At 35.2% G+C, this 60,948-nt stretch overlaps 3 protein-coding genes, 2 long non-coding RNA genes and 1 pseudogene across 6 annotated transcripts in view; 2 read left to right on the forward strand and 4 right to left on the reverse strand.

The window, feature by feature from the left end:
* The window catches only part of LOC147079432 (uncharacterized), an 11,434-nt gene extending 1,663 nt beyond the window's left edge, over nucleotides 1-9,771 (reverse strand). Inside the window, exons 1-3 of the mRNA XM_085941049.1 lie at nucleotides 9,133-9,771; nucleotides 1,042-1,199; nucleotides 690-785 (exon numbers count right to left, since the gene is read on the reverse strand). Of these exons, the coding sequence (XP_085797175.1) occupies nucleotides 690-785; nucleotides 1,042-1,199; nucleotides 9,133-9,469 (591 nt within the window). The 5' untranslated portion in view covers nucleotides 9,470-9,771. The remainder of the gene's footprint in view (nucleotides 1-689; nucleotides 786-1,041; nucleotides 1,200-9,132) is intronic.
* A 9,308-nt stretch (nucleotides 9,772-19,079) lies between these two features.
* Nucleotides 19,080-40,591, reverse strand: LOC147079433 (uncharacterized; annotated as a pseudogene).
* Nucleotides 20,558-21,712, forward strand: LOC147079434 (uncharacterized). Its single transcript, XR_015069499.1, has 3 exons — nucleotides 20,558-20,675; nucleotides 21,192-21,303; nucleotides 21,423-21,712. It is a non-coding gene; the product is annotated as an uncharacterized LOC147079434 (long non-coding RNA).
* Nucleotides 23,175-31,701, reverse strand: LOC147079435 (histone-lysine N-methyltransferase eggless-like). Of its 2 annotated transcripts, none has more exons than XM_085941023.1 (7): nucleotides 31,153-31,701; nucleotides 30,202-30,342; nucleotides 29,940-30,081; nucleotides 29,223-29,328; nucleotides 27,844-28,043; nucleotides 27,343-27,503; nucleotides 23,175-25,056 (listed from the first exon to the last, which is right to left on the reverse strand). In XM_085941023.1, exons 1-7 carry the CDS (start codon nucleotides 31,576-31,578, stop codon nucleotides 25,048-25,050), a joined length of 1,185 nt encoding a protein of 394 aa, XP_085797149.1. In that variant the 5' UTR covers nucleotides 31,579-31,701; the 3' UTR covers nucleotides 23,175-25,047. The 2 variants fall into 2 exon arrangements, with proteins under 2 accessions (XP_085797149.1, XP_085797155.1); XM_085941029.1 differs by having other exon boundaries at nucleotides 23,175-25,053; nucleotides 31,153-31,681.
* Nucleotides 40,592-40,712: 121 nt separating the features above from the next.
* LOC147079436 (uncharacterized) lies at nucleotides 40,713-41,682 on the forward strand. The gene is made up of 3 exons (XR_015069500.1): nucleotides 40,713-40,845; nucleotides 41,315-41,426; nucleotides 41,546-41,682. It is a non-coding gene; the product is annotated as an uncharacterized LOC147079436 (long non-coding RNA).
* Nucleotides 41,683-43,211: 1,529 nt separating this feature from the next.
* Nucleotides 43,212-51,188, reverse strand: LOC147079437 (histone-lysine N-methyltransferase eggless-like). Its single transcript, XM_085941012.1, has 7 exons — nucleotides 50,658-51,188; nucleotides 49,707-49,847; nucleotides 49,445-49,586; nucleotides 48,728-48,833; nucleotides 47,532-47,731; nucleotides 47,031-47,191; nucleotides 43,212-44,712 (listed from the first exon to the last, which is right to left on the reverse strand). The coding sequence occupies exons 1-7, from the start codon at nucleotides 51,081-51,083 to the stop codon at nucleotides 44,704-44,706; spliced, it is 1,185 nt and encodes a 394-aa protein (XP_085797138.1). The 5' UTR covers nucleotides 51,084-51,188; the 3' UTR covers nucleotides 43,212-44,703.
* Nucleotides 51,189-60,948: the final 9,760 nt, after the last annotated feature.

The following is a 60,948-nucleotide window of genomic DNA, read 5'->3' on the forward strand; positions in this document are numbered from 1 at the left end:
GGGCATTTTCAAAAATATTTTTTGTTTATTAAAAATCATACGATTGGTTCAGAGTGGGGCATTCAATTAACCGGAGAAAAACTAGATCCGGTTGTCAGTTTTTCTCAAATAACTAACCGGTTTAAGCTGTCATATTTAAAAAAAAATATATATTATGTTAATAAAATATATATAATGTTTATATATTTTTGATATACCCAAATAATAACATTTGGAAACACCTCATAGACATAGCTATTAGAAAATCTTAAAAAATATATGACGCCAGAGAGGACACGAACCTGCATCCTTTGAATTCCGGCCAATGTGCTTTACCGATTTAACCACCTAACAAAAATTCAACAATTTAATAGAAATCGACTGTTTGCAGAATGCTTTTAAATTAAACAAACCTTTAGTGAATAGTAATTAAATCACAGTCCCACAATTTAATTAACAATAGATTAATAAATACGTTGCCATAGTTACATAATATATCAATATACGTATTCAAATGTTTGCAAAAGCAGCGCAGGCGCAATTGTTCGATAACAACATGTTTTCAATTCACGTAAATATAAAATACAAATGCGAAATTGTTATGCCACCTGACAACACCACTAAACCACAGAAATCAATGACAAAAATTGCATAGTAAATTAATATCAACAGCGTATTTGACAATCGTATAAAACACTAAGGCAACTTACTTCCACATAATTTACAGGAAAACATTTGGAATTTCGTATTTTCATTTTTCGTAAACAGCAAACGACAATCAATCCAAATATACCAGACGCCAGCAGCTAAAAACAATAACTAAGCATGAATAGTCAAAATACAGACATCACAAACATAGATTGGATCACACTTCACAAGAGTTTCTAAGCAAATAACTAATATTACGATTATGTTATCATATGTGTGAATTATAAATAAATTATGGCTTTCTGGAATAAATAATATATTATTTTATGGAAAGAATATTAACTGACATATTACAATATATTGTGCAAGGCCTAGTATTTATTGTAAAACAGCAATTTAACAAGATTTTCTTACCGGTATTCCGCACCAATATGGATTTTCTCGAGTTTTAAAACTTGGCGCCCATAATAACATCCACACTGTAATCGCTGTGAGGATTAGCCCTATGGATGCTTTCAAAACTTCAAAGAATATGGAGAATTTGAAGAGTTCAGTTACAGAATGAGTGTGCGCTGTAAAAGAAGAAACAGAAATAACGATATAGTTCTCCACTGATGAGTTTGTAGGTATGATTCTTATAAATTGGAGTAACCTTTGACATCATCCATATTTTTGGAAATACACAAGATACACGTCTCCATTATAAAATTAAATAGTGAGCCTTTTTAATGATGTAATATACCTAAGCATGCCTCATCAATTGGAAAAATATAGATTGAGTGTGCACCGTATGACATAGCAATCTTTTGACAAAAATCACCAGCACGGTTTAACAATCAGACCGATCTGATTAGTATCACTTTTCTAATTCCAGAAAATTGCCTTACATTTATTCAAGATTTTGGCATTTCCAATTTCTTTGTTCTTAGAATGAGATAGATTCTTACAATTTTGAGAATATCGTCAATTTTCATTACTTCATTGTAAAGCAAATTGCAGATACTATCGGTGAATAAAATTCTTAATTCAAATCGAAACATTTTTTATGTTGAATGATTGTAGACAATTTTGGTAATCTTTTACCAAGGTTACCGATAATTAAAGGCATATCCCCCACATCCTGAAGCGGGCCCCAAACATATCATTAAGGTTAAGGGCAGTATAATGTTCTACAATCTACAGTAGTGTTCCCCAAATAATATTCAGCAGACCTCCAGGGTTACGTGTAAAAGTAAGTGAATTCCATCTATGTTTAGCGATTTTTGGTATTTTTTAATAAATAGACTTGAATTGTCGGCACTCGGCATCATAATAATATTATGGCTTAATTACATTGGTAGACGCGCAGACCCAACCCGATCCAAAAACCGTCGAGGTCAACGTTTTAACACTATTTGCAATTACACGCAACGATTCAATCGCGTTGGTCCTTGATTTTGATTGGTTTAAAATAAACATAGTGTTGCTATTATTAAAAATATAAGTTGACCGAAAACTAGATATTTCTTAGATTGGTGGCTACACTGAACGCATTCCCGTACAATTTTACGTCAAAAAAACTGAGCTGTCAAACCTAGCGAGTATCTGTTAAAATTTACGCGGCCGTTTGACATTAATTTATAGAAAGTTTTGTATACTTATTGTTAATTTACATCATGAATAACTGGGCGAGCTTGAATCTCCAAACCAATCGATCTAATTGTAGCGAGTATGGCTATATTTCAACTGGCTCAGGCGTTCAGGACTCGCGGAAAACGAAAACACTGGGTCAAAAGTTGGCTAACTGAAGAACAGCGTGATCGCCATTGAATATAGCGGGTTTTTTACGTTCCACACTATATCTTTGGCGTGTATTAATTCGACGAGGACCGTGTCCTCGGTGCTACTCCATATATTTTTTTGAGTTTTCGCCATTTTGTAGTTGTTCAGTTGTTGAAATCGACCAGTAGAATGAAATGAACGACCGTTTGCATGACTCGCGAGCAGGTACGTATTCGGCTATTTTCCTACGGTTTCGGCAATCTTCGCTTGATAGTGAATGGATCGCACGACGGAATAATAGAAAATTTTCTACTTTTGCCCCAATCGCTCATGATCCTTGAAAACCATAGAGAATAGAGTTTGACAGTCGTGGCAGACGATCGGGCCAGACGCAATCTGCCAATGTAATTTGAGCTTTATGAAGCACTGATCACGACCCCCCTTTTGTGATAGCCAAATAACATGCGACCCATCGCCATATTGGATAAAAAGTAGTTTTTATTAGTAAGAAAACATAATAAAAATAATTATACCTAAAATTTCTGGTGTGTGTTTATCTCACTTAACCGCCACACCACGCCCCCAGGCATGGGCGCCGGCAGCGTTGTGCAAGTGCACCACCTTTGGCTCGAAAACTTTTTTTGATAATTATTGTATATTACAATATTATTTTATATTGAAGCAAGTTCTACACAATATAAAAAATCATTTTAAGAGTAGAAAAAACTAATTTAATTAAAACATTTTGCAAATGGTGACCCGCGCAATGGAAGAACATGGCTTTTGGGTATAAATCCCATATATTAATTTTTTAATTCCACCATGATCAGACATGTTGGCACAGCTATCTTATCCGTGTCCAACCAACATAATGTGCAGATTCAATCCAATATCCTGTACCGTCATTAATATTATCTTGGATAAAAGTTGCACAGCTAAATCCGACAGAGCAGAATAGACCATACATTCTTCATGTATTTTGAAAATGTTATTATTATCTTTTGCAGGTATCGAATTGTACCTGTTTGTAGTTGTGAAAAGTACTCTTTGATGTGGACACTTTGCTGTCGAATCCCGCCGCCTGCGAGGTGCATTCAATTATTCGCTTTATCAACCAGGACGAGTCCACCCAGTTGAAATCCACCGTATCCACATTCATTCACGGTAATGCGATGAACCACCGGAATGTCAGAAAGTGGTGTGCTGAGTTTTCGAGTGGTAGAACAAGTATTCATAGTGAGGAAGAGAGAGGAAAGAGGTCCTCAATTGGTGACGTTTTCTTAAAGAAAATCAATGATAAACTAAGATCACCGTCTGTGAGCTCTCAATTTTGATCCACACGTCAGTAAAGGCTCATACACACTAGCGGCGGCTAACCGCGAGTCACGGCTGTATTCGCGGTTATCCTCAATGCGGCTGACCGCGGGGACAGCAGTTACGTTAGCGGCTAGCCGCAGTCAGTTTCAAAATGAACGTGACTTATCTTGGAGTTCTGTTAGCTAGCTCAGGATGTTTGAGAACCCAGATAAATCAAATTATAAATAATTGTCTGAACATTTTTAGAACTAGAACACTTAAGGAGGGGCGAATCAACTGAGAATGATTATAAAATTAAACGTATCGGAGATTTAAATGTTTTATTCCCCTCCTTGTTTGTTAGTACACTCATTTAATATTAGTTTCAGAAATAAAATATTTGGGCGTTCATTTAGGAACCACTGCTTTACTATAATTCTTCTCGTTTATTAGTACCTACTAATTTGATAATTTTTTTTAAAATTAATTAAATTAAATATTCGGCACATTTCATGTTCCATAATATGCAAGGTCGTTTTTCTACATCGTGTATAAATTTTTCCGTGTCGAAATAGATATCGGAATAAGTTTTTAACAAAAGCGGTCAGCTGTCATCTAACCGCCTAGTGCATAGCGCTCCGTGGTGCGGTAGACCGCGGGCGGGCCGCGCTGTGCATGACAACCGCCGAGATGTAGTGCGTATGGTGTAGGCACTTAGCATACAAAAAACGATAGGCGGCGTGCTCAAAATGCTGACGGAAGCTCACAAGCAAAATCGTGTGAAAAGCGCTCAGGTCTTTTTGGACCGTTTTTCCAATCAAGGTGAGATTTTTTTGGACTATATCGTCACAGGCGACGAAACATGGCATCACCCCTCTTCACCTCACCCCCGAAAATTTCATCAGACAATCTCAAGCCGGAAGATCAAAAAGGCGTTATTCTAGTCGATTTTTTGCCTCAACAGACAACCCATCAATGCCGACTAGTTAAGTGAGAAAAACACACACCACAAATTTGCTCCAATAGCAAAAAAATTCACCTGCGGGCGCTATTTTTCCTGATGATTATTAATATTTGATGTGATATGATGATTAAAATAAAATTAATTCACGTGTTGAATTTTCTTTTATAACTAGCGAGTACCTGGCATGCGTTGCAATGCCACTCAAAGAAAGAAACTGTTTTAATTCTGTTTATTGAAGTGCTTTAGATACACAATATTTTTTATTTTTCTGGTGCGTACACGAATAAATCAAAAGGTTTTCCAATGCGTGAGCAGGCCACATACAGCTGTTCATGTGAGAAGCATGGATTTTCCAAATTTAGGAACGCATACGAATAGAAGATAGTTGTACTAATTCAGAAACCTTCGCGGGCGTGTGTACAACTGACCAAAGTTTCATTACAATCGGTTGAATGGTATAGGAACATATACGAATAGAAGAAGATGGTTGTACTAATTCAGAAACCTTCGCGGGCGTGTGTACAGCTGACCAAAGTTTCATTGCAATCAGATGAATGGTATAGGAACCATACGAATAGAAGAAGATGGTTGTACTCATCCTGAAACCTTCGCGGGCGTGCGCAGAACAACTGACGAACGTTTCATTGCAATCGGATGAATGGTATAGGAACGCATACGAATAAAAGAAGATAGAAGAATAATAAGAAGAAGATGGTTGTACTAATTCAGAAACCATCCATACAAGCAGGCCAGACGGGAACCGTGCTAAATTTCATGGCCGATTTTGGCAAAATTCATAAATTTAAGAATGAAAACCTAACCTAACCCAACAAATAATCCAGTGTATTGGCTATTTAAGAAATTTGTTGGCTGCTGGCTTCCTGCAAACCGACTAGAACCTAACCATCAAAAACAAGGGAATACATAGAATATAAAGCCTACTTCAAGCGGCATAGGGTTTTGTATATTTCTGGCTTGGGATGGAGCAAGATTGGATATGGAAAAATTCACCTACTCGGTAATTTTATAGTACTTAACCCGGCCGGCGCCGATGTCACACACCTTGTACAAATCGGCCAAATTCGCAATGCGCATGTGTATAAATCGATGCCACCGCGTCCATATTTATCATACGGGACTGATTTTTTCACGTAAATTTGGCCTGATTTGTCCTTCTCCTGCCACCTATGACATATTTTAAAAGCATTGGTTCTAAATATAAAATAATCACCAAAGTTTCGAACCAATTCGTACGGCCAAGTTTTGCCGGTCGACAGAAATCAGTTTGAACTGCGCGCCGCGACTGCGCAGTATACGACAGACTTTCAACCGAGCGGGCCATTGCGCGGGATTGTATTTATCGCATACAAGTTGAATATTTACCGCAATCGTTGATAAATACTTTTTTTGCTGTCTGGTGTACTTATCACATTAAAACTGGCATGATTAACTATTGAACGTATGATTTTATTTTATCGCGATTTTTAAAATACTTTTTGTACTGTCTACCGTGTCCCATTTTAGTGAATGTGAAAATTAATACTGATATCAATAACTATGGTGTGTGAGTTTAATGGTTTCTGTGATTTGGCGTTTCTTAATACTGTAGTTAAACATTTTAAAAACATTTCATAGTTTTATAGTGCGTAAATATGGAGGAAGAAAATGTGCGTACTAATGAGGAATTGGACTCAGATTATGACATGTCGGAAGAGGAATTGGAACAACATGAGACTGATCATGATGTTGACGATACGGACTCTGACGAGCCAATTGAATTTTTGCGGTCATGGAGAACTGGTCCGTATATTCCAATAGTTCACGAATTCAATGATTGTCGATCTGGCGTGACATCGAACGACTTGGACGAATCCTCTCCCGAATGTCTTTTCTTTGAACATTTTTTGAATAAAAATATAATGTCGGAAATAGTGAACCAAACGAATACATTTTTTAACCATTCGTACAGTGCGGGAGACCTCGGACCGAAATCGCGGTCACACAATTGGACAGACACGTCAGTGCCGGAGTTGTATACATTTTTTGCCGTATCAATGCTGATGACTCGAAATAAGCACACGTCGATAGAGGAACATTGGAGTACCGATCCTTACCTGCATGCAGACATTTTTGGGAAAATAATGGCTAGAAATCGATACCAACTTATTTTACAAATGCTTCATTTTTCTGATCCTAGTGTGACCGCCTCAAATGATAGACTAGCTAAAATTAGATTACTGTTAGAACACACAAGAACAATTTTTAGGGAAACGATGATACCGTATCAGAATCTTTGCATAGATGAGAGCATAATCGTGTTTAAGGGTAGATTAATTTTTAAACAATTCATTCCACATACAAGACAATGAAAATCTCGGTATTTCCGGTGCGGTAGTGACAACGCTAATGAAAGACTATATCGGGAAAGGTCACACCTTATGGTGTGATAACTGGTATTCGAGTCCGGCGCTCTTTAAATACCTTCACTCTCACAAAACGAATGCTTGCGGTACAGTGAGAAAAAATCGTAAAGATATGCCAGAGTTCAGCAAACTGAAAAAGGGAGATACCGAGGCTAAGTACAATAGTCCACTTTTGGCTCTGAAATGGCACGATAGGAGGGATGTTCACATGCTATCCACCCTCCACGATGCATCATTTGGACCAACGGGAAAAGTGAACTATAGAACTGGCGAAAACATTGAAAAACCAAAATGTGTTATAGATTATAACAAAAATATGGGTACGGTAGATAAATCCGACATGATGCTTAGCAACTTGTCGTGTATGAGAAAATCGATCAAGTGGTATAAAAAGGTCGCATTCCACATGATCGACTTATATTTATTAAATGCTTTTTATTTATATAAATTTATTAAATCTGACAAAAAAACATTGTAATAAAACAACTAGTGGACAAATATTGTGTGAGAATTTCAAATGCACCCCTGCCTAAGCCGACAGCGTCAACTAGCGATAATCCCGTACGATTATTGCCCAAAAGTGCAACGGGACATTTGCCAGAATACATTTTACCGACACAAAATACCGATAAGCCTAGAAGAAGATGTTTCGTATGCGGGAATTCTAAAAAAAATCCGAAAAAAACAAAACTCTCTCGCTATATGTGCCCAACGTGTGATGTTGCGTTATGTCTGTCACCTTGCTTTAAAATATATCACACATCTAAAGAATTTTAAAATAGGTTTATTATTGTATTTGTTTTTTTTTTTAATATGTGAGTTCGTGTTAATTTATCAATAATATTCAATAAGTGAAGTGTTTGTGTAGTTTAAATATATTAAAAGGGTCCCCTTTATATTTGTTTACGACTCAACCCGAAGACATTAATATGTGATTTATCGATATGCACTTGAAAATTAGTAACGCTCGATTCGTGGGAACGTATGCACAAGTGTCGAAATATTACACACCGCGCAGAGCTCTAACTAGTTGCTACAAAATGGCGACTTGCGGTAAGTTCTTTCAAATTTGGATAGCATTCGTTTGTTCGAGTGTTTCTGATATTATAACTGATTTATTACGGTTTTTTAGTGTGTCGAAATTATCTTAATGGCTTTGGGTTCTCGACTGGAGCTGTGACATATTTTTTATTGCTTTTTTTAGTATAGAACAAAGACGATAATGAAATTCATGCGTAGTTATGGTGCGTCATACGATTTTTGAGGCAGGTGCCGGGTTAATAACTTTATGGTCGTGGTCTTTTGAGACAAAAAACCAAAACCTACTGCAACACAAAAATGAGGAGGTTGTGTTAGGTTTTGGGTTATTTTTTAGTAGTTAGGTTTTGTATATTTTTAATTTGATTATGCTTACATAGTAAACAATTGGCGTATCATGGGCATGGCCCCAGGGGGGGGGGGGGGGCTGACAGGGCTCTAGCTTGGGGGCCCGACTTGGCAAGTCGAACAGTTAAATGGGAAAAACACCCCACAAATTTGCTCTAATAGTAAAATAGTCACCTATTCCTAAACGGTTATTAAAATTTTTAAATATGTGACTGTACGATGTAATTTGACGTGATTGATATAATTAAATGATAATTCACACGTAGAATTTCTTTTTATAATTATTTTAAGTGTGTTTCCTGACTTGGGCTTACAACATTTTTATCCATTATGGCCGCGCCATGACCCGCAAGGAGGTCGCGATCAGTGCTTCATAATATTATGCTGAGTGCCAACAACTCAATAAATCAACTGGATTTATTTAAAAATTACTAAAAATACCCTTAACCCTGGGGTTCCGTGGAAACTACTTGGGGAATGCAACTGAGGTAAATCACTGCCCTTAAACTTGGCGATAGGTAGGGAGGCCCTCCATAGATCCTAGCATGGGGAACATGATCATGGGTTTATATTTTTAAATTGACATGTCACTATGTCCGTTTTTCAAGAACTTTTTTGACAATATGGATATCTTTTACCAAAATAAAAGGGCATGCGAAATACGGATGTATTTACCTCGTCCAGTCCGATTCATAACGACCATGCGACTGTGTCGAAGGCTTCTGGTGGTCGGAGTGTGTCGTTTCGATAGCTTCTCAGCCGATATGTTTTGAGGGACAGTTGTATTTGTTAGAAATGTTATCGTTCGTTCGTCGTCCCTGTTAACCAATCGATAATCGAATTTATCTGGCAAAAGTTTAGCTGCGGCACTGCCTTCATCGCGGACGTTTTTGTGAGAAATTCTGTTTTTGGATTGCCCGTTATTAGTCGAATTGTCTTGAATGTTGTCGTACATACTTGATGGTCGATTTATCAATTCCGTATCTTCAACAATGTCACTTGTCCTGTCCATGTTTTAAAGGTTTAAAGTACTTAAAAAATCCAATGGTAAAAAAAAGTAATATGCAAAGTCTTGTTCAGCAATAAGATCTGTTGTGTAAATCGATAAATTAAAATTATGTACATTTAAGATATTATGTATAACTGTGTGTAATAGTCATACACTTACACGTGCTAAACGATTTTCTAGGATTTCGCAAAATTGGCACAAAATAATAATAGCGCAGCGTGCACAGCATCTGCCAGATAGAGATAATACAAAAATATAATACAATATGGCGGGCGTGTATGTATGTATGTATATTATATTAGTCTATGGCGAGCGGCCAATGGCCATAGACTGTAGGCATGTTGTCAAACGTCATTCAATAAAAAAAATGTAATAATTAAATACTATAAAACACATAGTTACCTAGGTTAGTATAAAATTAATTAAACAGTTAATTATAGTACTATTTACAAGTAAAAATTTACGTATTTTGAAAACATCATTTTAAAAGGTAAAAAAATATAATGGCCAAACAAAAAGATGCCGCGACCAGAGATTGAACGGTCATATTATTATCTATGGTGCTTGGGGGCCATTGTGTGTGTAAACATAAACATAAACATGACATAAACGTCACTCGTTTGGTGGGGGCATAGGGATAGAAAAAATCCATTCTGAATTTGTTTCACCGTCATCTCAGACTTCGAAGCCCACAATTGTGTATAAATTTCCAACCTCCAGCGAAAATAATGATCTCTTGGAAAGTGCGGTTAAGTGTATCTTTCCTTTCGAATTTGAAAGGCAAGTTAATACTTTTATCGTGGATTATCTTATTTAATGTTTGGAAGTAAATGTTTGGAAGTAAATTATTTATCACTAGAATTCACTACCATATCTCACAGCCATACAGGAGCACAGGTAGCACGCACGCGTTAAACAAACGACATTTGGTCCTCGCAGAATACAGCCTTGACTTCCATGCGACTTCAAGTTGGTTGAATGCAGACCCCGTCATACCCACTAGAAATACCACCAGCGAGTCTCGGCTTTTGAGCTTTGAGAATCGATGTCCCCGAATCTTAGGGGTACGACCGCGTTACAAACATCCGAGTTTGTGAGCAGACACAGCAGCCTTCGGTGATTGAGGTTATCATGAAGAGACGCTTTACTTGGCTGGGACACGTATTCCGGATGCCGCCAAAGAGTGCGACACCTCGTACTCTTGTGGCACAGCCTCAAGTGTTCCGTCGCCGTGGCCAGCCCTCCCTCACCCTGCAGCGGTGCTACAGGAACGACCTACGTGCTGCAGGTCTGACATGGCGGGAGGCGCAAGAGTTGGCGATAGACCGAGGGAAGTGGCGTGAACTTGTGCTTGCCCTATGCCCCAATATTGGGTCGTGACAGGGTGGAAGAAGAAGAGAAAAAGGATTCACTAGAAGACACTGATAGTGACCCTCAAGAATATTTTCCGCATAAGGCAATAAACAACCACTCTTAAATAATGTTTAAGAGCAATTTATCTGCAGTTGGTAGAATAAATGTGCCACGGAAGTTTGCGCTATTAAGTTTGTCTCCTTTCTTGAAGATCCATCTGCTATCCTATCCTCTTCCCAAATTTAGTGAAGCAACTCCAGTAGAGCATCGAGAAGAGCCTCACCTCCATACTTGAATAGTTCTTTCGGAAAACAGTCATTGCCTGGCGCTTTGCTATTTTTCATATAACTTAAGTAATTAGTCTTAGTAATTCTGACTTGTTAGGCTAGGTGGTGGGATAAACGGTTCAGCTGTAGCGACGTTTGACGTTTCCAGAAGTTCATCCGGTACTGAACACAGTAAATTTTGAAAATGGGACTTGCTTCTTACTCCATTTTGTTAAAGCGATTGATAAAGATTATTTTGCGTATTTTCAGATACCTCCGGATACCCCCTTCGCTTATTTGGTTTATGGGCATTTTCGCCAAAGTTTGTACATGTTTGAAATTTAGGTAATATTATTTTTTCACTCAAATTAACCATTTTTATATAGCTAGCAGATTCCTTGTTCTATTGCTGAATTGGTGATAGCAATTTGTCAGCAAAATATTGATTAATACAATATTTATATCATTTTTATTATGAAATTGGGCATAATAAGTTTCCGTTCCGTGACTACGGAACTAAGCTTATAAAACATGAATGAGACACTTTTTATCACTTAAAAGAGCTCTATTAGATTAAAAAAAACCATACACTTAAAAATAGAACTACAAATAGTCAAAAAATATTATTGAATTTTAATTCTTGGGCACATTTCGTTCCACTCCGTTACCCTATGTCTATAATGGCAGAGCATTTTTCCTTTAGTATTTGAAAAAACCAATCAATGTTCGTTCTGCTATTTTTTTAAAGACAGTAATCACTTTTACTAAATTTTATTGGAAAAATACATAAGTTTCGTTATTTAATAATCAAATGAAAAATAGTTAACGTTCAACTTTTTTGGGGACATTTTCGGAATGGAACGAAATGGTAGCGGAATGTAATTTGTAAAGCTAAAGTTACATGTTACAATAAAAACAAATTTTTGTTTTATGAAATTTATTTGAATTTTTTGATAGTCAGATATATATTCAACGTACGTCACAATAACAAAACAAATCAAACTTAATCACTAAAATAGACATATTTTATAAAAAATTTCACAATACTAGTAAAATAAGGTAGGTAATAATTTTGACACACTATACATTACCATAACTTTTATTTGGCATTTATATTATTTGTAACTCAGATAAAAAATATTTTAAAGCAAATTAACAATATATGAAAAAAATTAAATCAGCAAGGGATTCGGACGCGAGTTCCTAGCGCGGCACGGAGTATATAACTTTTACGAAAATAATTACAGTCGAACTCGGTTATTACGATCTCGGACATAGCGAGATCTCGGATCTAATAAGGAAACATTTGTTGATATTTGGTTTATGATTTTCGCCATACATTTAATTTATTCACTATTATAACGAGCAACTTATCGGATATACCGAGCTAAAATACTGTTGTGTACTAATGTGTCGATCGTTTTAAAACATTTCGACCCTAAACAATAAAATCTGATTGGACAGGATGCCGCCGGGGTCGGATTACGTTTATGACACTAGTAAAGTGTCTAAGTACCTACCTTATTGGTGTTTCGCCGACAACAATAAAAAAGTATCCACGCATATGGTTGAAAAATCCAAGGTTTGTGAAGTCCATAGGTACCTACCAGCGTTCATTACAATAAACAACTTCTTTTGTAGTTTATGAATGCCATGCTCGTTTTGGGGGATTTTTACGATGGTTTCCAAATTTTTTATTTTCGACTTTTTGTGTAATGTGACATGCTCATTTAAAAATACATATTCTCTGATATAACGAGTAACGCTTATAACAAGCAAATTCAGTCGGTCCCATCTTCTTCGTAATAACCAAGTTCGACTGTATGTTGTCTTGAAATTTCATCAACATAAAATGTTACAATACAGGTTGATTGTAATCAAGATGTACTTTTCTGACATTTCGCGAATACCTACAGTTCCAGGTATTAAATCTAATAGGGTACACATTTCTGTTAAACGTGACAAAAAATACTTTTTCATACATTTTTATAAATTTCTATGCCTAAAATGTATGGAGAAGTTTTAAAATTTTGGTGGCGTATAACAGAAAGAGTATGACAGAGCCAGTGCCTGTCTCGCAATTATTTCAGTCTGGTGTTTTTTTTTTCCCTTCTGTTGTTTTTTTATCTCTCCATACTTTTATCTGCGCTAGTTTTGCGTATTCAGACATATCACATACTTTTTTAATCTTTATTATATAGTCAGGTTGTTTTCTATATTTTTTAATGAAAATATTTTTGTTTTTCATACGAACAGACAAAATAAAACTTTTTATAATCTATGAAGAACTAAACAGACAATGTAAACCTAACTTTATGCATTCCATTTCGTTGCTTTTACATTCCACATATATGTTACCACCAATATAGTTTCGGAATGGAAGTAACGGATTCTGTTTCAGAAGTGATTGAAGCCAAAATTTAGCTTAGTTTTATTGTTAAACCTGCAATATGTTTTATTATATCTGTAGTATGAAAGATAAGCTCCATATGTATAGTATGTGAAATGGAAATATGTGATTTCTTACCTTACAAATCGTGGTAACATTAGTGGAACTTCTTAAATGACCAACCCAGAAAGTAACCTGTTCCGATAGTGATACCGACACACACCAACAATTTAAATTGTAAATGGCGATCAGTGTTATACAAAAGTGTTGCTACATTAAAAAAATACATATTTATAGTGGAAATTTTTCGCCTTTATGCTAAAATCGTGGTAACGAAATGTGGAATTCCACTTTTTCAAATATCCTGGGACACACTTTAAAAGTGATTTTTTTCAATATTGGTCCAAATTTACGGAAAAACTGTATATTTTCCAAAAATATATAATGTAAGCTGTTGAAGACACTTCGAATTTAATTTTACACACTTAAAATTAATGACGAAATCAGACTTTGTTTATTTGAATTTAGGGGTGGGACATGGTAAAAACACACTACCTTTCGATCTAAATAATCAATTAAAAATATATACAGGTCAGACAGTTGTATTTAACTGATCGAATAAAGTAAATTAATAAATTTTCATGTTAAAAATACATAACTTTCCAATATTCTATAATATAATAACTATGAAAAAATCAATCAAAGTCATGGGAGATGCCAAAAACGCAATGTACAAACTTTGGCGAAAATGCCCTTATGCCACCTTCGTCTTGTTCATTTTTCAGACAGAGCCGACATGTGTCGTCTTACCTGAACTCTTTTTTATTCTTGGGTGCCATTCCAATCGAAGCCTCCGCAGCCTGTCCTATGTACTCCTTTAACCTCTGCCACCTCTCATCAACCAGTGGTTGAAATCGATTATAGATTTCCTCCTTATCTACCTGGTACTAAACTCTTGTTTTAGAAATTTTGCAGATAACTTTTGTGAGTTTTTTTTTCTAAAAATAGCTATTGATTGAGTGTGGTTGGTATCACGATCTTAATAAAACAATACTATATGTTCGTAACAAATTTGATTGAAATGACATACAATTAACTTGACCGATAATCTTAGTAACCCTTTTTCAACTCCTTAATGATAAAACGGCGTCTTAAGCGTCGGCTTATAATGTCGTGGGCCCAGGCTCGAATCCTGGGTGTGGCAAACACACATCTGGTTTTTCAATTTGTGTTTGGAGTCAGAGTATGGAGCTAATAGGTTGAGGAAGTAGCTAACATTCATTTCTCATAAAAAGAAAATCTGTTAACCTTTCCCATACCATGGTAAAAAAATTACGCCCGTTCCCATGCTGTCCACTCAGTGTACCGATAGAAATTTGGCATTTTAAAAGCTAATTGATTGCTTCAAAAGGTAAAGTATGTTTTTAAATACTATTTAGTCATCGTTTAACATGTTATTCTGTGTATATCACATGCAATTATCTTATAATCGTGTATAATAATCGAACATTGATAAATGTACGTCATAACCAAACCACGGCATGTCTCGATCTGTTTTAAATGGAACAACCAACACACGCTGTCAGTTCACGGAGAGTGGGGGTGGCTAATTCATCCAAAGCGAACGAGGGATGTTTTTAGGCAGCATAACATGTGCATGGACTTGCGTTATCACGTTTACCACATAAAATAATAGTTATAATTTTGCAATATCGATTCCCTATATAATTTTAAAACATTGTGATCTTATTGTATCATGTTATTAGGTTTTATTAAAAATCGGATTTTAAAACACATTAAAAATATACTTACATAAGAATAATTTAACAACAAAAATACTCCGATCGTATAGTTTCCACTAAATATATTTTAATATTATGTTTATTATGTTGAAATAATACACATTAAAAAAATTAAATCACTACGCTACTTGAACCTATATGCACGTATTAAGTCTATACCTCTTAGACTATAGATATATCACACCTACTTTTAGATAATTTCATAACAAGAGGTTTTATAGTCAATAATAAAATACATACACATATATTTAATATAATATTGTATCCCCAGAAAAATCTACTTTTATACATATTATGTATATGATAGGTACCGTAATTTAATACTTATATATTTTCGTAGATACTCAACATTATAATAAGCCAATCATTAGATTTAATCAGGAGATCACGGTGGGAAAGATCCCGTACTTACGGAAAATTGTACTAATTTCCACACCACCGTGGAGGTACAGTACAATGGTGCGTTTTTTTTAATCTGTGGTTTCCCCTTTAGGCCTATTCCACAGTACTAAATTTTAACTCAATCTTCTAAGTATAACATATTATACAAACTAAAAATGACTATAGGTATCTACATATTAGTAACTAATTAAATTTTAAATGAAGACTCAAAACTTTATATAATATAAAACAACCTAAATAATAAAACTACCTACTATTATATTTCTAAGAATAATACTCATTCTCTTAAACGGAAAATATTAAGAAAAAAAAATTACATAATAATATGTACATAATACATAAAAACATGTTACGCAGGGGATTAGGATATTTTATGCTATTTACATATTTAGTCAATACCATTGTGTATGGACGATTTCCATTTAAAATGGTAAACCTACATAAAATGAATTGATTTTACAGACATGGGTGCAGAGAAATAATATAATATTATGTTTATACCTACATCAGATAGAGTATGATAACATTTTTAAAATAAAACAATATTATTTAACTGAAATTAAAAGCAACATGATTAATTAATAATCTTAAAATGTATTACTCGTACCTACCTAAAAATCACCGATTTTAGGGACACATGGAGTTAAAATTATATCATAATATATATAAATGCAACAGGTTTACTATATTTATTTATTTACATAGGTAGGTACCTACTTAATATTATTTGGTATAAAATGAAAAGATAAAAATAAATATAAGTAAGTAATTATTATTCTTTGTACGAGACCTACTGAAAGATATCATAGCGGTTCGTATACACAGAGCAGAATAATAAATATAAATGTAAAAGCCATCACCATGGGTTAAGCTTTTGAAGTAGGGTACTTTTATGGCGGACAGGCCATAAAACCCAAATATAACAAAGCATACCGACAGCCCTCAAGATTGAATGCACTTTAAATGTACGTGACAAAATTTAACCCTTAACACTCGAGTGCCGCCACACCGGCGGCATTAGAAGTTTCCCGTATTACTCGAGTGCCGCCGTAGCGGCGGCACGCCAATGAAGTAATATTTTCAGCAATTTTTATAATGCGATTTCAATCAAGTTAGAATGAATAATAATAGGTTATTACATTTATCTGAGAAAGAAGTCAGCAAAAGAATACTGCGTCCGTAATTTCTACATAGTACTTTTATCGGAATCTTCTCTTTTTTTATTCATAGGTCGCAAGGTTGCAAGCAATGTTTTTTTGTCACATAAATTTTATTTATTGAACGTTCCCAGACTAGAGTGAACTGAAGTTGTTTGTCACGCATGATTTTGAAGTGTTTATTTTTTTTATTGGTTCTCGCTTGCGCAGGGGCGTCTCGTATAGTTTACAGTTTTATATTTGAATAGACTGTTTTTGATGACAATACTTACTATTATATTATGTCGATTCAGAACCTTACAAATATAATGTGAAATACTCTAATGAGTCAAATGAAAATTATTACGGATCGATTTATTATTTTTTGAGAAATCTTTTGATAATGTGTACCACACTGGGAATAAGTTGTTATAATTTAGAAAATTTACGAGACGGCTGCTTATATTACAAGTGTATTTGAAGGCAAATCATTTGGATCATATTTACAGTCATAACTATATGTATGGACGATTTACACTTTATAGCCACTTCTCTACATACCGCTATTTCATTACGATTCTGTGATTACACATTGGAGATTGCTTTGTGAAATACCACACAATGAAGAATTATAAATAAACTAAAAATAAGTACAGTCTATTCATTATAAATCTATTTTATAGAAATAAAAAAAAAAAAAAATTTACATTTTTTTCACCAATTAAATGTTTTATATTGAAATTATGCTTTTTACGGAAAAAAGTCTCGAGTGGGTGGTATGTACCTATAAAATTTTTTTCGAGTGGAAAAGGTTTTAAGGCATATTATTATCATACAGACATAACTATTGAAAAAAACATAATATTTAACATGTGTTCAAGTATATCCCATATTTTTCCATACCCATTAGGGAAAGTCAGTTAACATTGCAGTCAGCACGTCCGAACTCAATTATATTTTCGGGCGAAAACTATTATTAGTAATTATTTATGACTACAATATAATTTATTACGGACAAACTAAATAAAATAATATTTGGAATCTTTTTTTAATTCTTCTTAGTAAAACTAATATAATATGTATGTATTATTTACCCTAATATCGTCATAAAAGGATATTTTAGAATATCGTACTAAAAGCCTTGGTGCACCATAAGTTACATAGTTTAAAACTCATTAGAACAAGGTATAAATGAGAACTCTGCCATTCTGGGCAGTGTTGACCTGTGTGTCCCTGATAACTATCTTAGAAATAGAGACCACCAGTTGTTTATTCTCCCAAGGTGCAGAACCAACCTGCCACTGGTAATGCCAGTTGGGAGAGTGATAACTATGTTCAACGAAATTGCTTCGGGTGTTGATATATTCCACCTACGTGAGAATGAGTTTAGGTGGATGTTGTTTTATAAAATCTTAAAATAGGGTCTGCTTAGCTCATCCGGTGTACTTCCTTGTACCTATCTAATTCATCTACTGATATATCTCTTTTTTTATGTAATACTGTTATATTTATATATCTTTGTTTCTAAATGTCATGTTGTGAACGTCTTAAACTTATAATTTGTAATGTCCACAATATGTTAAAAAAATAAATGAATTGAAATTGAATTACTTATGTAGCTATCTGATTTCAGTGTGGAATACTTATAAATGGATTTCATCTTTGGTTTTGCATGTAACATTTGAATGGGTAGGTACAAGATTATGAAATTTATTTATAATTGATATGATATGAATTCTTAATATTTTATTGTAATGAAAGTATGTAAATTGTTAAAACAAAATACAAAGGTATCTAAAAATACACGTAAGCCATGCACATACTATTTTTCATAATAATTAATTATAAAAAATGAAATACGCCACCACACATAATATCCCCAGTATCTAAAAATCTTTCATAATGCTACTCTAATTTGAATGTTGTTTTTTATTAGATTCAATACAGCTAAGGCAATTAAAACTTTTTTTTTCAACCCTATGTACCACACATACAGGTTTTTCACATGTTTCGCAAAATATGCGACTTCTTCTAAAGGTCGTACAATATCTACAACATCCTGACTTTGGTGCCACAGGAGGATTGGGTTCTATTACGTTTGTGGGGGCCAAATTTGTGCTACTTGAACTAATTTCTGACAAATAAAAATTAATAGCATCCTGCTGTTGCCTGTGAAATTTTATTGTACTGTTTTTTCTATTTTCTACGTTAGATCTTGCTAACTCATCAGCTAAAATTCGGTTAAATCGTTTTCGTCTACTTCTATCATTTTTCTTCCAATTTGGATATTTTAAAACCCACAAATAATAAGCATTTAAAGCCGCTATATCTATCATTTCCATAAAAAGCCTGAATGGCCATCTTCTGATGGGTCTCGCACAAGAATATCCTGCGGTCATTTTATCACCTGCTGCTCCTTTTGTTCTATTATAATGGAGTATAATTTTGGGTTTTTTTTCATTTGACGCACTAACTGAAGCATCGTGAAATTGACTAGATAACATACTGCTTTATTTTTCTTCGGAACATACGAAACTAAAGTTAACCTGCTGGTAAATCCAAAAGTACTACTAAATACCTCTCTTAATTTATTTGGCAAAAAATTAGCTGGAATTTCCCTTTTATTTTTCTCAAGGTTCCTGTCAAAGTGATGCTATTTTCCAATAAATTTTCCGTCAACGGAATCGACGTGAAAAAATTGTCAGTGGTAACTCCCCGGTTTGAACCGTAATATTTCCGTACTAAATCTGTTACTACTCGTTGTCCTTGATTTACCTCCCTTACGTTATTTATCATACCTGTGTATACCTGCATATTTAAAATATATGAAACAGCCGAATCTGCAACAGTCCATATTTTAATACCATACTTTCCAGGTTTACTTTTCATGTATACACGAAATGAACAGTTACCTCTAAAGGCAGCTAATCTTTCGTCTACGGTTAAATTAGATCCAGGTGAGTACATATTGCTACATGCATGTGAAAACTTTTCGAAAATGTTTTTTATCGGCTCTAACTTATTGCCAGATTCTGAAAATCTCTGTGCCCTCGTCGTTGCCGTATATTGCTATATATATATATAAATCTATTACGGGACATTGCGGCTGTATAAAAAGGCTGTGCGTGGAGAACTTCACTGGTCCAAAGATCGCTAAGCTGTAACTTACCAGTATTATTTCTGCCTGATGATATTAGAATGCCAATGAATGCATTCATTTTGTCTGCAGTAATTGGTAAAAATGTTTTGCCTTGGCAGTAATTGTTTGTTTGGGTGCAAATTTCTTCAATCATTTCGTCATTAATAAATAATCTAAACATTTCACAAATATTCTCAACACTTACCGCTTCATTGCGTAAACCGGAATTTTCTGATACAATATTATGAGCCCTGCGTCTACAAACCGGAGGTGGCACTGAACTCCATTCAAATCCTGATTTAGATTTGTAAATTGTTGCCGATTCACTATCACTATCATTCACTTGAACGTCTGGTTCGTGCTCACTTTCAGATGAACTACTTTCATAAACTTCTATTAAATTTTCATTATCCGAAATATTATTGTCGTTCACTTCAAACTCAATATCAGAGTCATCACAAAACTCCTCTGCAGCCACCCTGATTTCTTCCTCTGTTAAATATCTTCTCGGCATGATTAAATATTTTCAAAAATATTTGTCAATTTGATAATCAACGTGTAGATGTTGGGAGTACGCAAAAATCTAACTACCGACTGCCCGCTGTGCACCCAAATAATAGTATGTTTTTTTTTAGGTCGCTTGAAGTTTTCAAATGCACATGGCCTACAAACCGATGTAATTCTTACATACCTGGCAATAAGGGTCTGTGTTCAAAATCCGGGTACATTTTTTTTTTTATTAGGGGCTCAATAAAACTGAGCCCTTCCGGTAAGTATTGTAGAATAAACGGCATATAAAGCGAAGTTGACTTGCTAAAATGAACACTAATAACATTACATCAAGGGTTGCTTTGGCGTTTATCGTCAGATGCATTTGAAAAATTTATAATTCAAGGTTCGATATATTGTGGGAGGCTATGGCTGAATGCATCCTTCACAGAATTATGTTGAACAAAGACATAAATTTCTATCTCTGACTATCAAATGACATTTTAAAATATTGTCTCATGTTTACATTACTATTATGCGCGTTTCTCTAACGTATATCTTTCTAGATAGCCCTGTCACTGTCTTATCAAAATATTGATTAGACTTTCGAAAAATGATTAATTTTACATATAAGACATTCAATTCAACTACCTACATATTTTTCTTTTTATGCCTAAATATTTTATCTACAAATAGCTAAAAGTAGACGTTTATATACATAATAATAAGTGGGGTATCTATGATTTAAGGTCATTTCTCTACTGCGAGACCATCGTGGCAACGGGAGTGTTAATACAAACTCCACTCCGTGGAGGCCCATATTATGATCCTCTAAGGATCGAACATGGTGAAGTAGTAGTAGTAAGTAAAGATAAGATAATGTATCTGAGTGTACTGTAACTGTGAGGCGTATGAATGTAAACACTGCTTTAAGTGTGTCGAGTGGGTACTACTTAATTGATTTTTTTTTTTCATTTCAGACCGCGGTCACCATATAAGAAGCCCGTCGTATCCAGGTTCCCCATTATCTGTTGAGAGTTAATTCTAGCAGCACATCAGAATGGGTAGTCATCAATATTGATGGAATGTCGATGCAGAATTTTGATTATCACCGGACGGAAGGGTTGACTGACACATAACTTAAACTTATTATTGTTTGATATTGCCATTTTCAGTACACAAAAGAATGTGTAATTATTGTTCTTTATTTGTATTTAAAAAATGTTTTTCATTATTTTGAAAATTACCAATTATATTAGATTTATCTAGCTAAACCCTGTTTATTTATTATAGTTTTTTTCTAATGTCATTCTTACATTTTCCCAGAAAGTTTTGCGGGAGTTTTCATACTTTACATTTTATGTATTCTGGGGTGTCCGATTATAGTATGGAAGGCGGCCGGGTAGAGATAGAATCACTGACCTCCTTCATGGGTTCCCAACGAGGAATATTTTTGTTACATCTACTCTTGTTTTTCCAGTATACACTGGATATTGTCAACCCGGTTGGACGAAGTTGGTGAGTTTTGAATTCTGAATTCATTTGTCTGACTCTGATATTAGAGGGCTCGCACATCAGAACTCGATGTGACGTCATCGTAAACCAAGAAACAAACGTTATCAAATGGAGCTTCGCAGATTGGCCGATGCAACTGCAACTCTGCGACATTCGTCTAGTTGCATTGGCCAAAGCCTGCATGTCAATGTCCGGCCAATATCGACTCCGCGCATGCACACAGCTGCAGAATCGGGCGAATCGGCCATTTCTCTCCAGACTGTCGCTGCGTTTGGTAGAGCTAGAGCTAGCAGCGCTAGGCAGATGTGCGAGGTTGTGATCGTGCAACATTCGCCGGCAGTCTCGAAGGTTTTAATTTATGGCCGTCAGGCACACAAGGCGAGTTGTGATGTGCGAGCCGGCTAAAGATTACCTTTTGGAAATTATTATGGTGCACCTGACTATGTTAGAATTTATTATAGTAGGTACTGCCTGGCTAAATAAATACGATTTGTCCCGTAAATACGAATCCAACATATACTAATTATACCTTTTGTAAATATTATGTTAACGCCAAATAGAAATATAATATTTTCACACTGTATGTAGACTGTAAAGGTGCCTAATTAAATTAAATTATGTCAGATAACCGGGACTCTACTGTATTCAGACATTCCCACCTAAATAGTGTGTAGTTTCTATTGTAAAGTAATGTTTGAAAAGTAAGGGAAAGTCTGTAGGAAAGACATAATATGTCATTTGAAATAATTACAAATATTGCCATACATTTGTACATAAGATGTGAGATGTCTGTGGTTATAGCACCTTTTAAAATTACATTACCCAATAGGTTGAGCAAAAGACTAATGTCCATTTCTCGTGAAAACAAAAATCCCAGGCCCAGATCTACATAGGAGCACATGTAGAACCAATTTAAAAATAAATACATGCCACACTGCCAGTGTTACCACCTTTTTCTATGCTAATTATAGTACAAAGGTGTAAAAAATATAGTATTTCTGAAAAACTATGGTACGGGAACATTTTTCATCTTCAAAATTATAGTATTTTACATTTTTTGCAGAATTAAAGTTATAACATTGCACTATAATATTATTATAGTACGGTTGACAATACTACACTGCAGATACAGTGATTAGAGTTCGCATTCCCTCTCATCTCGTTTCCTCGAAATAAATATGACATGGTGACAGGGAATATTAAAATTCATAAACTTTGGTTTCAAAAGATTATTTATTATGTATGGATTATATGGAACATAAAATAAAAATTACCGTATCAAGGCAAATATATGACGATCATTAATTATTCAAGAATAAGACAATGTGAGCAATACTGTCCCATTGCGACACTAATGGTGATTCTGACCACTGGTAACCTAATAATGCCATTCTCTCTGTATCATTATTTTATGAGAAATACACAAGACCAAAATCCATTTGTGACTTTGATAAACTATTCAATAGGAAATATCGCCTATATATGGATTGATACGTTCTGTAAGTTTGGAATAAACAATAATTATTTAGTCAGGTAATAGATAACCTGTAAAAATTTAAGAACTCAAAACAACCAATTCTGTGAGGAAAAAAAAGTATATTAGACTAAAAATAATAAAAACATACATATTATCGTAATAATTAATACATATTAAGCTTTTAGAATCATGTTGGGATAACCTTCATCCAGCAGTGGATTGATCCAGGTTGGTGAAATAAATAAATAAATGATATCACTAATTCTGATAAATATAACAATACATAGGACCGGGAAGAGTAAATTGATCCAGACCGGTTATGATAATGATTGAAATACCACGTATATTATACCACCAATTATTGTTGAATTGCTTTTAAATATTTTTGGGTTATATTATGAGCTAGTTAACTTTAGATAAGTTTCATTAGTTCAAAAAAAAAAAAATGAAAAAAGAAAATGGACAAATGGAAATAGGGCACACAATCGTTCGCCAAAATGGAAAAAGCCGTAGGATAATAATAGTATTAGATTAAATGCCAGGAGGTATTAACATGGAGGTACCCGGAGGGCACCGAATTTATATGAAAAAATTAAATTTTATAAACATATCTTTTCTGGAAATGTATTAAGAGTATCATACAAACTTCTTTTTAGGTTAAATATTTCACAATGACTTCAGAGATGGCAATGTGCGTACAATATATTGTATATATTGTATGTATCAGTTTCAGAGATCGATTTTTAATCATTCGCTAGCATAGTATATTTTGAAAAGTCACAAAAAAAGTGTAAATCTTCTGCTATACCTACATACAAATTATCCATTTCTAATCTTTATGTGCCAAGATTATCGACATTGGGAGAATGTTTAAGCAACCAGAATATGTGACAATGCATATTATTCGCAACAGGCAAAAACATATTAAGTAGGTACATACATATTTTGAAATTAGGTTTACAGAGACACATAATAGTGTTATTTCAGATAATTTAACATTAACAGTTTTTATAAATCAAATCATCCCACAGTAACAAAAAAAGACAGCGCAATATATAAGCAGAAATAACAAAAAAATACCATAATTACATATTAATAAGTGATAAGACTTTTTTTGACAGAATTCCATGATAGCCATTACAATGATATCACTTACGCAAATACAACTTTTACCAACATGACAATATGAAATTGAATGCTTTACTATCTTTAAAGGTTTTGTACTATTTTATTACCTATGCAGACAGTTGAAACACAATAATCAATCAAATTACTGAAACGTAATGTTGCGTAAACCAAACTATAATAATTGACTTATCCACATTCATCTAAAACGATGATCGCTGATTATGAGTGAAACATTTATATAATTAATATTAAAGCAATGCGCGATGAACAAAATAAATCAACAAAGATATTACTAGGAATAAACTTTTTATCATTCCCACCTGAGCTATAATTATTCAACATCATTATCTTCATCTTGAAAAGAGAGCACCGGTTTTGCTTTTAGTGCTGTTTTACTTGTTTTCGTTCTACTGGCTCATCAGCATCAGACACAATCTTCATATGAGGTTTCAAAATAACGCGTTGATTCAGATCAGCAGGCTTCTCTATTTCTTCTGAAACAATAAAAAAAGTTTTATCAATTCACAAATTAAATTAACTTAAATAATGACTCCAACTGATGATGAGTGAGACTGAATTATTATTTTTATGGTTAAGTTTTGTATTTTTGTGTGTTCTGATGAAAAGCTTTTTACCCGGCAACAACTCGACTGAATATCAAAGCACTGTTATTACTATGTAAGATGGTGATACGATGTAAACTTTCACCCTCTACCAAATGCCTACATACTACCAGCCTAAATGCGACCCAACCATCAAACTCAGGCAAATATATCAACTAAAACGTTCATGTCAAAAATCGCAGCATAAATAATGGGATCGATATCATTCACCCTATATTTGGGTGGTTCAAAATAATTATGGATCAAGTGTCGTCAAAACTTGAACTCAAAATTGCTGGCTGTACGGCGTCCGAGGCAAGAAGAGCTTGCGCTTGGCGGGCAGCCGACGCGGTTTTTCTGGCTAAAGATGCTTGCGGCTTGGCGGGCTGCCGACGTGGTTTTTTTTGGCTGGACATGCTTGTGTGTTGGCTTTTTTTCGGTTGGAGATGCTGACTGTTCGACGTCCGAGGCGAGAAGATGTCTTCCGCGCGCATCAAAAGTCTGGGATCTGCGGCGTCATGGCGCTGTTGTTCTATCGGTCGCGAACCTGTTTTTCCGACAGATTTCTTTGTCACATGGCGGCGCTGTTTCGAGCAGCCGTTTTCGGTAGTTTGTGTCAGTCTGTTTGAATTTTGGCGGGGGCGCAGACGAAAAAGTCGGAAATTTGAGTGAGGGTGCGAAGAGTGGACGTAGGCTGTGGTGTTTTTGGGAAAGTTGATAGTTCGGTCCGCCCTTTGAGGTGGTCTCCTGTGGGAGACCTTCATCTGGTATCAGTATGCTGTATTTAATTCCCAGCTTTCCGTTGCTGTCAACTTTATTGTCGACATCATGAAACAAATTTATTTTTTCGGCGATCGTAAGAGCCTTATAATTATGTTTTTTTAACTACATCAGCCACTGTTACAAATATAAAATAATAAAGTCTGTCTTGAGTTAATAACACTAAATTAATGTCGTAAATAAACAAAATATGAGAAAACACCAGTCTGAAACACAATCGATAAACAAATGTCGTAAATGAGCAACATACAAGAAAAACACAAGTCAAAAAAACGCCAGTCCGAAACACTATCGATAAATAAATGTCGTAAATAAGCAAAATACGAGTAAACCGCCAGTCCGAAACACTATCGATAAACACAGGTACAGGTATACAATATAAAAAAATGTCTGTAGCCACATATAAAAACAACGAGACTAACTACTAATATAAATACACGGGTATTACGAATACACGGATATTACGAATACACGCGTTTATTTGTTTTCTATTGCATCGATAATTTTGTATGATAATATGTACTGCACGTGGAGCGCAGCCGTGGGTTGATAACGAATGAAACCTACTCAGCTGTGCAGTGTGCGTGCCTGTCCCTACCCGACGCCGATGCATCATCGTTATAACAGTAGATAATAATAATAACTAACCACTGACTCGCCCACAGCTGGCGGGAATATGTATGCATTTCAAAATATTTTGAGTAAACAAAAATAAACTTCGATTTATACGAATAATAATTGCTTGTGCGGACCAAAATTCATTTCGAATTACGAAATAACGAATACTTCGATTTATAACGAACTTTTTGTAAGAGAAAACAATTTTGGGTGGTAAAAATCGGGAAAATATTCATTTTAGAGCGAATTTCAATTTTACGGCGTTCGAAATACCAAGGTTTTACTGTATTTAGAATATTTTTCAGTATGATTTTATAAAGATAAAAAGTTTTTTAGTCAAGCATGCCACTGTTCAAAGAAAATATTAATTGGTCTTCATATTAGTGTTACTCAAGTGGATTGCTTTGAAAAATGATAGTTTTCATAACATGGTGAGATTTGGTGCTCATGCCCATGAATGCAATTAGGGGACCAATAAATTTCTTTATCATTCATTACCCTTAACATTTTGGAGCATTTTACAAGGTCCCACATTCACAAAACCCGCTTGAATGTTTTCAATGTGTAGGTACTGTGAAAAAATTTATAATTTACGACTTGTTATAACATAACTTATTTATAACAAATACAGTTCAAGTTGAATTTCAAGTAGCGGTGCCATTGACAATAAACACAATAGCCATACTGCTTGCACATGGGAAAAAATTGCATCTGCACACATTGATTACTGTCAAGCGTTGTAATTCTGATAACTGGAGATGATGAAATAAAAATAAAGACCTTGTTTGTGTCGGACGTAGCGCCAAAGAAGAGCTGCTGGAACCGATTGCTCCCTCGGTACAGCCACTCCTCTCGAACCACCCTCTCGTCCAACTCTTCGCTGAACTGCAACAGTGCCAATGAACTGTCCACGGCCAATACTCTTGACGACCACCATTTGCCTGGAATGGAAAACTAGCTTTTTCACACAAAGATACAGTTCACCATTCGCATGGGCAAAAATCATAATGAGATTTTGCTATGGACGTGACAAATGCAGAAGTTCTATAATTATGTTGAATACAGTGAATATATAATATGTGACATGCAGTACGCCACAATTGAGGATATAGGGGCTGATGTGAAAGCGACAGGGGTTCTAGGAAAAACTGTGTGGTGTCCATATGTGCCAACTAAGGGACGGACATAGTCAAACAAGAAGAGAAAATAGAACTAAATCCAAATTACATTAATTCGGGTTCTTCGTATTGGTGCCACAAATAAATTCATTGAATTACTAACCTTTCCATTCAACTTTAATAACATCATCAGCTTTAACTTCAACCATGACTCTGTCGCGGAAAGTGGACAAATAATTCTTGATGAAGTCCCTCGAGTCGGCGCAGACGTCCTCAAATACATGTTGCGACATTTCATACACTCGTATTGCGTCCGTGTGCTTCACATACTGTGCGTGGCCATCATCACAAAATACCAGGTATCTGTAAACAAAATCAGATTGCTACTAATCTACAGTTTTCAGTTTGATAATTGGAATAAATCAGCGGATTTATGCCAGGAGGGCAATTCACGAATGAAGCACTGCAAAACACGTCACCGAACCGCTTTAACTGAAGTACGTAAAATTTTATAGTATGTGTATAGAGCTTCGAACGATGCGTTAGAGTAAGATAGAAAGTAAACATATCATGACGGAACTCTTCTGAATTTCATGGAAATTAAATAACATTTTTATCCATTTTGGTAATGACTTCATATTTAATCAGTACTTACCGTTAACGTTGCATTATTAAACCATTCAGTATTGAAGTACGTAGCCAATTAATCTTTAAACAAGCTAGTTACGTCTCCAATATAACAATATTACAACACAGAATTTCTGTTGTATTTTGCAAACAAACATGTGTGTTTCTGTATTACAAAATCATAATAAATATTTAAATGAGAATTTAAACACAAAATAATACTTTCAGCGGTAATAGTTATGTAAAAGATAGAAAAAATAGAATAACAGCCTCTTCTATACTACGTACGAATTTCTGACGTTTAATAAACGTCAAATGGAGAGTTGCTAGCGCCTCTACCGCCAAAACGTGAATACTTCAATTGCATTCCGGTTGACTTTTAATATACTTCGTTGAAGTAGGCTTGCGCTTACGTTGCGCAACCGGTCATAGTGCTTCATTCGTGAATCGCCCTCCAGAGGGATGTATCTTCCATACAGAAATCATGCCCTCTTGCCCAAAAGAAATATGATTTTTCAACGCCTGACGGCATTATGGTCGCACTGCCATCTATAGAATCATTTCAATTTATAATTGTCTTTTTAAATATGTGGGTAAATTTGTAGGATATTAAGAATACATTAAGGGGGAGAGGCATGCCAGCAGAGGCACCTAGTGAACAAATACGAAGCTTGCAATTTGAGACATTTTGAAGTTATATCTACTTCTTTTGGCGCGTTTGGGAAATCAGATTGTATTTTTGGCGTGTGACAAAGTTGCGCGCGCTGATGCAACACATAATTTATTTTTTCACAGGAAAAAAAAAGCACTCGATTAGATTCGAGCCACCGATTGTTTGGTTATCAGCCGAACGCACTACCTTTATGCCACGGTATGGTACTGCAATGGTGAAGATTATACAGTATAATATTTAACCTGAACATATTGGCGACCGCTGGCATCTCAGCGATGACTCCAGAGTAATAGGCATCCTTTTTCTTCTGCTGTGTCTGATCCTTGAAGAGAGCTATCACTCTGGTGCCTGCAAACAGTCCGCGTAGTTAATATGAAAACCACAGATATCAAAACCTATGTTTGAGAAATTAACTATGATCATAGAAGATGAGGCGTCTGACCGAGAACAGCTAGAGCAGCGTTGGATGAAGATGATCAAAACCAAATGCCACCTATTCCAACCCTCGCACTTAGCGATGACTTTTCCAAATACATTCAGCAACATTCTAACTATGTTGCATGTGACAACAGATGCTTTTTCAACCGACAATTAAATTACATGTGTTGTGAATGCCAATAAAATTAACATGTTGCAGTCAAGTCGAATTTGTAGGTGCGAGCCGCCGTAGAGTAGGTAGTGAGTTATGGTATCTTATTAAGATTACACGTAACATCATGTATTAAAAACCATCATAATGCTGCACTTTGAGAACAGATGCTTTCAGCCAATACTGATATGACTTATTCAGGATTAGAAAGAGTATCATGCAGCCTCTGTTGGAACTGGCTCACCCACATGTTTGGCCTACATTCTCTTTAAGCCAACTAGATTCTGTCATCGAAGAAATAAATAAAAAATGACACGATTTTTGACAAATGCAACAATATTTTAATTACATTGTGAAATAGGACAGTTACCAATGGAGTATCTATATGTAGAGGGTTGCATGGTCGCCACCTGTCGGCCACTCACTTCCTTCACGAAAAAGTTTTTGCCCGGAGTCATCGGTTCAAACTTCACATGCATCATAGAGAATGGTGCCTCTGTTCCATTCGAGAGCTGTAAACCAAGCAGATCCATTGTTTTACCATTATGCAAAGATAAACAAAATATTGCAAAATATTTCACCACGGATGTTAACTGCCAAAGACCAATAATAAATCAATTGAATTGACTCACGAGAGTCCCTTTAGGCCGTATCTTCACGATGGTGGCTGGCACCCAAGCACTGTAGATGGAATGGCGGGCTGCATACACGAAATCATCAACCTTCAAAGGAGGGGTCACCTTTTCTTCAGCGCTTTCCGGTGGTAATGCAACCTGAGGATTAATCAATCACAACATAAAATCTGCAACAGATATTTGTCCATCTATCAAGATAAGTTCACAACTGGCAGTCGAACCAGACACTAGTGTTTCACAGCACGTTCCATAATAGATAACATTGGAAGAGTATTTTTTCAAATACACCGATAGTTTCAGATTTGACGGTGGCCACCAAAACAGGTGCTATTAAAAAGACGATGTGACAATAATTTCTATAATGAATCTTAGATGCAACAGATATTTAGACTTTTCTTCATTCTATGTATGGCTTATGAGTTTTCAGAATCAATATCTCAGTCGAATTCAAAGCATAGGTACATTGGTACAGGTGCAACTTTTTTTTATGAGAAATTTCCAGTCTGAATTATGATAACGTGCAGGTGGCATAAACACGGTGTTCCATTTCTCTCGCACAGTGGCCGATAGAATTTACTGCAGTACCATATGGTATCCAAAATCAACGTTTGTGAATACGATGTAACATTGCAAGATTGCATGCATGGATTAAAAAAGTTCAGAAACTTGTGAATTTTGTCACGCGACAATTGGATTGTGCGATATCTGCGCCTGCGCAGTAGAACGATAGCGGCGAACCTGCTGGAAAAAAAACAAACTGCACCGCGCAGTCATTTTGAGATTAACCAATTTTCACCACCTGTCAAATAGTACTCAACAATACGGAAATCAATATTATTTATCATATTATCAAATAACTATTTCGCTAAAGCTGCTTTGCATGTCTGAAGAAATTAGTTAGATGGCGTAAGACAAGACATTAATTTCACAAAGAGGAGTAAAATATACCTGATTCGAAGTGGCATCGGGGCAAGCATTTTCTTCCGAATTCTCACTTTCGGGCGTCGTGAACTCCTCCTCGTTCTGTATGACATTTCTCATCGGTGAACGGACGCATTCCGCCAGTTTATCTGACTGAGATGAATCATTTAATGCGTCCGAGACTCGAGTTTGTTCGGATTGGGGACACGCACTTTTGCTAACCATGTCTTCTGACAGTGGATCGTTAACTGAGGATAGGGTATCGTCCGCAGGACTTTCTTCATGGGTGGATGTTTTCTCTTCGTCGTCACTCACGATAATCGGTTCAGTGACATCATTTTGCACAGACAATTTCCGCTTCTTCGTAGAATCAGTCCCGATGACTTGAAACGGTAATCGGGCTCGTCCCATCTTCTTCGCGTTCGGAGAGGCGGTCCCACTTTCAGCTGACATATCGACAACTTTAATTATTCACTCAAAAGATTTTTCTGACGGAATGAAGGATAACCTAATAAAACAAAACAACCACAATGACATCTAAACGCGCGGGAGTTAAGTAAACCTTTTATCAATGCTGCCAGTATATACATTATAATTACAGTGGTGCCAACTAAAATTTTCAAAATTCACTAGATTTTTTGATTTTTTCTTTAAAATATCAGTAGATTGACAAAAATGTATGAAATTCAACGATTGTGTTTGGTGAAAGCGTGCATATTGACATAATCTCACAAGACGTGTCTTTTAAAAAATCATGTAAAAAGTGACTTTTATCATCACAAAAATCATAATTTCTTCAGGTCCATTTACCTGGATCACCCAATGTTAAAACTCCAACTTTTTTGGGTGCATTTGTTTGTGCATCGTTAGTGCACGCTTGTGCACGATTTTTTTTTCGTTTGTGCACCTATAATAACCGAAAAATTCCAATTTCAATTGGGTGTTCCAGCTAAACGTTGGGTCAGCCAATGTTGAAATTTCAACTTTTTTGAGTGCATTCGTTTGTGAATCGTTAGTACACGTTTTTGCATACGTTTATTTCGTTTTTGAACGCATATTAAGGGGGTTATTCGCATTTCAATTTGGGTGACCCAGCTAAATGCTGGATACTTGTGTCACTAAACTTAGATTATTTTAAAAACTTAAATTTTAAACTCTAGTGCGTTAGTAGTAAACGTTAGTGCACGATTATTTTTTGCCTTTTCACGTATATTGAGCGCACTATTTGATTTTGATGTTCGTTTGCAAAACCTGACTGCGTGGGTTTAAAAAAAAAAAATTGTGAATTCTCTTGTCGCATAACTAGTGGGCAATTCTGTATACTTTTTAATTTTTTTCTCGTATAGTGCGTGAGATATTTGATATGAAATATTTGATAAACGTTAACTAGAACCACCCAACAAACTTTTTAAACTTTTTATTAGGTCATCAATTTTTCTATTATTGGCTTACTTTTGTACACGTGCTTTTATTGTTTTGGAGATTATATCGTGAGAGATATTATTTTTTTTAAATTTAGTGACTTGATACTTAAACCAATAAATTTGCCTTAAAATTTTTTGATGAAAAAATAAATTAAGTGCATACGATAATGTCCATTTATTTAAATTTTTTAAATGTCTTTTAAAATTTTTATTTCTTAAATTAAGCTAGAAATTTGAGTTTGAGTGGCCGTCAAGTTTTAACACCAAATATTTTTTTTCCACATTTTTTAAATGCATACCTTTGAGTAATTTTATTGCATGTTTTTTCATGTATTTTTTATTGTTTTTCCATTAAAATTACGCGAAAAATTCGAAATTTTGTATTTTCACTAAGTACTCAGTCAAAATATCACGAAAAAAAACAACCGCATCAGTATGGATGGTTCTGTCAAAAGAGTCTCGTAACACTGACAACCTGACTGTAATGCTTCCTTCCTACCTCTTCTCCATACGTTTACCAATCTGAAATATTCGTGCTTCAATTTGGCGAGCACCTGTATGTATTTTTATAAATGTGTCGTCAAAATATCCATTGCGAAGCTTTTCACAATAGTCAAAACTGTGTCGAAAAACAATTCTCACCACTCCAATGTCACATAGTATAACATTTATATTGTTTATTTGAAAAATTGATGGCTTTCAGTGTATTGTTGGATCTCCTGCGTGCATAAATGTTTCGTTTGTACATTAATTTATGACGAGCAAGCTGATGTTCCGCTAGTTAAACTTTAAAAATCTCAATTTTACTACGTTCAATATCAAGACAGACGATAAACAAAATTATTAGTACTTATTATTCATTTTATCGTGACAGCGTATAAATAAAATTAATTTATTAATATTGTTTTCGGCTGGCAATATAATATAGTCTATGAATGCCTGTTGTCTTTGCCTATGTAAATACTAGCTAACGTCAAAATCATCTGTCAGCTGTCACAGCCAAAAATAATAAAAATATTTCAATTTTGTTCTGTAGTCAAAAGTGGAACTAGATATCCTACCTATTTAATACAAATTTATTTATTAGTGCCATATCCCTGTTGAAGCAACTAAAGTGGATAATTGCCCTTCCTTGAATTTTCCCAGCACCTAGGCAACTGTATGATACTAATGTCACGATAACGTCATTACCCTAGTTATGTCGATGGATGTACCATAAACTACCAGGACCTGTGCCACATGCGCTCCACGAAGATAACTAGGTAGGACACCGTCTGAACTGAGATAATATTACGATATGATAACACCGACATAAGACTTGATGTAGTTCTGCATTCAGCTGATGAACTTAAAAACTGCAAGATGTATTCTGTTTTTTTATTGTATTTAAATTCTAATAATAAAAGTATTGCGAGCCAGCCAGTGTAAAACAATATTTTATTTATACCTATGATAAGAAAATGCGTGACAGGACATGACAATACTCACCATAACATACCTACTTACATTATTTGAAAACACCTCGGAGACATTGGTGCTTGAAAAAATATGACGCCAGACAGGATTAGAACCCGTATACACTGGATTCCGGCTTATGTGCTTTACCAATTTAGTCACCTATCTAATTAGGGTGTAATAATTAACTATCCAAAATTCATCTGAAGCATTTTACACGATTCACTAATATTGGTCATTGGCCTTCGCAGCTTGGCCAAAATACAGCTTCATGTCCTGTCCGGTGCAATATTAATCCAACTGGTGTGTTTCGAAGGTGCTTTAAAATTATTTATGTTCAATAAAAAATGTCATCTTCACAAATATTGTGAAATAGTATATTGTATAAGATCTCTTTAGTTCTCTCGTTCAAACACGCGTGTCAACATGATCTTACTCCCTACTTCAATTTTAGTTTGTCAATTTATGGATACGGCCGTATGTTGTAGCTTAACCACTGAGGAATGACAAAAGAAATGGCGTATTTCAAAAAAACACTACCTTATGCTTAGGTCAATAATTATTATAAAGCAATCATTATTCGCAGAATGTTTATTACACTTAAATGGTCAAAAACATAGCTTATAATTATTATCTTTAGAATTATCTTCAAATGTGTTAATCTTGCCCATTTTTTGAATAATAAAATGCCTAATTCTTGTCAAATTTGGGATCACAGAGATTATCAATATAATTTTTTATCGTAAATATTTTACAAAAATTATCTCGTCATAAATTATACTAATGGTTTTATAAATGCGTTTAAAAATTAATAAACGTAAAAAATTTTAACACCGCTGCACATTCATGTACTGAAATATGACTATATTGTAAAACATTAGAGCGAGAGGTTTAAAAGAACACTATTTTATGTAATAAAAATACTTTTTGCAGTCATCAAATGTTTAAAATAAATATAAAGGATAATAAGGCTTCAAAATTATATAAATAGATTATCTACAACGTTTAAGGAATGTCCAGGATCATGGTTTGAAAATGCAATAAAAGTTCCATTTTGACCTACGCTGTGCATGTCCCCCCTTAATGTCTGGCTGCAATGTCAGCTATAACTGAATATCGCCTACATCCACAGCATCGAGACAAGTATGAGCAATTATTGGGAGCAGATCAATAACCTGACTTAAACTACATTCAACAAGGTAAAACAAGAAGGATGCAATAAATTACGAATAAGCCCACTCCTATAGTAAGTACACACGCTTGCTCAATGGTTTGCCATCTGGCACGATGGTTTTTTGTTCGACATCGAACAAATTGCGCTATGTGAAAAAGATTGAAGGTCCGTAATTCTTGCTCGATGTAATTTGAGTGAGGGAGTGAGGACGCACAGGACCGGCAAGGCTAGTGTGGCCTCGTTCTCACTCGTGGTCGAAGTCGTGGCGGTGCGACGGTGGCCTCACAGCGTCTTGTGTCGAGTTGCCCGACTGTGTGGACACAACGACGAGCATGCTTACAAGTCAACATGCTCGATCGAGCAAAATCGTCCAGCAAGAACGTACGTGGGTACTAGGCTCTAGAGCATGGTTCCCCAAACTATGGTTCGCGACCCACCAATGGGTCGCGAGCGAATATTGAGTGGGCCCTAGCCACTGTATACGTGAATTAAAAAAAATAGGAAGTGATAAATTTGATATTTCATTCAGCTATTTATAATTCCTAAAAATTGAAATTGATCAAACGGATCAGACATTTTTGCAGTTCACGAAAAAATTCGAGCGTTCATGAAAAGCTTATGTTGTGGAAAAGTTGTAAGAGTTGTGAGAATGGCAAGTATGATTGTTTTGAAACACTTGAAAGTTTTATTATTGAAAATCAAGTGCAGCCTAAGATGAACGTACTGTCTGAAATTTCCAGTCATTTATCACTGTTAATAAATAACTTTGATGACTATTTTGGGGAAGAGATGAAAAAGTTTGATTCATTGCGTTGGATTTGTAACCCATTTCAAGACGACTTACCAACTAGTATGTCAACAAAAGCAAGTGAAGAACTCATTGATTTATCAAAAGATATGTCACTGAAAAATAGTTTCACTCGTAAACAGTTAACGAAATTCTGGCTCTCAGTTGCTGATAATTATCCTTGCCTGTTCGATGAAGCTATGAAAGTCCTCCTCCCCTTTACTACCTCATATCTATGTGAGGTCGGATTTTCGGCTATGGTTAACATTAAAACTAAATACCGAAATAAATTTGATATATCAAACTCACTGCGATTAAAAGTAACTAAAGTTGAAGTTGATGCTAAAACTGTAATGAAGAAAAAGAAGAAACAAATACATCCTTCCCATTGAAATAATTTTGTAAAAAAACCTTGCAGGTGTATGTATTTAAGTAATAAGTTTTTTTTTATTTAAGTTGTGCTTCTTATTTCAACAGTCTTTCATTCATATTGGTAACACTTATAAAAAATATTTTTTTTAGTTCAATTAGAACAAATAAGACAGCATTAAGTAGTTCCACGACTCGCCACTAGGGAATCTGAGCATTACCAATATTTATGTCCTCTTTTCTCTACGACAGCTAAGAGGTGGGTCCCAAGATTGGAAATTTTTGTTAGATGGGTCGGAGCCCAGTCAACTTTGGGAACCACTGCTCTAGAGCGGTACAAAGATGAACACGCTATTTCGCTGTTTATCCAAAAATTATTTTTGTTTTGGACATCATGAGCTTTCGTTTCATTTTGCAGTCTATGAGATTTTCTTGTAATTTAATTTCAGCATCAATTAATTTCAATTATATAAATTAGGTATTGAAGTTGTTTCAAATGCTCAATATACACAAGATTATCATATTTACAATTTCATATTTATATCACATATTTTCAATGTCAATAATGGTTGCCAATAATGGAAATTGTAAGTGTACAGGTATTATACAAGGTATAATTTTATGAAGATCGAAAATGAAGACTTTGTGGTATTTTTGTGAGTTTAGCCTAAAATTGTGTTAACAGTTACTTACAGGAGAAAATTTGCAATCTCATAATATTGTATCAGTAAGCTAATCTCACTTTTCTTGGAGACTTGTCAGAAATCCAGGGATTTTCTTTATTAATCGAAATCCAGAAAATAGCCAATGTAACATCGGCGAAGTTCAGTTTTAGCGTCCCGTCGTTAATCAATTCAACAAATTTCTCTCCAATCTATAGGAAAAGCGCTTCTATAGAATTTTCGGCATTGGTTGCACAAGGGTTTCGTCTGCAGTCCCATTGATTGTATGAAAGTACTGATGAAATTTCTTTTGCAGCAAAGTTGAAAGTTAATTGCTTGTTTTCAATGGTGGTCTGGTAGTTCCTTTGGAACATTTGTAGAAATCCTTGTCTTCAACTCCTGCCAAAGTTCGAGTTTATTTTCGAATTCTTCTAATTTATCAGAGCACGTCAATATATTTTCACTCTGACCTTGCATTGTTTTATTAAGTTCATGCAGGTTCTCAAATATATTATCAGCCATGTACGCAAATTTGGGTATTGCACCGCGGCACACCTAGCATCGTCTCGCGGCACACCAGTGTGTGCCGCAGTGCACCGGTTACGGAGCACTGCAGTAGACAGTTGCTCTGGACCTTCGTAAGGTACCATGATTCGCTACCTACCCGTCAAGAAATGTTATAATTTTTGATGCATCTAGGCGTGATATGGTTCTAATAGCCCAACTTAATATCAAGCTATACCGTCAATAATAGAATCGAAATAAGATTCAATAGTAAAGATTATATTGTTTGTAAGAAAAACTTTTTTTATATTTCACTAGCTGAAGTACCCGGCTTCGCACAGGATCGCTACGTGGTTATATTTATCTTAAATATTTAAAAAATAATAAGAGGTAATTATTTTTTTAATATTAAAATATCTGTGTAATACAATATGGCAATATGAAAATAATTCTAATAAGAGTAAAGGTCAAACAAAAGAACACTAAATTAAAATCGAACCCAAAATATGCAAACGTTATTAATGCTATTAATATGCAGTGAAAAACCAAAATTGGATGGTACAAACAAACAACAAACTTTGTATTTTATATAATACTAATTTAGAAACCTTTGCAGGTGTGCGCACAACTTCTGACAAAAGTTTCATCGCAATCGGATGAATGGTATAGGAACGCATACGAATAGAAGAAGATGATGATTTTCTAATTCAGAACGGTATAGGAACGCATACGAATAGAAGAAGAACAAGATGGTTGTACTAATTCAGAAACCTTTGCGGGCGTGCGCACAACAACTTGTCAAAATTTCATCGCAATCAGATGAATGGTATAAGAACGCATACGAATAGAAGAAGATAGAATAGATGAAACAGAAGAAGGAATGGTTGTATCAATTCAGAAACCTTTGCGGGCGTGAGCATAATACTTAATCAAAATTTCAGTGCAATCGGATGAATGGTATAGGAACGCATACGAATAGAAGAAGAAGAAGACAGTTGTACTAATTCAGAAACCTTCGCGGGCGTGCGCACAACAACTGGTCAAAATGTCATCGCAATCGGATGAATAGTATAAGAACGCATACGAATAGAAGAAAAAGAAGAAGAAAATAGTTGTATCAATTCATAAACCTTTGCGGGCGTGAGCACAACACTTGATCAAAATTTCGTTGCAATCAGATGAATGGTATAGGAACGCATACGAATAGAAGAAGAAGATGGTTGTACTAATTCAGAAACCTTCGCGGGTGTTGGCACAATTACTGACGAAAGTCTTATTGCAATCGGATGAATGGAATAGGAACGCATACAAGTAGAAGAAGATAGAATAGAAGAAGAAGATGGTTGTACTAATTCAGAAACCTTCGCGGGTGTTGGTACAATTACTGACGAAAGTTTTATTGCAATCGGATGAATGGAATAGGAACGCATACGAATAGAAGAAGAAGATGGTTGTACTAATTCAGAAACCTTTGCGGGTGTTACCACAACAACTGACGAAGGTTTCATCGCAATCGGATGAATGGTATAGGAACCATACGAATAAAAGAAGATATAATGAAGAAAAAGAAGAAAATGGTTGTATAAATTCAGAAACTTTCGCGGGTATTGGCACAACCACTGACGAAGGTTTCATCGCAATCGGATGAATGATATAGGGACCATACGAATAAATGAAGATAGAATGATGAAGAAGAAGAAGATGGTTGTACTAATTGAGAAATCTTTACGGGTGTAACCACAATGACTGACGAAGGTTTCATCGCAATCGGATGAATGGTATAGGGACCATACGAATAAAAGAAGATAGAATGAAGAAGAAGAAGAAGATGGTTGTACTAATTTAGAAACTTTTACGGGTGTTACCACAACAACTGATGAAAGTATCATCGCAATCGGATGAATGGTATAGGAACCATACGAATAAAAGAAAATAGAATGAAGAAGAAGAAGTAGATGATGATTTTTCTAATTTAGAAACCTTCATGGGTGTGCATACAACCACTTACCAAAATTTTATCGCATTAGCTGGAATTTCCCTTTTATTTTTCTCAAGGTTCCTGTCAAAGTCAAATTTTCCGTCAACGGAATCGACGTGAAAAAATTGTCAGTGGTAACTCCCCGGTTTGAACCGTAATATTTCCGTACTAAATCTGTTACTACTCGTTGTCCTTATTTTACCTCCCTTACGTTATTTATCATACCTGTGTATACCTGCATATCTAAAATATATGAAACAGCCGAATCTGCAACAGTCCATATTTTAATACCATACTTTCCAGGTTTACTTTTCATGTATACACGAAATGAACAGTTACCTCTAAAGGCAGCTAATCTTTCGTCTACGGTTAAATTAGATCCAGGTTAGTACATATTGCTACATGCATGTGAAAACTTTTCGAAAATGTTTTTTATCGGCTCTAACTTATTGCCGGATTCTGAAAATCTCTGTGCCCTCGTCGTTTTATCGTCAAACCGTATATTGCTATATATATATATATAAATCTATTACGGGACATTGCGGCTGTATAAAAAGGCTGTGCGTGGAGAACTTCACTGGTCCAAAGATCGCTAAGCTGTAACTTACCAGTATTATTTCTGCCTGATGATATTAGAATGCCAATGAATGCATTCATTTTGTCTGCAGTAATTGGTAAAAATGTTTTGCCTTGTTCACTTACATGCAAATTTCGGCAGTAATTGTTTGTTTGGGTGCAAATTTCTTCAATCATTTCGTCATTAATAAATAATCTAAACATTTCACAAATATTCTCAACACTTACCGCTTCATTGCGTAAACCGGAATTTTCTGATACAATATTATGAGCCCTGCGTCTACAAACCGGAGGTGGCACTGAACTCCATTCAAATCCTGATTTAGATTTGTAAATTTTTGCCGATTCACTATCACTATCATTCACTTGAACGTCTGGTTCGTGCTCACTTTCAGATGAACTACTTTCATAAACTTCTATTAAATTTTCATTATCCGAAATATTATTGTCGTTCACTTCAAACTCAATATCAGAGTCATCACAAAACTCCTCTGCAGCCACCCTGATTTCTTCCTCTGTTAAATATCTTCTCGGCATGATTAAATATTTTCAAAAATATTTGTCAATTTGATAATCGACGTGTAGATGATGGGAGTACGCACAAATCTAACTACCGACTGCCCGCTGTGCACCCAAATAATAGTATGTTTTTTTTTAGGTCGCTCGAAGTTTTCAAATGCACATGGCCTACAAACCGATGTAATTCTTACATACCTGGCAATAAGGGTCTGTGTTCAAAATCCGGGTACATTTTTTTTTTATTAGGGGCTCAATAAAACTGAGCCCTTCAGGTCAGTATTGTAGAATAAACGACATATAAAGCGAAGTTGACTTGCTAAAATGAACACTAATAACATTACATCAAGGGTTGCTTTGGCGTTTATCGTCAGATGCATTTGAAAAATTTATAATTCAAGGTTCGATATATTGTGGGAGGCTATGGCTGAATGCATCCTTCACAGAATTATGTTGAACAAAGACATAAATTTCTATCTCTGACTATCAAATGACATTTTAAAATATTGTCTCATGTTTACATTACTATTATGCGCGTTTCTCTAACGTATATCTTTCTAGATAGCCCTGTCACTGTCTTATCAAAATATTGATTAGACTTTCGAAAAATGATTAATTTTACATATAAGACATTCAATTCAACTACCTACATATTTTTCTTTTTATGCCTAAATATTTTATCTACAAATAGCTAAAAGTAGACGTTTATATACATAATAATAAGTGGGGTATCTATGATTTAAGGTCATTTCTCTACTGCGAGACCATCGTGGCAACGGGAGTGTTAATACAAACTCCACTCCGTGGAGGCCCATATTATGATCCTCTAAGGATCGAACATGGTGAAGTAGTAGTAGTAAGTAATGATAAAATAATGTATTTGAGTGTACTGTAACTGTGAGGCGTATGAATGTAAACACTGCTTTAAGTGTGTCGAGTGGGTACTACTTAATTGATGATTCTTTTTCATTTCAGACCGCGGTCACCATATAAGAAGCCCGTCGTATCCAGGTTCCCCATTATCTGTTGAGAGTTAATTCTAGCAGCACATCAGAATGGGTAGTCATCAATATTGATGGAATGTAGATGCAGAATTTTGATTATCACCGGACGGAAGGGTTGACTGACACATAACTTAAACTTATTATTGTTTGATATTGCCATTTTCAGTACACAAAAGAATGTGTAATTATTGTTGTTTATTTATTATAGTTTTTTTCTAATGTCATTCTTACATTTTCCCAGAAAGTTTTGCGGGAGTTTTCATACTTTACATTTTATGTATTCTGGGGTGTCCGATTATAGTATGGAAGGCGGCCGGGTAGAGATAGAATCATTGACCTCCTTCATGGGTTCCCAACGAGGAATATTTTTGTTAGATCTACTCTTGTTTTTCCAGTATACACTGGATATTGTCAACCCGGTTGGACGAAGTTGGTGAGTTTTGAATTCTGAATTCATTTGTCTGACTCTGATATAAAGATTACCTTTTGGAAATTATTATGGTGCACCTGACTATGTTAGAATTTATTATAGTAGGTACTGCCTGGCTAAATAAATTCGATTTGTCCCGTAAATACGAATCCAAAATATACTAATTATACCTTTTGTAAATATTATGTTAACGCCAAATAGAAATATAATATTTTCACACTGTATGTAGACTGTAAAGGTGCCTAATTAAATTAAATTATGTCAGATAACCGGGACTCTACTGTATTCAGACATTCCCACCTAAATAGTGTGTAGTTTCTATTGTAAAGTAATGTTTGAAAAGTAAGGGAAAGTCTGTAGGAAAGACATAATATGTCATTTGAAATAATTACAAATATTGCCATACATTTGTACATAAGATGTGAGATGTCTGTGGTTATAGCACCTTTTAAAATTACATTACCCAATAGGTTGAGCAAACGACTAATGTCCATTTCTCGTGAAAACAAAAATCCCAGGCCCAGATCTACATAGGAGCACATGTAGAACCAATTTAAAAATATATACATGCCACACTGCCAGTGTTACCACCTTTTTCTATGCTAATTATAGTACAAAGGTGTAAAAAATATAGTATTTCTGAAAAACTATGGTACGGGAACATTTTTCATCTTCAAAATTATAGTATTTTACATTTTTTGCAGAATTAAAGTTATAACATTGCACTATAATATTATTATAGTACGGTTGACAATAAATACTACACTGCAGATACAGTGATTGGAGTTCGCATTCCCTCTCATCTTGTTTCCTCGAAATAAATATGACAGGGTGACAGGGAATATTAAAATTCATAAACTTTGGTTTCAAAAGATTATTTATTATGTATGGATTATATGGAACATAAAATAAAAATTACCGTATCAAGGCAAATATATGACGATCATTAATTATTCAAGAATAAGACAATGTGAGCAATACTGTCCCATTGCGACACTAATGGCGATTCTGACCACTGGTAACCTAATAATGCCATTCTCTCTGTATCATTATTTTATGAGAAATACACAAGACCAAAATCCATTTGTGACTTTGATAAACTATTCAAAAGGAAATATTGCCTATATATGGATTGATACGTTCTGTAGGTTTGGAATAAACAATAATTATTTAGTCAGGTAATAGATAACCTGTAAAAATTTAAGAACTCAAAACAACCAATCGTGTGAGGAAAAAAAAGTATATTAGACTAAAAATAATAAAAACATACATATTATCGTAATAATTAATACATATTAAGCTTTTAGAATCGTGTTGGGATAACCTACATCCAGCAGTGGATTGATCCAGGTTGGTGAAATAAATAAAAAAATGATATCACTAATTCTGATAAATATAACAATACATAGGACCGGGAAGAGTAAATTGATCCAGACCGGTTATGATAATGATTGAAATACCACGTATATTATACCACCAATTATTGTTGAATTGCTTTTAAATATTTTTGGGTTGTTAATTTTATAAACATATTTTTTTTGGAAATGTATTAAGAGTATCATACAAACTTCTTTTTAGGTTAAATATTTCACAATGACTTCAGAGATGGCAGTGTGCGTACAATATATTAAATAAATTAAAACAATCAACCTACTATAATGAGCATATACATGCCCATTTCCTATAGCCAGACTTGTGCACTCGGAAATGTAGAGCGCGTAAATATGTTTGTGGCACACATTCGGTTAAATGGTTCATTAATTATAGATTGTCTATTTTTCAAATATGTACGTATGTATCAGTTTCAAAGATCGATTTTTAATCATTCGCTAGCATAGTATATTTTGAAAAGTCACAAAAAAAGTGTAAATCTTCTGCTATACCTACATACAAATTATCCATTTCTAATCTTTATGTGCCAAGATTATCGACATTGGGAGAATGTTTAAGCAACCAGAATATGTGACAATGCATATTATTCGCAACAGGCAAAAACATATTAAGTAGGTACATACATATTTTGAAATTAGGTTTACAGAGACACATAATAGTGCTATTTCAGATAATTTAACATTAACAGTTTTTATTAATCAAATCATCCCACAGTAACAAAAAAAGACAGCGCAATATATAAGCAGAAATAACAAAAAAATACCATAATTACATATTAATAAGTGATAAGACTTCTTTTCTTATAATTTTTTTGACAGAATTCCATGATAGCCATTACAATGATATCACTTACGCAAATACAATTTTTACCAACATGACAATATGAAATTGAATGCTTTACTATCTTTAAAGGTTTTGTACTATTTTATTACCTATGCAGACAGTTGAAACACAATAATCAATCAAATTACTGAAACGTAATGTTGCGTAAACCAAACTATAATAATTGACTTATCCACATTCATCTAAAACGATGATCGCTGATTATGAGTGAAACATTTATATAATTAATATTAAAGCAATGCGCGATGAACAAAATAAATCAACAAAGATATTACTAGGAATAAACTTTTTATCATTCCCACCTGAGCTATAATTCAACATCATTATCTTCATCTTGAAAAGAGAGCACCGGTTTTGCTTTTAGTGCTGTTTTACTTGTTTTCGTTCTACTGGCTCATCAGCATCAGACACAATCTTCATATGAGGTTTCAAAATAACGCGTTGATTCAGATCAGCAGGCTTCTCTATTTCTTCTGAAACAATAAAAAAAGTTTTATCAATTCACAAATTAAATTAACTTAAATAATGACTCCAACTGATGATGAGTGAGAGTGAATTATTATTTTTATGGTTAAGTTTTGTATTTTTGCGTGTTCTGATGAAAAGCTTTTTACCCGGCAACAACTCGATTGAATATCAAAGCATTGTTATTACTATGTAAGATGGTGATACGATGTAAACTTTCACCCTCTACCAAATGCCTACATACTACAAGCCTAAATGCGACCCAACCATCAAACTCAGGCAAATATATCAACTAAAACGTTCATGTCAAAAATCGCAGCATAAATAATGGGATCGATATCATTCACCCTATATTTGGGTGGTTCAAAATAATTATGGATCAAGTGTCGTCAAAACTTGAACTCAAAATTGCTGGCTGTACGGCGTCCGAGGCAAGAAGAGCTTGCGCTTGGCGGGCAGCCGACGCGGTTTTTCTGGCTAAAGATGCTTGCGGCTTGGCGGGCTGCCGACGTGGTTTTTTTTGGCTGGACATGCTTGTGTGTTGGCTTTTTTTCGGTTGGAGATGCTGACTGTTCGACGTCCGAGGCGAGAAGATGTCTTCCGCGCGCATCAAAAGTCTGGGATCTGCGGCGTCATGGCGCTGTTGTTCTATCGGTCGCGAACCTGTTTTTCCGACAGATTTCTTTATCACATGGCGGCGCTGTTTCGAGCAGCCGTTTTCGGTAGTTTGTGTCAGTCTGTTTGAATTTTGGCGGGGGCGCAGACGAAAAAGTCGGAAATTTCAGTGAGGGTGCGAAGAGTGGACGTAGGCTGTGGTGTTTTTGGGAAAGTTGATAGTTCGGTCCGCCCTTTGAGGTGGTCTCCTGTGGGAGACCTTCATCTGGTATCAGTATGCTGTATTTAATTCCCAGCTTTCCGTTGCTGTCAACTTTATTGTCGACATCATGAAACAAATTTATTTTTTCGGCGATCGTAAGAGCCTTATAATTATGTTTTTTTAACTACATCAGCCACTGTTACAAATATAAAATAATAAAGTCTGTCTTGAGTTAATAACACTAAATTAATGTCGTAAATAAACAAAATATGAGAAAACACCAGTCTGAAACACTATCGATAAACAAATGTCGTAAATGAGCAACATACAAGAAAAACACAAGTCAAAAAAACGCCAGTCCGAAACACTATCGATAAATAAATGTCGTAAATAAGCAAAATACGAGTAAACCGCCAGTCCGAAACACTATCGATAAATAAATGTCGTAAATAAGCAAAATACGAGTAAACCGCCAGTCCGAAACACTATCGATAAACACAGGTACAGGTATACAATATAAAAAAATGTCTGTAGCCACATATAAAAACAACGAGACTAACTACTAATATAAATACACGGGTATTACGAATACACGCGTTTATTTGTTTTCTATTGCATCGATAATTTTGTATGATAATATGTACTGCACGTGGAGCGCAGCCGTGGGTTGATAACGAATGAAACCTACTCAGCTGTGCAGTGTGCGTGCCTGTCCCTACCCGACGCCGATGCATCATCGTTATAACAGTAGATAATAATAATAACTAACCACTGACTCGCCCACAGCTGGCGGGAATATGTATGCATTTCAAAATATTTTGAGTAAACAAAAATAAACTTCGATTTATACGAATAATAATTGCTTGTGCGGACCAAAATTCATTTCGAATTACGAAATAACGAATACTTCGATTTATAACGAACTTTTTGTAAGAGAAAACAATTTTGGGTGGTAAAAATCGGGAAAATATTCATTTTAGAGCGAATTTCAATTTTACGGCGTTCGAAATACCAAGGTTTTACTGTATTTAGAATATTTTTCAGTATGATTTTATAAAGATAAAAAGTTTTTTAGTCAAGCATGCCACTGTTCAAAGAAAATATTAATTGGTCTTCATATTAGTGTTACTCAAGTGGATTGCTTTGAAATATGATAGTTTTCATAACATGGTGAGATTTGGTGCTCATGCCCATGAATGCAATTAGGGGACCAATAAATTTCTTTATCATTACCCTTAACATTTTGGAGCATTTTACAAGGTCCCACATTCACAAAACCCGCTTGAATGTTTTCAATGTGTAGGTACTGTGAAAAAATTTATAATTTACGACTTGTTATAACATAACTTATTTATAACAAATATTTATAAATTTCAAGTAGCGGTGCCATTGACAATAAACACAATAGCCATACTGCTTGCACATGGGAAAAAATTGCATCTGCACACATTGATTACTGTCAAGCGTTGTAATTCTGATAACTGGAGATGATGAAATAAAAATAAAGACCTTGTTTGTGTCGGACGTAGCGCCAAAGAAGAGCTGCTGGAACCGATTGCTCCCTCGGTACAGCCACTCCTCTCGAACCACCCGCTCGTCCAACTCTTCGCTGAACTGCAACAGTGCCAATGAACTGTCCACGGCCAATACTCTTGACGACCACCATTTGCCTGAAATGGAAAACTAGCTTTTTCACACAAAGATACAGTTCACCATTCGCATGGGCAAAAATTATAATGAGATTTTGCTATGGACGTGACAAATGCAGAAGTTCTATAATTATGTTGAATACAGTGAATATATAATATGTGACATGCAGTACGCCACAATTGAGGATATAGGGGCTGATGTGAAAGCGACAGGGGTTCTAGGAAAAACTGTGTAGTGTCCATATGTGCCAACTAAGGGACGGACATAGTCAAACAAGAAGAGAAAATAGAACTAAATCCAAATTACATTAATTCGGGTTCTTCGTATTGGTGCCACAAATAAATTCATTGAATTACTAACCTTTCCATTCAACTTTAATAACATCATCGGCTTGCACTTCAACCATGACTCTGTCGCGGAAAGTGGACAAATAATTCTTGATGAAGTCCCTCGAGTCGGCGCAGACGTCCTCAAATACATGTTGCGACATTTCATACACTCGTATTGCGTCCGTGTGCTTCACATACTGTGCGTGGCCATCATCACAAAATACCAGGTATCTGTAAACAAAATCAGATTGCTACTAATCTACAGTTTTCAGTTTGATAATTGGAATAAATCAGCGGATTTATGCCAGGAGGGCAATTCACGAATGAAGCACTGCAAAACACGTCACCGAACCGCTTTAACTGAAGTACGTAAAATTTTATAGTATGTGTATAGAGCTTCGAACGATGCGTTAGAGTAAGATAGAAAGTAAACATATCATGACGGAACTCTTCTGAATTTCATGGAAATTAAATAACATTTTTATCCATTTTGGTAATGACTTCATATTTAATCAGTACTTACCGTTAACGTTGCATTATTAAACCATTCATTGTTGAAGTACGTAGCCAATTAATCTTTAAACAAGCTAGTTACGTCTCCAATATAACAATATTACAACACAGAATTTCTGTTGTATTTTGCAAACAAACATGTGTGTTTCTGTATTACAAAATCATAATAAATATTTAAATGAGAATTTAAACACAAAATAATACTTTCAGCGGTAATAGTTATGTAAAAGATAGAAAAAATAGAATAACAGCCTCTTCTATACTACGTACGAATTTCTGACGTTTAATAAATGTCAAATGGAGAGTTGCTAGCGCCTCTACTGCCAAAACGTGAATACTTCAATTGCATACCGGTTGACTTTTAATATACTTCGTTGCAGTAGGCTTGCGCTTACGTTGCGCAACCGGTCATAGTGCTTCATTCGTAAATCGCCCTCCAGAGGGATGTATCTTCCATACAGAAATCATGCCCTCTTGCCCAAAAGAAATATGATTTTTCAACGCCTGACGGCATTATGGTCGCACTGCCATCTATAGAATCATTTCAATTTATAATTGTCTTTTATGCCTTACACATAATTTATTTTTTCACACGAAAAAAAACGCACTCGATTAAATTCGAGCCACCGATTGTTTGGTTATCAGCCGAACGCACTACCTTTATGCCATAGTATGGTACTGCAATGGTGAAGATTATACAGTATAATATTTAACCTGAACATATTGGCGACCGCTGGCATCTCAGCGATGACTCCAGAGTAATAGGCATCCTTTTTCTTCTGCTGTGTCTGATCCTTGAAGAGAGCTATCACTCTGGTGCCTGCAAACAGTCCGCGTAGTTAATATGAAAACCACAGATATCAAAACCTATGTTTGAGAAATTAACTATGATCATAGAAGATGAGGCGTCTGACCGAGAACAGCTAGAGCAGCGTTGGATGAAGATGATCAAAACCAAATGCCACCTATTTCAACCCTCGCACTTAGCGGTGACTTTTCCAAATACATTCAGCAACATTCTAACTATGTTGCATGTGACAACAGATGCTTTTTCAACCGACAATTAAATTACATGTGTTGTGAATGCCAATAAAATTAACATGTTGCAGTCAAGTCGAATTTGTAGGTGCGAGCCGCCGTAGAGTAGGTAGTGAGTTATGGTATCTTATTAAGATTACACGTAACATCATGTATTAAAAACCATCATAATGCTGCACTTTGAGAACAGATGCTTTCAGCCAATACTGATATGACTTATTCAGGATTAGAAAGAGTATCATGCAGCCTCTGTTGGAACTGGCTCACCCACATGTTTGGCCTACATTCTCTTTAAGCCAACTAGATTCTGTCATCGAAGAAATAAATAAAAAATGACACGATTTTTGACAAATGCAACAATATTTTAATTACATTGTGAAAAAGGACAGTTACCAATGGAGTATCTATATGTAGAGGGTTGCATGGTCGCCACCTGTCGGCCACTCACTTCCTTCACGAAAAAGTTTTTGCCCGGAGTCATCGGTTCAAACTTCACATGCATCATAGAGAATGGTGCCTCTGTTCCATTCGAGAGCTGTAAACCAAGCAGATCCATTGTTTTACCATTATGCAAAGATAAACAAAATATTGCAAAATATTTCACCACGGATGTTAACTGCCAAAGACCAATAATAAATCAATTGAATTGACTCACGAGAGTCCCTTTAGGCCGTATCTTCACGATGGTGGCTGGCACCCAAGCACTGTAGATGGAATGGCGGGCTGCATACACGAAATCATCAACCTTCAAAGGAGGGGTCACCTTTTCTTCAGCGCTTTCCGGTGGTAATGCAACCTGAGGATTAATCAATCACAACATAAAATCTGCAACAGATATTTGTCCATCTATCAAGATAAGTTCACAACTGGCAGTCGAACCAGACACTAGTGTTTCACAGCACGTTCCATAATAGATAACATTGGAAGAGTATTTTTCCAAATACACCGATAGTTTCAGATTTGACGGTGGCCACCAAAACAGGTGCTATTAAAAAGACGATGTGACAATAATTTCTATAATGAATCTTAGATGCAACAGATATTTAGACTTTTCTTCATTCTATGTATGGCTTATGAGTTTTCAGAATCAATATCTCAGTCGAATTCAAAGCATAGGTACATTGGTACAGGTGCAACTTTTTTTTATGAGAAATTTCCAGTCTGAATTATGATAACGTGCAGGTGGTATAAACACGGTGTTCCATTTCTCTCGCACAGTGGCCGATAGAATTTACTGCAGTACCATATGGTATCCAAAATCAACGTTTGTGAATACGATGTAACATTGCAAGATTGCATGCATGGATTAAAAAAGTTCAGAAACTTGTGAATTTTGTCACGCGACAATTGGATTGTGCGATATCTGCGCCTGCGCAGTAGAACGATAGCGGCGAACCTGCTGGAAAAAAAACAAACTGCACCGCGCAGTCATTTTGAGATTAACCAATTTTCACCACCTGTCAAATAGTACTCAACAATACGGAAATCAATATTATTTATCATATTATCAAATAACTATTTCGCTAAAGCTGCTTTGCATGTCTGAAGAAATTAGTTAGATGGCGTAAGACAAGACATTAATTTCACAAAGAGGAGTAAAATATACCTGATTCGAAGTGGCATCGGGGCAAGCATTTTCTTCCGAATTCTCACTTTCGGGCGTCGTGAACTCCTCCTCGTTCTGTATGACATTTCTCATCGGTGAACGGACGCATTCCGCCAGTTTATCTGACTGAGATGAATCATTTAATGCGTTCGAGACTCGAGTTTGTTCGGGTTGGGGACACGCACTTTTGCTAACCATGTCTTCTGACAGTGGATCGTTAACTGAGGATAGGGTATCGTCCGCAGGACTTTCTTCATGGGTGGATGTTTTCTCTTCGTCGTCACTCACGATAATCGGTTCAGTGACATCATTTTGCACAGACAATTTCCGCTTCTTCGTAGAATCAGTCCCGATGACTTGAAACGGTAATCGGGCTCGTCCCATCTTCTTCGCGTTCGGAGAGGCGGTCCCACTTTCAGCTGACATATCGACAACTATAATTATTCACTCAAAAGATTATTCTGACGGAATGAAGGATAACCTAATAAAACAAAACAATCACAATGACATCTAAACGCGCGGGAGTTAAGTAAACCTTTTATCAATGCTGCCAGTATATACATTATCATTACAGTGGTGCCAACTAAAATTTTCAAAATTCACTAGATTTTTTGATTTTTCTTTATAATATCAGTAGATTGACAAAAATGTATGAAATTCAACGATTGTGTTTGGTGAAAGCGTGCATATTGACATAATCTCACAAGACGTGTCTTTTAAAAAATCATGTAAAAAGTGACTTTTATCATCACAAAAATCATAATTTCTTCAGGTCCATTTACCTGGATCACCCAATGTTAAAACTCCAACTTTTTTGGGTGCATTTGTTTGTGCATCGTTAGTGCACGCTTGTGCACGATTTTTTTTCGTTTGTGCACCTATAATAACCGAAAAATTCCAATTTCAATTGGGTGTTCAAGCTAAACGTTGGGTCACCCAATGTTGAAATTTCAACTTTTTTGAGTGCATTCGTTTGTGCATCGTTAGTACACGTTTGTGCATACGTTTATTTCGTTTTTGAACGCATATTAAGGGGGTTATTCGCATTTCAATTTGGGTGACCCAGCTAAATGCTGGATACTTGTGTCACTAAACTTAGATTATTTTAAAAACTTAAATTGTAAACTCTAGTGCGTTAGTGCACGATTATTTTTTGCCTTTTCACGTATATTGAGCGCACTATTTGATTTTGAAGTTCGTTTGCAAAACCTGACTGCGTGGGTTTAAAAAAAAAATTTAGTGAATTCTCTTGTCGCATAACTAGTGGGCAATTCTGTATACTTTTTAATTTTTTTCTCGTAGGTATAGTGCGTGAGATATTTGATATGAAATATTTGATAGAACCACCCAACAAACTTTTTATTAGGTCATCAATTTTTCTATTATTGGCTTACTTTTGTACACGTGCTTTTATTGTTTTGGAGATTATATCGTGAGAGATATTATTTTTTTAAAATTTAGTGACTTGATACTTAAACCAATAAATTTGCCTTAAAATTTTTTTGTTAAGTGCATACGATAATGTCCATTTATTTAAATTTTTTAAATGTCTTTTAAAATTTTTATTTCTTAAATTAAGCTAGAAATTTGAGTTTGAGTGGCCGTCAACTTTTAACACCAAATATTTTTTTTCCACATTTTTTAAATGCATACCTTTGAGTAATTTTATTGCATGTTTTTTCATGTATTTTTTATTGTTTTTCCATTAAAATTACGCGAAAAATTCGAAATTTTGTATTTTCACTAAGTACTCAGTCAAAATATCACGAATCTCACCGCATCAGTATGGATGGTTCTGTCAAAAGAGTCTCGTAACACAGACAACCTGACTGTAATGCTTCCTTCCTACCTCTTCTCCATACGTTTACCAATCTGAAATATTCGCGCTTCAATTTGGCGAGCACCTGTATGTATTTTTATAAATGTGTCGTCAAAATATCCATTGCGAAGCTTTTCACAATAGTCAAAACTGTGTCGAAAAACAATTCTCACCACTCCAATGTCACATAGTATAACATTTATATTGTTTATTTGAAAAATTGATGGCTTTCAGTGTATCGTTAGATCTCCTGCGTGCATAAATGTTTCGTTTGTACATTAATTTATGACGAGCAAGCTGATGTTCCGCTAGTTAAACTTTAAAAATCTCAATTTTACTACGTTCAATATCAAGACAGACGATAAACAAAATTATTAGTACTTATTATTCATTTTATCGTGACAGCGTATAAATAAAATTAATTTAGTTTTCGGCTGGCAATATAATATAGTCTATGAATGCCTGTTGTCTTTGCCTATGTAAATACTAGCTAACGTCAAAATCATCTGTCAGCTGTCACAGCCAAAAATAATAAAAATATTTCGATTTTGTTTTGTAGTCAAAAGTGGAACTAGATATCCTACCTATTTAATACAAATTTATTTATTAGTGCCATATCCCTGTTGAAGCAACTAAAGTGGATAATTGCCCTTCCTTGAATTTTCCCAGCACCTAGGCAACTGTATGATACTAATGTCACGATAACGTCATTACCCTAGTTATGTCGATGGATGTACCATAAACTACCAGGACCTGTGCCACATGCGCTCCACGAAGATAACTAGGTAGGACACCGTCTGAACTGAGAGAATATTACGATATGATAACACCGACATAAGACTTGATGTAGTTCTGCATTCAGCTGATGAACTTAAAAACTGCAAGATGTATTCTGTTTTTTTATTGTATTTAAATTCTAATAATAAAAGTATTGCGAGCCAGCCAGTGTAAAACAATATTTTATTTATACCTATGATAAGAAAATGCGTGACAGGACATGACAATACTCACCATAACATACCTACTTACATTATTTGAAAACACCTCGGAGACATTGGTGCTTGAAAAAATATGACGCCAGACAGGATTAGAACCCGTATACACTGGATTCCGGCTTATGTGCTTTACCAATTTAGTCACCTATCTAATTAGGGTGTAATAATTAACTATCCAAAATTCATCTGAAGCATTTTACAAGATTCACTAATATTGGTCATTGGCCTCCGCAGCTTGGCCAAAATACAGCTTCATGTCCTGTCCGGTGCAATATTAATCCAACTGGTGTGTTTCGAAGGTGCTTTAAAATTATTTATGTTCAATAAAAAATGTCATCTTCACAAATATTGTGAAATAGTATATTGTATAAGATCTCTTTATTTCTCTCGTTCAAACACGCGTGTCAACATGATCTTACTCCCTACTTCAATTTTAGTTTGACAATTTATGGATACGGCCGTATGTTGTAGCTTAACCACTGAGGAATGACAAAAGAAATGGCATATTTCAAAAAAACACTACCTTATGCTTAGGTCAATAATTATTATAAAGCAATCATTATTCGCAGAATGTTTATTACACTTAAATGGTCAAAAACATAGCTTATAATTATTATCTTTAGAATTATCTTCAAATGTGTTAATCTTGCCCATTTTTTGAATAATAAAATGCCTAATTCTTGTCAAATTTGGGATCACAGAGATTATCAATATAATTTTTTATCGTAAATATTTTACAAAAATTATCTCGTCATAAATTATACTAATGGTTTTATAAATGCGTTTAAAAATTAATAAACGTAAAAAATTTTAACACCGCTGCACATTCATGTACTGAAATATGACTATATTGTAAAAAATTAGAGCGAGAGATTTAAAAGAACACTATTTTATGTAATAAAAATACTTTTTGCAGTCATCAAATGTTTAAAATAAATATAAAGGATAATAAGGCTTCAAAATTATATAAATAGATTATCTACAACGTTTAAGGAATGTCCAGGATCATGGTTTGAAAATGCAATAAAAGTTCCATTTTGACCTACGCTGTGCATGTCCCCCCTTAATGTCTGGCTGCAATGTCAGCTATAACTGAATATCGCCTACATCCACAGCATCGAGACAAGTATGAGCAATTATTGGGAGCAGATCAATAACCTGACTTAAACTACATTCAACAAGGTAAAACAAGAAGGATGCAATAAATTACGAATAAGCCCACTCCTATAGTAAGTACACACGCTTGCTCAATGGTTTGCCATCTGGCACGATGGTTTTTTGTTCGACATCGAACAAATTGCGCTATGTGAAAAAGATTGAAGGTCCGTAATTCTTGCTCGATGTAATTTGAGTGAGGGAGTGAGGACGCACAGGACCGGCAAGGCTAGTGTGGCCTCGTTCTCACTCGTGGTCGAAGTCGTGGCGGTGCGACGGTGGCCTCACAGCGTCTTGTGTCGAGTTGCCCGACTGTGTGGACACAACGACGAGCATGCTTACAAGTCAACATGCTCGATCGAGCAAAATCGTCCAGCAAGAACGTACGTGGGTACTAGGCTCTAGAGCATGGTTCCCCAAACTATGGTTCGCGACCCACCAATGGGTCGCGAGCGAATATTGAGTGGGCCCTAGCCACTGTATACGTGAATTAAAAAAAATAGGAAGTGATAAATTTGATATTTCATTCAGCTATTTATAATTCCTAAAAATTGAAATTGATCAAACGGATCAGACATTTTTGCAGTTCACGAAAAAATTCGAGCGTTCATGAAAAGCTTATGTTGTGGAAAAGTTGTAAGAGTTGTGAGAATGGCAAGTATGATTGTTTTGAAACACTTGAAAGTTTTATTATTGAAAATCAAGTGCAGCCTAAGATGAACGTACTGTCTGAAATTTCCAGTCATTTATCACTGTTAATAAATAACTTTGATGACTATTTTGGGGAAGAGATGAAAAAGTTTGATTCATTGCGTTGGATTTGTAACCCATTTCAAGACGACTTACCAACTAGTATGTCAACAAAAGCAAGTGAAGAACTCATTGATTTATCAAAAGATATGTCACTGAAAAATAGTTTCACTCGTAAACAGTTAACGAAATTCTGGCTCTCAGTTGCTGATAATTATCCTTGCCTGTTCGATGAAGCTATGAAAGTCCTCCTCCCCTTTACTACCTCATATCTATGTGAGGTCGGATTTTCGGCTATGGTTAACATTAAAACTAAATACCGAAATAAATTTGATATATCAAACTCACTGCGATTAAAAGTAACTAAAGTTGAAGTTGATGCTAAAACTGTAATGAAGAAAAAGAAGAAACAAATACATCCTTCCCATTGAAATAATTTTGTAAAAAAACCTTGCAGGTGTATGTATTTAAGTAATAAGTTTTTTTTTATTTAAGTTGTGCTTCTTATTTCAACAGTCTTTCATTCATATTGGTAACACTTATAAAAAATATTTTTTTTAGTTCAATTAGAACAAATAAGACAGCATTAAGTAGTTCCACGACTCGCCACTAGGGAATCTGAGCATTACCAATATTTATGTCCTCTTTTCTCTACGACAGCTAAGAGGTGGGTCCCAAGATTGGAAATTTTTGTTAGATGGGTCGGAGCCCAGTCAACTTTGGGAACCACTGCTCTAGAGCGGTACAAAGATGAACACGCTATTTCGCTGTTTATCCAAAAATTATTTTTGTTTTGGACATCATGAGCTTTCGTTTCATTTTGCAGTCTATGAGATTTTCTTGTAATTTAATTTCAGCATCAATTAATTTCAATTATATAAATTAGGTATTGAAGTTGTTTCAAATGCTCAATATACACAAGATTATCATATTTACAATTTCATATTTATATCACATATTTTCAATGTCAATAATGGTTGCCAATAATGGAAATTGTAAGTGTACAGGTATTATACAAGGTATAATTTTATGAAGATCGAAAATGAAGACTTTGTGGTATTTTTGTGAGTTTAGCCTAAAATTGTGTTAACAGTTACTTACAGGAGAAAATTTGCAATCTCATAATATTGTATCAGTAAGCTAATCTCACTTTTCTTGGAGACTTGTCAGAAATCCAGGGATTTTCTTTATTAATCGAAATCCAGAAAATAGCCAATGTAACATCGGCGAAGTTCAGTTTTAGCGTCCCGTCGTTAATCAATTCAACAAATTTCTCTCCAATCTATAGGAAAAGCGCTTCTATAGAATTTTCGGCATTGGTTGCACAAGGGTTTCGTCTGCAGTCCCATTGATTGTATGAAAGTACTGATGAAATTTCTTTTGCAGCAAAGTTGAAAGTTAATTGCTTGTTTTCAATGGTGGTCTGGTAGTTCCTTTGGAACATTTGTAGAAATCCTTGTCTTCAACTCCTGCCAAAGTTCGAGTTTATTTTCGAATTCTTCTAATTTATCAGAGCACGTCAATATATTTTCACTCTGACCTTGCATTGTTTTATTAAGTTCATGCAGGTTCTCAAATATATTATCAGCCATGTACGCAAATTTGGGTATTGCACCGCGGCACACCTAGCATCGTCTCGCGGCACACCAGTGTGTGCCGCAGTGCACCGGTTACGGAGCACTGCAGTAGACAGTTGCTCTGGACCTTCGTAAGGTACCATGATTCGCTACCTACCCGTCAAGAAATGTTATAATTTTTGATGCATCTAGGCGTGATATGGTTCTAATAGCCCAACTTAATATCAAGCTATACCGTCAATAATAGAATCGAAATAAGATTCAATAGTAAAGATTATATTGTTTGTAAGAAAAACTTTTTTTATATTTCACTAGCTGAAGTACCCGGCTTCGCACAGGATCGCTACGTGGTTATATTTATCTTAAATATTTAAAAAATAATAAGAGGTAATTATTTTTTTAATATTAAAATATCTGTGTAATACAATATGGCAATATGAAAATAATTCTAATAAGAGTAAAGGTCAAACAAAAGAACACTAAATTAAAATCGAACCCAAAATATGCAAACGTTATTAATGCTATTAATATGCAGTGAAAAACCAAAATTGGATGGTACAAACAAACAACAAACTTTGTATTTTATATAATACTAATTTAGAAACCTTTGCAGGTGTGCGCACAACTTCTGACAAAAGTTTCATCGCAATCGGATGAATGGTATAGGAACGCATACGAATAGAAGAAGATGATGATTTTCTAATTCAGAACGGTATAGGAACGCATACGAATAGAAGAAGAACAAGATGGTTGTACTAATTCAGAAACCTTTGCGGGCGTGCGCACAACAACTTGTCAAAATTTCATCGCAATCAGATGAATGGTATAAGAACGCATACGAATAGAAGAAGATAGAATAGATGAAACAGAAGAAGAAATGGTTGTATCAATTCAGAAACCTTTGCGGGCGTGAGCATAATACTTAATCAAAATTTCAGTGCAATCGGATGAATGGTATAGGAACGCATACGAATAGAAGAAGAAGAAGACGGTTGTACTAATTCAGAAACCTTCGCGGGCGTGCGCACAACAACTGGTCAAAATGTCATCGCAATCGGATGAATAGTATAAGAACGCATACGAATAGAAGAAAAAGAAGAAGAAAATAGTTGTATCAATTCATAAACCTTTGCGGGCGTGAGCACAACACTTGATCAAAATTTCATTGCAATCAGATGAATGGTATAGGAACGCATACGAATAGAAGAAGAAGATGGTTGTACTAATTCAGAAACCTTCGCGGGTGTTGGCACAATTACTGACGAAAGTTTTATTGCAATCGGATGAATGGAATAGGAACGCATACAAATAGAAGAAGATAGAATAGAAGAAGAAGATGGTTGTACTAATTCAGAAACCTTCGCGGGTGTTGGTACAATTACTGACGAAAGCTTTATTGCAATCGGATGAATGGAATAGGAACGCATACGAATAGAAGAAGAAGATGGTTGTACTAATTCAGAAACCTTTGCGGGTGTTACCACAACAACTGACGAAGGTTTCATCGCAATCGGATGAATGGTATAGGAACCATACGAATAAAAGAAGATATAATGAAGAAAAAGAAGAAAATGGTTGTACAAATTCAGAAACTTTCGCGGGTATTGGCACAACCACTGACGAAAGTTTCATCGCAATCGGATGAATGATATAGGGACCATACGAATAAATGAAGATAGAATGATGAAGAAGAAGAAGATGGTTGTACTAATTGAGAAATCTTTACGGGTCTAACCACAATGACTGACGAAGGTTTCATCGCAATCGGATGAATGGTATAGGGACCATACGAATAAAAGAAGATAGAATGAAGAAGAAGAAGAAGATGGTTGTACTAATTTAGAAACTTTTACGGGTGTTACCACAACAATTGATGAAAGTATCATCGCAATCGGATGAATGGTATAGGAACCATACGAATAAAAGAAAATAGAATGAAGAAGAAGAAGTAGATGATGATTTTTCTAATTTAGAAACCTTCATGGGTGTGCATACAACCACTTACCAAAATTTCATCGCAATCGGATGAATGGTAAAGGAACGCATACGGGACAGACAGACAGACATTCATTTTTATATATTAGTATAGCCTATACTCTTCGCGCAAGTGTAAGCAATAAGTTGACAAAGTTTTATCGCAATCGGATGAACGGTATGGCAGTGCATTGAATACGAACAAACAAACAAACAAACAAATATTAATTTTTATATATTAGATTTGTACTAATGTAATTTTTCAATTTTAGGTGAAAAAAGAAGACTTGCTGTTGACAGAATAGAGACGGTAAACATCTCAGCTACCTTTTATAGAAGATGCGAAGCTAGTGATCTCATGGGTGCCAGTGATCCCGAACCAAGTCATTTACCATCATTAAATTCTCTGCGCGTTGCATAGAGTTTATATTTAAAACAGAAGACACTCCACGATGATCCAATAATAGCACTTTCCATTATGAAAAACCAATCGGCTGCTAATATCATAAGAGACATAGGGTATGATAGATTCTTTGTCCATTATTGGAGTCCACTACAAACAAAAGTTTACAATTAATCTTATCCGTCAAATTCTGAGACTACTAGAATTAGCATTGACGCTACTGGGGGCGTAGTGAAAAAAATATCTTCATTGTGGGGAAGGCAGATAAAAAATATTTATTTGTATGAAATCATAGTACGTGATCACGGTTGGATTTACAGTATCCAATTGCACATATGCTTTCTGAACAGCATGACAACAACAGCATTTCCCACTGGTTGATGGAATGGCTGAGAAATGTTTGTCAGGTGCCAAAAATTGTGATAACTGATCAGTCAATTGCATTAATGTCCGCTGTAGTGCGTGTATTTACCAGATACACATCACTGAATGTGTATTTACAAGTATGTGCTACAAGGCCTGAACAAAAACGATGCATGAGTGCGAGTGAGAAAGTATTCGGCACCCTTACAATCTCTGCGACACGCGCTAGAGTAAGATAAAAGGTCTACCTAGCTACAAGCCAGTTTCCAAAAGTATCGCCATCAAATTGGGGCGAAACGCTTCACATAGCGTCGATAACTTGCGAGCTCGTGTTGCTAAAATTGATATTTTTTGTGTTAAACATAAAGTCAGTGGTAAATATTTTTGGTTAATTAAGTGGAAAAGATGGTTCTGTGTCTTGTCTTAAAATGTGGTAGCCGTACTGATAAGCAAGAAGATGGTATTACGTTTCATAAGTAAGTTGATACATGTTCGTGATAATTTATTTGTATTTTATTATATATTTTAATATCAGTGACCTAGTGTTTCTTTAAAATAACTTAAATTATGGATATCTTTATCTAATGGTTGTATTTTGACCGCTTAAAAATACTATATAACGTAAAAAAATAGAAAATTATATTTTAATTCTGAGCGTCTAGTGCGAGCACTTTGGGCGAGCACTAGCGAAATGGTCTATGGTCTCGAACATTTGTAGACGAATGCGTTCGCTCGCTCACAAACCAAACGCAAGGCACGCGGCTTCATTTAGCAATGCAACGGGTGGCGTCTAGATGTATCTATAGTCTAAGATGTGCTACTATTATAGATGGTCAAGAAATTGATATTCCAGAATGTTGCCTTAGATAAGATTTTATTATCGTTCTATAGCACTGATTATCACGTGCTCAAATATCGAAAGCATTAAGCTATTATACCAATTCATTTTTACAGTATGTTACAGCGAAACAGATGGTACTAATATTGATAGTGGAGAATTTACATTGTGTGAAAATGCTCAAGAGTATTTGAAATCAGCAATTGCAGGCTTTAGTAGATATGCAGGTGACGCATTCAATTCACGCACACAATATTAATTGGGTGATGATGTTAACACTGCTCTTGATTTCTTGGTATATTTCAATGGAGGCTGTGGGTACATAACCACCAATCGTAGGAAGTGATGGACTTATGACTCCGTGCAAGGGAAGATACCTCACAAATGATGAAATTGTTTTATTTTATTGGCAAAATT

The sequence above is a fragment of the Rhyacophila brunnea genome, unplaced genomic scaffold (assembly GCF_057557595.1).
Source record: "Rhyacophila brunnea isolate RB1 unplaced genomic scaffold, BYU_Rbru_1.0 scaffold_1, whole genome shotgun sequence".
Lineage (NCBI taxonomy): Eukaryota > Metazoa > Arthropoda > Insecta > Trichoptera > Rhyacophilidae > Rhyacophila > Rhyacophila brunnea.

Coding starts and splice junctions, on each gene's coding strand:
- LOC147079437 (XM_085941012.1), bottom strand. CDS start 51,083: ATGTCAGCTGAAAGTGGGACCGCCTCTCCGAACGCGAAGAAGATGGGA. Junction 48,834..49,444: donor TACATATAGATACTCCATTG/GTAACTGTCCTT, acceptor GACTGTTTGCAG/GCACCAGAGTGATAGCTCTC. Junction 47,732..48,727: donor GCGGTCGCCAATATGTTCAG/GTTAAATATTAT, acceptor TTTTGTTTACAG/ATACCTGGTATTTTGTGATG.
- LOC147079435 (XM_085941023.1), bottom strand. CDS start 31,578: ATGTCAGCTGAAAGTGGGACCGCCTCTCCGAACGCGAAGAAGATGGGA. Junction 30,343..31,152: donor CCGATGCCACTTCGAATCAG/GTATATTTTACT, acceptor ATTAATCCTCAG/GTTGCATTACCACCGGAAAG. Junction 30,082..30,201: donor TACGGCCTAAAGGGACTCTC/GTGAGTCAATTC, acceptor CTTGGTTTACAG/CTCTCGAATGGAACAGAGGC.